The sequence below is a fragment of the Hyperolius riggenbachi genome, chromosome 3 (assembly GCF_040937935.1).
Source record: "Hyperolius riggenbachi isolate aHypRig1 chromosome 3, aHypRig1.pri, whole genome shotgun sequence".
Classification (NCBI taxonomy): Eukaryota; Metazoa; Chordata; class Amphibia; order Anura; family Hyperoliidae; genus Hyperolius; species Hyperolius riggenbachi.
The window spans coordinates 366509995-366570942 of NC_090648.1; the positions used below are offsets into that span (position 1 = coordinate 366509995).

The 60948-nt window shown below is 42.9% G+C and overlaps 1 long non-coding RNA gene across 2 annotated transcripts; it reads left to right on the forward strand.

Annotated features, from left to right (window-relative positions):
- The first annotated feature begins 10901 nt into the window (after positions 1-10901).
- Positions 10902-56903, forward strand: LOC137561573 (uncharacterized). Of its 2 annotated transcripts, XR_011030056.1 has the most exons (5): positions 10902-10978; positions 23093-23238; positions 24680-24734; positions 45642-45827; positions 56829-56903. It is a non-coding gene; the product is annotated as an uncharacterized lncRNA (long non-coding RNA). The 2 variants fall into 2 exon arrangements; XR_011030057.1 differs by lacking the exons at positions 45642-45827; positions 56829-56903 and adding an exon at positions 28262-28410.
- The last annotated feature ends 4045 nt before the right edge of the window (positions 56904-60948 follow it).

Here is a 60948-nt window from a genome sequence, read left to right on the forward strand (position 1 = left end):
CCCTCATGCTGCAACCCTTCCTGCCCCCCAAAACGACCATGAACAGGCTCCAGGGAGGGGGGGCAGGGGCTGCTTCCCCTATTGTTACGCCAGTGCCCCTGGTCCTTAAGGGGGGTTAGGCAGCTGGTCCCAAGAGGGTTAAGGAATATTTTTGCCTTTTTTGTACATTGATCATCTCCATTCCTAGCACACTGTTTTCAGCCAATATAATGATATATTACATAGTAGCGCGCACCCTCTCTATTGTGTTGTGATCCCGGAGCATTCGCATCAGTGACCACAGTAGCCAAATTGCAATTGATCTGGGAAATCCAGGCACTTGCTTATTTTTATTTGCACTACTTCATTGGTTTGTATATGGCAGCTGTGGATTGAGGGGTGAAGCACTTCACACTTTGTCCTTATAAACATGCTCCTAAGATTGATCTGATTTGTTACCGCTAGAAAACCACAAGAGACAACAGGAAATAAAAACATGATTTAATTGCTATTGCACAAGTCATCACGTTGGCTGTAGTCTGGTCTATTGTTCAAAATCTTAGTGTACTTAAACTTAAGTGTGGTTAAAAGGTTTTAAATGAGGCTACTCTCAGTAATTCAGTATACTTTACATTATTGTTTTTGGCTCATTTTATGATATTCATTTCTCACTTACAATAAAAACTATTATTGTTATTTAGTATTTATATAGCGCCGACATCTTACGCAGCACTGTACAGAGTATATTGTCTTGTCACTTAACTTTCCCTCAGAGGGGCTCACAATCTAGTCCCTACCATAGTCATATGCCTATGTACAGTATGTATTGTGTAGTGTATGTATTGTAGTCTAGGGCCAATTTCAGGGGGAAGCCAATTAACTTATCTGTATGTTTTTGGGATGTAAGAGGAAACCGGAGTGCCCGGGGGAAACAGGGGAAACATACAATATCCTTGCAGATGTTGCCCTGGCTGGGATTCAAACCGGGAATCCAGTGGTGCAAGGTGAGAAGCACTAACCACTACGCCACCGTGCTGCCCAATGTTTCCTGATGGATCATAACAAGGTACATAGGAGTGATGAGGAAAGAAGAGAAGATTTACAACTAGCGCACATTTTTGAAACAAGGGTCAGCAAAAGCGATGCTACCCAGTGCCATAGCCATAAAGCGATGGGCCTCAACGCAAATGTTACCCCCCTTCCCCCAACACTGTATACACACTATAAAATGAAATACAGACCACCTAATTGGCTTTCAAAGGACAGCTACTTTGTGAGTATCATCATGCTTACCGGCCCCCTCCTTGGCATCCTCTGGGGCACCCTGCTTGTGCATGTGTGTGTGTGAGATAGGTCGGCATCTTATGTGTTTAGTTAAATGTATCGCACCCTGTGGCGTTCAGTAGCATTCTTGTTTTCCATCGACAAAGAGACAGCACCAGCTGCAGGGAGAAGCTGGCTTTTATAGCCATGCATGCATGTCATTAGAACTATCATTGCCACATGTGAAGTGTCTGAATTTTCGTGCCAAAGCACCAATTGGCTGACTATAAAAGCTGGCTTCTCCCTGCAGCTGGTGCTGTCTGTTCATGCAGCTTGGCTAGCATCAGTACCAGTACTTGCCCGCAAGTTTCTGATCTGATTACCTGTCATCGACATTGGCTTGTTTCCTGTTTATGACTGTCTGCTGCCTGTCCTGACCTTTGGCCTGTTACCCAATGAAGATTACCTCTGATCATTGCTTGTGACCTGACTATGTTTGTCTGCTGCCCACCCCAGACTTTGGCTTGTTACTTAACTACAAACTCCTCAACGCAGGTTCACCTGTTCTCTATCATCACTGGTGGGACAGTCCTAGGGGTTTTGACCTGGCAGCTACTAGGCAGCAAAGTAGTCCATGTCCCACTAGGGGTGGTAGTTCATCATACCTTGTGGGATGCTCTGGTGAAGTCCCGTAGCTGCTTAAACTTCACACCTCAGGAAAGCCCATGCCTATTGCTAGTGGCTGAGTCAACAGAACCTGCTCTCATCATAACAATGAAAGGTAACATACCAGTATCTTAAAGAGTGACTGAGGTCTCTCAAAATTCAGGTTTTTCTTGTAAAATCCTCTTGAATATCATTGCCCTAACTGAAACGCTGCATCCCCGCAGCTGAACACTAACTAAATCACCCCAAACTCCCTGGGACACATTGCGGGGAGCGCTTCCATGAAGAGGCAGAGCTTTGATCTGTAACTCTGCCTCTACATGCGTCCATCTGCACGGATCGCCACCTCCGCCCGCCCCTCTCAGTCTTTCACTGAGAGGGGTGGGGGAGAGGCGGAGATATGCGCTGATTGACTCGCATGGAGGCAGAGCTACAGCCCAAAGCTCTGCCTCCTTAGGGCAGAAAAATCAGTGACCAAGAAAGTCGTGGATTTCTGCCCGGCAATTAGGGTGGATTTAGTTAGTGTGCAGCCACGAGGATGCAGCGTCTCATATTAAAGAGGATTTTACAAGAAAAAATTGAATTTTGAGAGACTTCAGAGTCTCATTAACCAGTTCGGCCTATCTGGACGAGCTTCCTCGTCCAGATAGGCACTGCTGCTGCCGCCGGCTGGTGCACGCAATCGGGCGCCCCCCTGCGTGCGCTCCCGCTGCCCGCCGCTAGCCCCCCGATCAGTGAATGGGAATATAATTCCCATTCACCGATCTAACCTCCCCGCAGAAATACCGACGCTTTCTCTCCAGAGAGCGCGGTATTTCTGCCCCCAGGAAACTTCTCCCCAGCATTTTAGTTCCTGGATGCGAGATCGTTCGCATCCAGGACTTTTTTCACTGTGGCCATCTTGTGGCCAAATAGTAAACTGCACCAACATACATTTTTAATAAAAAAAAAATATTTTACATTTAAAATTAGCAGTTTCCCTCCACACCAAAAATTACCCACATACACTTTTTTTTTTATTAAAAAATAAAATAAAAAATACAATAAAAAAAACCAAAAACAACATAAATCGTTACCCAAGGGTCTAAACTTTTTAAATATGCATGTCAAGAGAATATGTTATTATATTATTTAAAATTATAAGCTTATAAATAGTGATGGACGCAAATTGAAAAAATGCACCTTTATTTCTAAATGAAATATCGGCACCATAAATTGTGATAGGGACATCGTTTAAATGGTGTAATAACCGGGACAGATGGGCAAATAAAATACATAAGTTTTAATTACGGTAGCGTATATTAATTTCAAACTATAATGGCCAAAAACTGATAAAATAATGATTTTTTTTCATTTCTTTCCTAATCTTCCTGTTAAAATAGATTTAGAAAAAAATAATTCTTAGCAAAAATGTACTACCCAAAGAAAGCCTAATTAGTGGCGGAAAAAACAAGATAGAGATCAATTCATTGTGATAAGTAGCAATAAAGCTATAGGCGAATGAATGGGAGGTGAACGTTGCTCGGATGCATGAGATTTTCGGACTGTGGTGCTGAACCGGTTAACATAGAGATAAACTTGGTAATAGAAGTATATTGCATTATTGACCAGGAGTTTTTCCCTGTATTAATTCAGTGAGTAGCAAAGAACATTTAGGGTCAGACACAAGACAGAGGAAGAACTTGTTTGTTGATTTCAGCAAGGAGATTGCAGGTGTTAAAGAAAATAATAACGTGTTTTCACAAGTTATTGGCTATCAGCCGGTCTATATTGAGCTCAGTACTTTCCCTAGCGCTGCTTTTTTATTTACCATATCAAATACTGCAAGGAGGAAGAAAATAATGTGGGTATATTTTTCTGACAACAGTTTACAGATAGCTGATAGCCAAATGTGCACATAGATACCATACATCATTTTTGTGTGCTATTAGCTGCAAAAAGTTTTGGGATACTTCACAATGGATATGAGTGGAGATTACTTTTGTTACCGGTTTAACCTAAATCTAGCCCACCAGATTAAAGTCTCAGCAAAGCCAGAAATTAAAACTTTTGGCCATGTGCAATTTGGTCATCGTATAGCGGAGTTTCACATACAGCCTTTAAAGGTCCTCATCAATGTGACATTCCTATGGTGCTTTCACACTGAGTGCGTCGTGGCGGGTTCTAACAGAGTAATATACTGCATGCTGCCTGTCACTTTACCTGGCAAAGTGCACGTTTACAGTGGCAGAAAAGTATATTTTCATTGTACTAGCAAGAAGTTTTGAATCCGGATGATGCCATTTATTGGCTAACTTAAAAGAATAAGAGTAAGCTTTCGGCTGTGCAGCCTTCAATCCTGTTTGCTTACAAGATGTAGGAACAGACAGCTACATACATGCAACATCAAAAAGGATACATAGATTTTTTGCAAGCTTAATTACATGGCATTGAGATGCCTTAAATAACACAGAACATCTAAATGGGGTGAGAGGATGTTAGTTGATTTAGTAACTATTAGCGTATCTATTAGTCAGAAATCAGCTAACATCCTCTCGCCCCATTTAGATGTTCTGTTTATTTCAGTGATGAGCGAAAATGCAAATATTCTTTTCGCCGAATTTTCGCGAAAATAAGTACTATTTTCGTTTCGAAAGGCGAAAATTCGCCGAATATTTTCGCATTAATTTTCGCCTGAAGTCCGTTTTTTTCGCGTTGAATTTCTAAGCCCCCTTACAAGCTAGAATCACCAAATTTGCAGGGTATATTAAGGAGATATGTGGCTACAAGAGGAAAAAGAAATTTTTCAAAAAGACCTTATAGTTTTTATGAAAATCGACTTTAAAGTGTCAAAGGAAAAAAGTATACATTTAAATGCAGTAAATGACAGTTACTGTAGCAAACCTAGAGGTAGTGTAAATTTACTAATATCAAAAGAAAGGGCCAAGTGTAAGTGCCATGGGCTAAGTGCCAAGTGCAAACTGCCAAGTGCAAAGGGCCGAGTGCCAAGTGCAAAGGGCCAAGTGCCAAGAGCAAGTGCCAAGTGCAAAGGGCCGAGTGCCAAGTGCAAACTGCCAAGTGCAAAGGGCCGAGTGCCAAGTGCAAAGGGCCAAGTGCCAAGAACAAGTGCCAAGTGCAAACGGCCAAGTGCAAGTGCAAAGGGCCAAGGGTCAAATGAAAAGGGCCAAGTGCAAAGGGCCAAGTGCAAAGAGCCCTTGGCTCTTGGCCCTTTGCCTTTGCACTTGGCCCTTTTCATTTGACACTTGGCCCTTTGCACTTGCACTTGGCCCTTTGCACTTGGCCCTTTGCCTTTGCACTTTGCCTTTGCACTTGCACTTGGCCCTTTGCACTTGCACTTGGCCCTTTGCCTTTGCACTTGGCCCTTTGCACTTGGCCCTTTGCACGTGCAATTGGCCCTTTGCACTTGGGCCTTTGCACTTGGCCCTTTGCACTTGGGCCTTTGCCCTTGCACTTGGCCCTTTGCACTTGGCCCTTTGCACTTGGCCCTTTGCACTTGGCCCTTTGCACTTGGCACTTGGCCCTTTCTTTTGATATTAGTAATTTTACACTACCTCTAGATTTGCTTAAAGGGATACTGTAGGGGGGGTCGGGGGAAAATGAGTTGAAGTTACCTGGGGCTTCTAATGGTCCCCCGCAGGCATCCTGTGCCCGCGCAGCCACTCCCCAATGCTCCGGCCCTGCCTCCGGTTCACTTCTGGAATTTCAGACTTTAAAGTCTGAAAACCACTGCGCCTGCGTTGCCGTGTCCTCGCTTCCCCTGATGTCACCAGGAGCGCACGGTGCAAGCACAGACCATACTGGGCCTGCGCAGTATGCTCCTGGTACCATCAGCGGGAGTGAGGACACGGCAACGCAGGCGCAGTGGTTTTCAGACTTTAAAGTCTGAAATTCCAGAAGTAAACCAGAGGCGGGGCCGGAGCATTGGGGAGTGGCTGCGTGGGCACAGGATGTCTGTGGGGGACCATTAGAACCCCCGGGTAACTTCAACTCATTTTACCCCGACCCCCTCCAACAGTATCCCTTTAAGTAACTGTCATTTACTGCATTTAAATGTATACTTTTTTCCTTTAAAACTTTAAAATCGATTTTCTCAAAAACTATAAGGTCTTTTTGAAAAATTTCTTTTTCCTCTTGTACCCACATATCTCTTTAATATACCCTGCAAATTTGGTGATTTTAGCTTTTAAGAGGGCTTAGATATTCAACGCGAAAAAAAACTGACTTTAGGCGAAAATTAATGCGAAAATATTAATGCGAAATTTCGCCTTTTGAAGCGAAAATAGTACTCATTTTCGCGAAAATTCGGCGAAATCGAAAATGGGATTTTCGATGCGAAAATGGCTTTGGCGAAAATTCGCAAGCAACACTGGTTTATTTAAAGTGACTCCGAGCACCTCTCATGGGCAGGCTTTTAAGATTCCGATCAGTACTGCAAAGTACTTAAAGATACATACATTTCTGTAGCTTGTGCTCTCCTCTTTCACTTAATGCCTGAATCGCCATTCTAATCTACACCAAATAGTTTTGATTCGATTTCAATTTAAAAATCATGGCTACCATCTTGGCTATGTTACAATTTCCGGGTCAACCCTGTGTGCTCTGTTAGAAAAGTGCATCACTGAATGAAGCAGGAAGAGGAAGTGACACGCATGGCCATTGCAAGAGGCTCCTCCAGAGGGGTCACAGCACGACTTTGTTGGAAGTCGTCTGGCTTAAAGGCATGCCCATGAGAGGTGCTCAGAGTCCTTTTAAAGCATCTTAATGACATGTATTTTTGCTTGCAAAAAATATGTGTATCCACTTTCAATGTTGCATGTATATAGCTGTCTGTTCCTACATCTTTTAAGCAAATAGGATTGAATTCTGAAGTAGGCTGCACAGCCGAAAGCTTACTCTTTATCTTTTTAAGTTAGCCAATAAATGGTATAATCCTGATTCAAGACTTCTTACTTTTACTTATGGTATAACACTCTTCTGCTACTTTCATTGGATTGTATGCTTCAACATATAATCACAAAGCATACCTAATGCGCTATGTGAGGTTTTGGCAGCATTGCCTTATAATCTTGCCACAATGCAATATGCACACAACATGCCACAACATATTTTCAGGCCTAGAGTCCACTTGAAGATCTGTATGAATGTTTTTACAGTACCAGGAAAAAAATGAGAGCTGCAGGACGTTATCAAGACCATCCAGAGATAATGGAATGCTGGCTTAAAGTTATCATTTTAGTTCCCCCTTCCCCAATCTTCTCCTGGATATTTTACACAGCTGTCTGGCGGTTGCTGTATGGGAATACATAATTGGAAATACATTTAATAAGTAATAACAATAACGTGTGTTACGAGCGGATTATACCGAGGCTCAGCCAGGCAGTGATAGCCAGTGATATCCCCAGCCGTATAGCAGTGATCATTGACAACCATTTACTGGTCTGTGTTAATTGTTATGCATGCAGTGCTTGAGAGGGCCCAGTTTGAAACTTGCACTGGGGTTCGGGGCTACTTGGATAAGCCACTGCCCACCACCACCACTCCCCCCCCCCCCTAACAAGGTGTGCATGAAAAAAGGGCACTGCAGTAAAAAGCATGCCGATAGTAGAACATCTGTAAAATTACCTACATTCTAGTAGTTAAATATGATAGTAAAATATCAGTAATCTTTAACAATATTTTACTATGACCTAACCTTATTCTACCACAAGCCCCCCTCCTCATCCCTTACATTAAATGACCACCCCAGTGATGCCTAACCTTAAGGACACCCCCTGGCACTACCTAACCAAAAGACAACCCTCCTCAGTGATGCCTAACCTTAAACCCCGCGCATGCCTAACCTAAAGACCTGCCTGGCTTTACCTAACCCTAAAATCCCCCTGACAGTGCCTAATCTTAAAGCCTGTTATTTTATCGGGGACCTCTGGCATCCAATTTACTGCCAGTAGCTGCTAATCCTAGCTATTAACATTGCCGCCTATGGCAGTACCCTTTTTACCTGTTTGACCCACAAAGTGACTCCAGTGGCACTGGCCCTGTAGTGCATTGTTGGAATTGAAGCCCTGCCTCTTCAGTCCTTTGAAAAAAGTATGAAAAGCATTTCCTGCAACCGCCATATCAGCTGACCTCACCATTAGTTAACACAACTTTAAAAGCATGGTGGAGGGGGGAATTCTCCAATACTTGCCTAGCAGACAAAATAACTCCAACTTGGAGCACTCTAGATTTAGAAACACTTTTTGAAGTACTTGAAATATTTCCCTAAGCTTTTAACACAAACATTATACTTGGCAAACTATTGCATCTTTGAGAAACTACAGTCTGCTAGTAATAAATTAATATTCTTTTATTGCATTCCAAACTGGTATGTCCCAGTTATTGTTAACAACAGACAAAGAACAGTGAAAATAAAATATGGCAATAGTCATCTTGAAACACATGCTGTATTCTATATAGGGCTTATAGGCTGATGCAGGGCTGGATTTGTACATTTACCGCCCAAGGCCCACTATTACCAGTTGCCTTCGGACTGACAGGATACGTATCTGCCCCTACAACACGTCAGGGATTCGATTGTAACCTCCTCTGAGATCAGTAAGTGGCATGATGGCAGGGATTAAATTGTGAACTCCTTGGTGAGCAGCACATTTAGTGACTGACAGGCAGCTCAGAGATCACTGGAGATACTTGTTCGAGTGCCAGATCTAGCTGTTGGTGCCACCCAGCTCTATGTGAAAATTCTGTGAAGCAGGATGATCTTGGGCCAATGTGTGCAGAGTGCAGCACAGCCAGCATTAGGATCGGTCACTCACCCAAACAGCTTCAAATGTTCAGCAGGTTAACTGCTGCTACCCACAGCCCGCCCCTTGATTTACTGGTGCCCTAGGCCATGGCCTTAATGCCTTGCCTGAAAAAACGGCCATGGGCTGATATTATAGAAGAAAGACCACACAGTCACCTAGTGCTATGGATTCCAGGAAGTACAGCTGTCAACCTGTAGTTTTAGCTAATAGCTTCAGTTAGTCAGCAAACTGCAGAACAACACATAATTTGTTTTTCCACCCCAGCCGTAATCCTCACATGACATAAAATTACTATTTGCCCTCCATTTCCCAACCTCTTCCCCAGTGTAAAACTGTTCTCTCCCCTTGTACTAGCAAGCTGCTATTGGATTGTATAAAAGCAAACCAGATAAGCACTTTTGGCAGCAAGTACACAAGGTCAAGCACCCAGATAACAGAGAAATAATGTTTACTGATAACCGAGCAATATACATACAAGTGGGAACATGGCAAACACAAGGCAGGGAGCACACTTGTCTTTGCAAAATTGCGGGTAGTTTTTATTTTCGCACTTTCTTTCCCATCTTCTGTACATGGTTACACGTTTTCATTTGTGATTTTTTATTTTGTGGGTAAAAACAATAGAATTACAAATGCACTTTATATGTGGATAAAGACAGAAGGTTGTGCAATTCTTGAGTGGACAAAAAACCCTGCAAAAACGCAATGCGAATGAATGCTAAAATCTAAGCTCCTGAGCAGCCTATTGACGTGTATTACAGTGAGCGCCGCTATAGCCGTAACTCCTATTACGGTGTATGGTGGCATTAGCTGCACCCTAATCTCCTGCGCTGTTTTTACAGTGTTCCCTGCCCGGTGGTTTATCTACTGCTAATAGAGCCCACAGAACTCCAGACACCACCAAAGGAACAGCCAGAGAACAATGATAACTGTCCAAAGACTGGAGAAGCCACCTTCTGATGGGCAGCGGAAGTCGATATAGTAATTCAAGAGATTGAACAAATGATCCTCCCTAGCAGTCCCTCCTAATTCAATTTTGTAGAAAAGTATTCTCTCTCCATGTCTCAGCATACTCCATCTAATGCATCCCCCTCTTATATATACCCCTACCCCTTTTTAAAGACTATTCTCCATCCATGTCTTAACAAAACTCCTTTCTAATGTAAACTTCTCCTCAAACACAAACTCCCAAACTTTATATTTAAAAATATTCTCATTTTAACTTTTTGAGAAGGGAAGGGAGACACACCCCACCACAACTCTAATCATGCATTCAAAGCATTCAAAGCATTCATAAGCAAAAGACATACCGTATTTTTCGGACTATAAGATGCTCCTGACTAGGTTTAGAGGACAAAAGCCAGGGGAAAAATATATACCAAACCTGGAGGATCCATGGTGAAGGGGCATCTTGTGGATTATGCCCCCTTTGTACCTCATGCCCCCTTGTACCTCCTGTGTCCTCCTCTGCCCCCCTTGTGTCCCCTTATGTCCTCCTCTGCATGGACACTGTACAGGGAGTCCCCGTGGTGGGTTGGAGGTTGGTATTGGCAGGCGTTCACAAGTCAAGAACTCCCTGCATGGACTATATGACGCAGTGACTTTTTCACACCAGTTTTGAGGGGAAAGATGTGAGTCTTATAGTCCCAAAAATACAGTAGTTTTTTGTTTAGACCACACAGGTTCTATCATCATTAGTTTTCCTTTATATTAACATTTTAAAATAGGAAATATGCAATTTTAGAGGATGAGAATAAAGTTTGCAATCAAACACATTTTTCAATAGAAAAATACATATATTTACATAGATGTCAACATCAGTCCTGAAATGAAAGAAGAACAAATAAAGAAGAAAGAAGAGTAGTGGGATTTGGTTTTCAAATAGTGACATTACTTTGGGAAAAGGGTCAATTGGAAGTTATATTTATAGCAGTCCCCTCCAGCACTTATCTGTAAACTTTGCACCATGTCAAAGATATGAGAAGTTCCACTTGATGAGGAAGTTCATCATAGAAAACCCAGTGCAGAGACTACCTGAAGCCAGCCACGAAACAAGTTGGCATCAATAGGAATAAGATTTCAATGAGACTGTTGTGTAACCTCATCACCAGTTGATTTACTGAGGGGTGAAGACTGGTCTTAGCATTTTAGTCTTTCAGGTAGTTTCAGTTTAACTGTCCTCAATGCCCCAATGAACAGAGCATAAGCAGCCATTTAAAGATCTACAACCAAAATGTTGTATTTTCCACTGTATAAGATGCACCTAGGTATAGAGGGCAAGAACCAGGGGAAAACAAATATACACTAAACCTGCATTCATGTTCCAGGAGCATCTTGTACATGTTCTCCCCAAATGGTGTCATCCTGTGTATCCATATCTACCACATATGTCCTCCATGTCTACACCATGTGTCCTCCATGTGTCCCCATTCCTCCCCCATGTGTCGTCCTGTATCCCCCATGTGTTCTCCTGTATACCCCATGTGTCCCCGCAAGTGTGTGTTTAGAGTGCCATCTCCCCCTGCGTGCCTCCACTCCCTCCCCGGTGTGCATTGGCAGCTGGCTTACCTAATCTGCCATACCCACGGGGATTGTAGACCACCTCCTCCTCCACACATCTTCCCCAAGTGATTTGCTTTTATTGATGGTGAGATGGGCGAGTCCAGAACACCAGTGACACGAGCGCTTCAGTCACTTCCGGCGGAAGTGTACGAACACTCGTGGCTGGAGATACCCACGCCTCTCTAACACGGACTATAAGGAGCGAGGTTTGGCGGCAACAGGCTACAGAGGTGCCAAACCCGCTCCCTGACAATTTGAGGTAAGCTAAATCCCATAAACGGACAGATGATTTGTAGACCACTAGGAGGATGCTGGCAGGAGTTGCTGTTTGTTCATTATTTTTAGGGGTGTTCATATGTAGCTTCACGAGCTGTTTTAGAGTTTTACTAAGGGCAGACATTGGAGAATGTGTTGTATGAGAAGGAGGTTGACAATTGTGGATCTTTATGTAGCATGATATGGGTGTAAAATTAGACACGATTAGACATTAAAATATGACAATTGACAATTGTGGATCTTTATGTAGCATGATATGGGTCTAAAATTAGACACTATGCGCTTTTTTGTCAAGGGAGGCTGGTCTAGTTGTGATCTGTTAATGAACAAAATAATATGGGGATAAACACCCCACTAAGATCATTGTAACTGCACTTTTATCTATGGAAATGAATTATCCTGTTTAGAATGTGGATGTATGTATGACATGTGTATTTTTACTATTATTATTATTCGTTTATATATTCTTATTATTATTTTTCATTTTGCATGTTCATTTTGGTTTTGCTTTTGTTTTTATTTCAGTTACTCCTTTTTATGTGCCTGAGGAAGCGGGCGTTAGACCCGTGAAATGCGTTGCAAGTATTTGATGTGGAGTAAGAATAAAGCCGTTTCCTTATGTGAATCAGTGCGATTTGTCTTTTTGGGGGAGGTGTATCATCCAGCACCCCCCTCTTTTATACATACATTTTAAACATAGTGTTTTAATCTTGGGGCGCCTCTGTGACCTTTTTGAAAACGATTGTATCCACTGGTTGGATGGGTGTGAACACCTTTTCTATCTACGGAGAGCGACCTTTTAGCCTGAGCGGGGACAGGTCTAAATTCCCCGTCTGCGAAAACAGTGGTTGCCTAGGTCGGCAACCTACACTTGTGAGTATTCTTCCTTTTCAGTTTCTCCCATAAGGCAATAACAATAATACACTATTGGGGCTCTCGTTTCTCTATTTGGCTTTTATTGATGGGGTCATCAGCAGAAGCCCTTGCTAGAGCAAACCTCAGGGAGGAGAAGGAGCTCTGCAATCCCCATGGGCTTGGCAGATTAGGTAAGTCACAGGGGCGTAGCAATAGGGGTTGCAGAGGTAGCGACCGCATCGGGGCCCTTGGGCCAGAGGGGCCCTCCCTCAACTACAGTATTAGCTCTCTATTGGTCCTGTGCTCATAATAATCACTTCAATAGATACTTTGAATAGTGGTGATCCTTAACAAACTGTTTCCCATCCTTTTCTTGCACCTCTGACACTGTAGTTGCCCTTGGCAGGTTTTGGTGCGTCGTATCAATTGTTACATATAGAGTGCTTTGGGGGGCCCCATTGTAAAACTTGCATCGGGGCCCACAGCTCCTTAGCTACGCCACTGGTAAGCCAGCTGCCCCTACACACACCAGGGAGCAGGAGACACGGGGGAGTGAGCGGAGGCATGCAGTGGGAGTTGGCACACTACACACACAAATGCAGGGAATCCCCAGCGTGGCAGCGTGGCAGGGAATCCCCAACTCTGGCCATGGTGCACACCAGTCCAGCATAGCCGTCACTATACAAACAGCTGTTTGCGGTGCGTTACACAGTGAGTTTGGTCTGTCAGTGTGAAGCAGTACACTAATTACACTCCCTAATTGATGTATACACATGCAAGATGTTTTAAAGCACTTTAGGCCTCCAATTTAGCATGCAATGTGATTTCTGCCCTTAAAACTCTGCTGTGTGTCAAATCCAGATTTTTCCCGGGGACGTTTTGGCATGTATCCCACTCCGTCATGCAAAAACTCAGGTGTTTTTACAATCAGGGATATTTCCTGCTTTACTGAAGGAAGCAATCATCAGGCCTCTCCTCAAAAAACCCTCCCTGGACCCAGACGCAATGACCAGCTACAGACCTGTCTCTAACCTCCCCTTTCTGGGCAAGCTAATTGAAAAAGCTGTCTACCTCCAGCTAGAAGCCAAAATCCTACAAAACAACAGTTATGACCCATTCCAGTCTGGCTTCAGGAAACACCACAGCACTGAAACTGCTCTCATCCAAATATGCAACCACCTGCTCATGGCAAGAGACAGAGGAGAGTGCTCGATCCTCATACTGCTAAACCTTTCTGCAGCCTTTGATACAGTTGACCACGACATCTTGATAAACAGGCTACAGGAATACTGCGGCATTGATGGCATAGTTCTTCAGTGGTTCCAATCCTTCTTGAGTGGCAGAACCCAAAAAGTGTCTATGGGGCCCTTCCTGTCCACCCCTGTACCACTTAAGTATGGGGTGCCCCAAAGCTCAATCCTCTCTCCCCTGCTTTTCACGATTTACATGTTACCACTTGGAAAACTAATCCAAAAACATGGCCTGACATACCACTGCTATGCGGACGACACCCAACTATATCTTTCCTTCAAGCCTGGTGTGACAGACACAACTCTAACTATAAACGCCTTCTTACGTGAACTACAGCAATGGATGAATGACAACTGGCTGAAACTAAATGCAGACAAAACTGAAGTCCTTCTGATTGGAGGGCAGCGCATGACAACAAAACAACTTAACTTGCAGTCTTCACCACTGGGAATAGGAGGCACGGATCTCTGATCATGTGCGTAGCCTGAGAGTTCTAATTGATGGGGATTTAAACTTCAGAACTCACATCTCTGCTGTGGTGAAATCATCCTATTTTCACCTTAAGAACATCGCAAAAATCAAGCACCTCATCCCCCAGAAGATCTACCAACTTTAGTTCATGCCTTCATTACCTCCCGACTGGACTACTGCAATGCTCTCTGCACTGGCCTTCCAAAAAGGTCTTGTACCGCCTACAGCTGATACAGAATAGTGCTGCCAGACTGCTAACCAACCAACCCCGTCACTGCCACATAACGCCAGTCCTGGACTCCCTTCACTGGCTACCTATAGAATGGAGGGTCCTATTCAAGATCGGCCTACTGACATTTAAATCCCTGAATAATCTGGGCTCTGGATACATGAAAGATATGTTGCAGCTGCGTAGCAATCTCCACATTCTCAGATTCACAGGTTCTAATAATCTAGTCTTACCCAGAGTCCACTTGGAAACTTTTGGTCCCAGAGCCTTCTGTCATGTTGCCCCTACTTTTTGGAACTCTTTACCTCAACAGATCAGGACAGCTCCATCCCTGGACGTGTTTAAATCCAGACTGAAAACCCACCTGTTCAGATTGGCATTTGCAGAAATATAACTTTTGTTGTGTGAATACTTCATCCTACTACCCAATTACTGAATCTGAGAGAGCCTAAGCGCTTTGAGTCCTATGGGAGAAAAGCGCTATAGAAATGTTATTGTATTGTATATTGTATTGTATGTTAGACCCCTTAAAACATCTTTTCCATCACTTTTGTGGCCAGCATAAATGTTTCTAGTTTTCAAGGATCGCATCCCCATTGAAGTCTATTTCGGTTCGAAAGTTTGCGCGAACCCGAACTTTTTTCGCATGTTTGTGTTCGAGGTTCGCGAACCAAAAATCGGAGGTTCGAGCCATCTCTAACTACTATGAGTACTGATGGTGATTTGTGCTGGTTAGTTGAGTTCCGGATAACCGGGACTCGTGTATTTTCTTGCTTGCTGGGTGCTTGTATTTTAGGCATTTTATTAATAGGGTGCGAAAATACCACTTGGGAAAATACTTAGGAGAAAAGTGAATCGAATAAGGTTCTAAGCTTTATTCTCATCTTGCAAACTGATGTTTAATTTCAAATGTTATTATACAGGTATAATAGGATAGAAAACCAGTAGGTTTGAATTATGAAACTAAGCCTTTTGCTTATGCCAGGCATGGGCAAACTTGGCCTTCCAGCTGTTAAGGAACTACAAGTCCCACAATGCATTGCAGGAGTCTGACAGCCACAGTCATGACTCATAAAGGCAAATGCATTGTGGGACTTGTAGTTCCGTAACAGCTGGAGGGCCGAGTTTGCCCATGCCTGGCTTATGCATACATAAGGTCTGCATAACTCAGCACGGTGGCGTAGTGGTTAGTGCTCTTGCCTTGCAACGCTGGGTCCCCAATTCGAGTCAACATCTGCAAGGAGTTTGTATGTTCTCCCAGTGTCTGCGTGGGGTTTCCTCCGGGAACCCCGGTTTCCTCCCACATCCCAAAAACATACAGATAAGGTAATTGGCTTCCCCTAAATTGGCCCTAGACTACTATACATACACTACATGCTACATATATAGACATATGACTATGGTAGGGATTAGATTGTGAGCCCCTCTGAGGGGACAGTTAGGTGACAAGACAATATATATACTCTGTACAGCGCTGCGTAAAATGTTGGCACTATATAAATAATAAAAAATAATAATAACACATGCTAGATTAGAGCCAGCTGAGGCGGCTAATAATGAGGACCTCTGCCAATAATCCAGCATGTGTACAGTAGCCCCCAACCGCCACCTGGCCAGCAATCTGCCATGGGCCCCCTCCCACCACGTGATGTCACTCCTGTGCTGCTGCATCTGTACAGCCTTGGCCCAACAATGTTGCCCGAGGGATCGGGCCCTGTTCCCCATCACACAACATTAATCCAGCATTTGTATGAGCCTTTAAACCTTTAAAGGTCTTATTTATCGCAAAACATTACGTCACTCAACTCACGCATATTTTTGCTCATGTTTGTCAAATTGCTGAAAATGTAAACATACAGTTATCACTGAAGTTAACCTCTGATCGTGTGGTATACTGTCATATAATCTGTTTACATTGTACAAATTTATTTCAGGGCCCCTTAAAGTTGAAAATGTGTTCTCCCCTTGTGTGTTTGAATTATGTTTCAGTTATGACTGCTGAGAATGGAATAAACTTTCTGCATACCTCACAACTTTTTGATATGAGAAAGAGGGACACTTTATGACACACCCCTGTCACACCCCTAATCATGCCCCCACCACACCCCTAGCCACGCATTCCACTAAAAAACTGTAGTCAGATTTCAGCTTTGATGCACCAAAAAGTTAACTAAGTATAGCCTCATACTGGTATTGACATGCAGAGGACCATAAGAATGTTCCTGGAATGCAATAGTTTCTAATGTGATCTGGTTTATTAGAGAATGCTCAATACTTCCCAGGGATTTTCTTCTCACATTTGGAGCCATCGAGGGTGGAAACATGTCAAATGCCTTCAGCTGACCAGTAAATCAAGTTCAATAGAAGAGGTCCTACTTGTTCAGTATAAGATGTGATGTCAGTTCTTGCACCACTATAGTTGTTTACAAGAGTTTATAAATCAGAAGTAAATGCCTGAGTGAAAGCCTAACAAAGCAGCAGCCACTGCTCTGAACAGATCATCTTACTGCTGCCAGTCTCCCCAAGCCTTCCACATGGCACAAGGAGAACAGCTCAGAGTTTGGCTTCTGTGTCCATCCCCTCCTCTGGTAATTGTGCAGTGTGTAGATGAGAGGATAGGGCAAGGGAAGGTCAGAGGGCACAGCTGCTGGAGCTAGCCGAGGGAGAGGACAATGGAGTAAGCCACGTGTAACAGAAGCGTGGGGAAGCAGACACCGCACAGGAGAGGAGAATGTCTGGAGAGACAAGAGCAGAGCAGCCACCGTGGGGTTTTGTAACTTAAGTCATTTATTGCTCTGTATTATATTCATGTCCCGTGGTGACTGTACTCTGCTCTCGTGTGTAAACCCTCTGCTGCTCTCCATCCTGACTTCTGCACGTGGGACACAGGTAGGCTACAGTGGGAGGCGGGATCATACCTCCCAACTTGTGACCGTTACGCTGCATTTGGGACTGTTGCCAAGGCTTGCTTTGTGTAAGGCCTGGTTCACACTGGACAGATCAAAAACTGACCTGTGTAAATACTGATCCGTGAAACAGATCAGTGTTTATTTGGCATCAGTTTTTGAACCATTCCTTTAGCAAGCGGTCAATGAGACGCATCCATCGCTCTTGAATTTTCGCAACCTCCCCAAACTTGCGTCCGTTTGGCAGAATGTGCCGAGCGAATCCGTTCTAAAAAGAGCAATGTTAATGAATACATAGGTTAGCAATGGGTCCGTTCACATCCATTCCACTGTGGCCTGCTAAACGGACCATTTCAGCTGCGAATGTGAACCGGGCCAAAGAGGTTTTTTTGCTGAAAAGCATATAAAATCCCTCCTCACAATGTTCTATAATGGAGGCCTGACTAGCTAGAGAGAAATGTGTTATTAAATGCTTAGTTTCACCTTTAAATAATAAAAATGGGTATTAGAAACTGTAGGCTCTCATGATCCAATCTTCCAACAGACGTCCAATGAACTGGTTCACCCCTTCTAACTTCCAAGAAAACGTTCAGTTATTCTGGCCCTACTTATTGTTTTACACTTGTTTTTATAAGTGTGGCTCCCATTCATATCTAAAGAGCAGTCCGTGCTGCTATCACCAGGAGACATGGAGCCTCCCTGTATATAATGTGTCTCATTTCCTGTTAAAGGACTACAGTACTGTGCTCAGATGGGCAGTTCTTTTAACTACTGGAAAAACCTTTGCTTTTGATAATTAATTCATTCATTATGAAATTGTCGGTGTCTGGTGCTGAATGACCAACACGACATACAGACGTAAATAGAAAGAACTAGTCTGTTTACAATGAGGTGCCACTGAGAAGCTTGTTAGACGTTCGGGAACTGAACATGAATATGATATTCTGAGCAGAGAACGTAATCACGCTAATGCTTCAGAATAAGAAATTAAAGAGACACTGAAGCGAAAAAAAATATATGATATAATGAATTGGTTGTGTACTATGAATAATTTCTAGAAGATTAGCAGCAAAGAAAATATTCTCATACTTTTATTTTCAGGTATATAGTGTTTTTTCTAACATTGCATTATTCTATAATATGTGCAGATTACACAACACTCAGCATTCAAAATGAGTCTTTCAGAGCAGTCTGTGAAGTAATGACCTCTCCTCTAGCAGAGAAAAAGTAAACAGTTCACTTACAGTTGAGATAATAAAAGTCAGATAACAGTTAATGATGTTTTATTTCTTAGCTGTACTACACATACAAATCATAATATCATATTTTTTTTTCACTTCAGTGTCTCTTTAAGTTCAGTTAAGCCCTGAATGCTTATAATGCAGTTATTATTAGACAAACCTGCGTCTAAATCTCAGTGGGCTAAAGGATCATAGGATGTAGCATATAAACGGTTACACATATTATTCTAAACTGTACTATACCACACTATACTATACAGATAATCCCTGGTTAAAGGACAACAGAAGCAAGAGGGATATGGAGGCTGACATTTATTTCCTTTCAAGCAATACCCATACCTCCCATCTTTTTGAGACACGAAAGAAGGACACTTTATGACATGCCCTAACCACACCCATACCACACCCCTCATCATGTATATTACAAAGAATTCTGAATCAAAAGATGTAGTTTTATCATTCAACCCACCCTGGTCCTTTCTATCATCATCAGTTTTCCTACATTATAACAATTGAACTTAAATACTGTATATCGATTTCATTGATGGTAATGAGGTTTAGAGTCAGTTAAACATATTTTTCAGTAAAAAAAATTACATATATTTTCACAGTTCTGTTCATCAGTCCTGAAAGAGAGACAAATGAGGAATAAAGAGGGATGGGGGATTTGATTCCCAAAGAGGGCCTGTCCCTTCAAAAGAGGGACAGTTGGGAGCTATGGCAATACCAGTTGCTAGGGTATCCTGCTGATCCTTTGCCTCTAATACTTTTAGTTATAGACCCTAGACAAGCATATGCAGATCGGGGATTTCTGAGAATATTGTCAGATCTGACAAGATTAGTTGCACGCTTGTTTCTGGTGTGATTCAGACACTACTGCAGCCAAATAGATCAGCAAGGCAGCCAAGCGTTTGGTATTGTTTAAAAGGAAATAAAGTTGGCAGCTTATGACAGCTGAAGAGTTCCCCCCCCATTTAGGTAGCCAGAGAGCCCCCCCCCCTAATTTAGGTAGCCAGGGAGAAATCCCCCCCACACACTTTTGGGAGCCAGAGAGAATCCCCTTTTTGGTAGCCAGGGAGACCTCCCCACTTCCATTTGGTAGCCAGGGATTTCCCCGTTTAGAAAGCTTGACAGCGCCGCTGTTGAGTAGGCAGAGGGTCAGGTGGGGAAGTGCTAGGGAGGGGGGCAAAGTGGTGGGGGTTGAGGGAGGGGGAGCAGCGGTGAGTTCGCAGAAGAAGTTGATAATCACTTCCTGGTATCCATGCACCACATATCCATCCTTCTTCCTCCTCCTAGGCATTCTTTATCATGGTAACAGCGCCCCATGATGTCATCATAGGGGGCCACTGTTACCATGATACAGGAGGCAGGAAGGACATGCGGCGCGTGGATCCTGGGAGGTGAGTGTCAACTTCTTCTGCACATTCCCCTGCCATTGAGCCTCTCCTCCCTCAACCGCCCTTAGAAACGGGCATTTCTGTATCCTTCTTCAAACCTTGTCTAAAATCTGACATTTGTGTGTGTTTAAGTACAAAACTGCATCTAATTTCCACAGTGTGTGAGAATGGGTTGATGTCAACTTAGTTAGATCACTGACCCCAGCTAGGTCCCGGCCTGTGTGCATGTGTGAGTTCAGCATGTGCCTTTTGTAATTGCACTACCATGACCAGGAGTGTTCTGCACTCGTGAACCTAAGGGAGTATGATTGCAGAAGCCTGTGACCTAGCTGGGGTTGGCCATCTTACGGAGGTAACCACTGTACCCTGCTCTGTGTCCTTGCACTGCAGCACCATCATCAGCATATCATGAACTAAGACCATCTCCCCTTCATCTAATAGGACAAAGCAGAGCAACAGCTAAATTATGCATCATTGGGTAATTCGTCATCTACAGCGTATTTACACTGAGTGTAATACACTGTATGTAATGTATTGCATTGTGTTCTACTCAGCCTGTGGTAAACTTTTGCACACATTTAGCTCACCTTTGTTTCCTCTAGTGATTGTTCTCGAGCTCTGGCTCTGCACATGTTCCCTGCAATAACATTGCTGACTCCTTCTATTGAATCGACCTCTCCGTGTCTTGGATATCATCTCCATGGCCTGGTGCACACCAAAAACCGCTAGCAGATCCGCAAAATGCTAGCAGATTTTGAAACGCTTTTTCTTCTGTTTCTGCAGCGTTTCAGCTAGCGTTTTGCGGTTTTGTGTAGCGGTTTTGGTGTAGTAGATTTCATGTATTGTTACAGTAAAGCTGTTACTGAACAGCTACTGTAACAAAAAACGCCTAGCAAACCGCTCTGAAGTGCCGTTTGCGGTTTTCCTATACTTAACATTGAGGCAGAAACGCATCCGCAATCCCAAATCTGCAGCAGCACGGGAGTATGCGTTTCTGCAAAACGCCTCCCGCTCTGGTGTGCACCAGCCCATTGAAATACATTACCCTAGCGGATCCGCACCCGCAAGCGGATTGCAAACCGCAGCGGAAACGCTCCGGTGTGCACTAGGCCCATGTGTAATAGCTATTGCAGCAAAACTAGAAAGTGTGAGGGTAATAAGGAATGCATGACATTCTCCTTCCTGCTTTGTGCAGATGCCTAAACCAATGGCAAAACAGATGAGAATGCTGGGTATTTTTTTTCTGTCCCAAGCCATACATCGGGGTTGATTCCCTATAACAAATAGCATGCCTTATCAGAGTAACACATGCCTTATCAGAGTAACACATGCCTTATCAGAGTAGCATAGCGAGCACTAAGAACTTATGCCTGCTAACTGGCAATGGTGAAAGCTTCACTCGTCCTGCCCTGAGCCCCTGCGGGTCCAATCACTTTAAAGGACATTATCCCCGCACTTTGATTGGCACAATAGGCTGCCTGTCACTTGACAGGAAACGTGACAGGCAGCCTATTGGGCCAATCAAAGTGTGGGGATAATTTCCTTTAAAGTGATTGGATCCGCAGCGGCTCAGGGCAGGATGAGTGGAGCTCTCGTCATTGCCAATTAGCAGGCATAAGTTTCTAGCACTCGTTATGCTACTCTGATAAGGCATGTGTTACTCTGATAAAGCATGTGTTACTCTGATAAGGCATGCTATTTGCTATTGTGACTCAACCCCAACGTAGCCTTAATTTCCATGACGTTTACCAGAAAATTGTCAAAGCTGCAGAAGTTGAAACATGAATCAGTTATAAAATGGTTTGCGTAGTGATGTCATTGTACGAAAGAGGAGAAAAGGCCCAAGCACACTTGCAACTTAGGTAGCCCCAAATGATAACAACATAGTATGGATACAGAGGCGCCAAAAGGATATAAGTATCTAAAAAGTTTAAAGCATGAGGAGGCAGTGGTGGACTTGCCTCCTCCAAGCAGACACAAAAATTGCCAATGTGTTTGTCAAATAGAACAAGTTTATTTACATACTACCGGGGACAATGCAACACGTTTCACAGGTTTGATCCCACTTCATCACGCAATAACAATGTAGTAATAGCAGATGTGGTCAGTAGAAGAGCCAGGCACACAGAGGTGCTTGCAGAGGCGGGACAAGGTCCTCCAGCACCCAAGGCTGAGACACCAAAGTGCACCCCTCCATCCCTCCCACCTCAGCCGTCACACACTGATTGCTATTAGAGTAAGAGGTGCCCCAGGGCCCCCAGCACCTTAATCTCTAGTTATCTGGCTTGCAGTCACTGCCATGTATCCCCTTTTCTTATTTCACTCTGCTTCAAACACATAGCTGATAGCTGAGTGAGTTGTGCGCCCCCTCCTACACGGCGCCCTGAGGCTGGAGCCTCTCTCGCCTCTGCCTCGGCACGGCCCTGGGTGCTTGGAGGAGGTAAGTCCACCACTCCTGATGATTTAAACTTCTTAGGTACGTTTATCCTTTTGGCGCCTCTGTATCCATACTACGATATATCATGTCCACCCCTGGTGGAGGGGCATTACCCCCTTTTTTCCTCATCTACGGAAAGAGTCTTCTTATTCCTGAGTGGGGTCAGGTCTAATCTCCCCACCTGCCTATACAGTGGTTGCCTTTGAGGTAACCCTGCTTTGTGAGTATAGCTTATTGCTCTATCATACTTCATTTCAACTACCAGTACATACTACACTACATCTTGCTCTTGGCATCCCTACTCTGTGTTCCAAATGATAAGTTAAACATATACAAAGAATTAGCAAAAATGTAAACAAAGGTGAAAAAGTGCAGTAAATGATTGCATATTTAAGCATGTATATTATTACGTTCTGTCAGTTTTAGAAGATTTTAAAAAGAGTTTATGTTTTCTAAAGCACAAAAGGTGGAAAAAGACCACACTAACCACAGTCTAAAACAGCAAACTAATTTAACTGTGAAAAAATTGAAAATAATAGTTGCTGGCATTTGAACAAAAAATGCCAAGCAATAATCACAAGAAAATGTGCAGAATGATGCCTGAAATAACAGTTTTTGAAAGTATTCTGTTACACTTCTTCATTTTGTCTTAGTAATATGTACAGTCAGGCAACACTTCATAGTGAGCTATAATAATTCTATTGGTATGACAATAACCTCCTATTATTTTTCTGGCAATTTTACTTCTCTTTGTAGGATTGTTGGCTTTGATGTTGGCATAACATTGAGTAATAGCCCCTACTCTGTTCAACAATTACATTACCCCAGATGGATTAAAGAAGACAAATATGATGTGATCGCTAAGCCTGGGAAGACAGCAGTCTCTTGCTAATCCTAGACAGGTATTTCTGTTATTACAGTTATTTATTAGTCATGGATTAATATACATGTTTCTGTCACTTACAAATCCTCTAAATTGGACATGTTTTGTTGTCTCAATACTGCTGCAATTCAGGCTGAACAATGTATTTATTTAATAAAATTACTGCATGTCAGTCACAGACCACAAACCAGATGGTTTCTGACACAACGGCCAAATGAACTAACATAATAATACTTCTATTTCTTACATGCCAAATGTTGGCATTGGCAATTGCAATGAGCTATAACCATAACAGGCTGCCTCACACAGCGCAAAGCAGATACACCTGGCAAGGTATTTGTTTATAAAGAGTATCCTCATTTCCCAAGACATTAAAGTGTACCTGAAGGGAAAAAGGTGCTCCTAGTAGAGATGGCCCGAACGGTTCGTTGGCGAACGGTTCCCGGCGAACTTCCGGTGGTTTGCGTTCGCCATGAAAGGTGAACTTTTCCGGAAGTTCGGTTCGCCCCCATAGTGCACCATTAGGGTCAACTTTGACCCTCTACAACATAGTCAGCAGGCACATTGTAGCCAATCAGGCTACACTCTATCCTGGAGCCATTCCCCCCCCCCCCCTTATGTAAGGCAGGCTCCGTCGGCCATTACACTCACTCGTGTGCCTGCAATAGTGAGAGAAGGGACAGCTGCTGGCAGACTCTCATAGGGAAAGATTGCTGTTGTAGGCTTATTAGCTTGCTCCTTGCTGATTTCTTATTGCTAAAATAGCACCCCACAACAGCTCTTTTGAGAGTTAATCTTGTTTTTGTGATCTATTTTTCTTTTCTGTGTGTCCCATTGACACTTGTGTTGCATAGACAGCCTTGCTAATTCATACTGTGTGCGCCACTGCCAGCCAGGCCCAGCACATTCAGTGACTACCTGTGTGTGTGACAGGTACACATTGTAATACCCAGTACTGCATATACCTACCTGTTGTGTTCAGTGCACCCACCTCATCACTGCATATACCTACCTGTTGTGTTCAGTGCACCTACCTTATCACTGCATATACCCACCTGTTGTGTTCAGTGAACCCACCTCATCACTGCATATACCTACCTGTTGTGTTCAATGCACCCACCTCATCACTGCATATACCTATCTGTTGTGTTCAGTGAACCCACCTCATCACTGCATATACCTACCTGTTGTGTTCAGTGGCACGCTTTGCAGACATTCAGTGGAGAAACAACTTGCCGGTGAGACGCTTGATAAAGCTGCAGTGGCCCAATTTGTGAAAAAATGCCCTGGTTTGTAGGGGGTTTAAGCCCGTGGTCCTTAAGAGGTTAATGACTTGTTCTGGTTTTAACAATGAGACTTACAGAATTGTTTGTTTTTTACTGTAAACAACTGATTTTGGTTTGTTACCAATTGCCATTTGCATAATTTTACTGAATAAAATATTTTCCTGGCTACAATAGGCAATCACCATATGTCCAATTTACTACTAAGGCATCTCTAGGCTGAAAATCACAGGTAAGTACTGGTAGATGGTAGAAATCCAGTAAGCCTCGACTGTGCTCAATATTTTATTGCTCTTAGGTAACTTCTATGGTTATAAAGCTCTGTTGGCTAGAATGTGAAACTAGGCTGAATCCTAAATGTGTCAATGTCAAAGATTAGGGCATTATTAAAATAAATTGACAAGACACCTTACCAAGGGCCACCGCAAGTTCATAAACATAATAAAGTACAGGTGAAGAACAAATTTGAGATCAGAGGAAAGTCTGTAAACAATCTGAGATCCTGACAGGCTGCAGCAATAAACTGGCAGAGGGGTTACTGGGGGAACGGACAGTTCATAAACTAGATTCAATCCAGGAAAGATACAAATCAGAAATCAAAGAAAAGTCCAAAAATAATCCAAGAGTCAAGCAAGCTGCAAACCATCAAAGCCCTGTAACACTTCAAGGTGAATGAGGTAACAGACAACAGCCAGCCAATTCACATTTTCACTATGATAATTTTTCATCTTCTGTTTAAAAGGGAGCAGGAAAAAAGGGTGCCGGCTGAGGATGGACAAAAAGGGCGCCGCCATAGACTTTAATGCAATTATCATTAATACGGCAAAAAAAGCATGAGAAAAGGGTGCCATGAAAAATGTTAATAAGATTATAACATTATAGTTTTTGAGGTAGTTATCATATTAGAAGTTTATAACGGTATCGTTTTTGTCATATTTCGTTAAGTACAGATTTTACGTTTTAAAAGGTATTATCATTAATATATCTAAAAGGGTGTTTCTGCAGAGGGAATGGTTAGTGTTAGGCAACACAAAGGGGAGTGGTTAGGGTTAGGCACCACCAAGGCGGCAGTTAGTTTTAGGCAACACCAGAGGGTGGTGGTTAGGGTTAGGCACTACCAGGGGGAAGATTAGGGATAGGCACCACCGGGGGGGTTAGGGTTAGGCACCACCGAGGCGGGGGGGGGGGGTTAGTGTTAGGCGCCACTAGGTAAGTGGTTAGTTTAAGGCACCACCAGGGGAGGGTTCTGTGTGAGGGTAGGGTTGGGTTAAGCAGTATTGACGAAAAACCTTACAACATTTAACGTTGATATTTATTCGTTATTATTTCTCGTTTATTTTTGTAACAGAAATTATCGTTAATAAAGCATGACAACAATGATTCTCGTTAGCAAATTTCGTTAATACCTGCCACCATATTCGTTAATAACCCAGGCCCTTTTTTCACGGCGCCCTTTTTTCATGCACGCGTTTAAAATATTTCAGCACTCTGCAACTGAAAATGTTCCAAAACTAGGTGAATAATCACTGCCAAAAGTATTTTCTTGCTTGCTGGGATTTTATTCATAAGGTGTGAAAATATCACCTAGGAGAAAACATAAGAGAGAAAGTGAAATTAAAAAGGGCCAACAAGCCCGATCCAATTTTTTCACTTAAAAGAACACTATCAAAGCAAGTGTTCTAAAATTACGATATACAAATGATGTCTAAGTAGCAGTCTAAACATTTTCCTACTTTTCATGTGAAATATCAGAGGCAAAAGCTCTGATTCATTGTGTGTAGGATTTAGCTCTATTGGGACAAATCAATTGCAGAAGGGGTGTTTGCTGCATTGCCAGTGTTGGATATAAAACTAGAGTATTTTTCTCTGAAAGCAAAACAAGTATAAAAAGCTGTGGTGTCATAGACAATTACAAATGTTTATAACAAGTTACATTTCCTCTGCTCTCTTCACACACTTCAGTCAGAGACACAGGACACAGCAGCTGCAGAGCTTTCTCTCACACACAGTTACACAGGAATAACAGGTGAAGTGTGAGGGGAATTCCCCCTCGCCTCCTGGTTCATTCTGCCCTTAGTTTTGGCATCAGTAAAGTGTGAAAGTATTTTGATAACAGTAAACAAAGAGGTTGCCAGTGAAATGTATACACCAGTACTTAGCAGCACTTCCCAAACAATTCCTATCTCAATTGAAAAAAACATGTTAATCAACAATGTTCCTTTAAGTGATATTTTAAATTGCAGAATGCAGAAGTTACTTTAAACAAAACATGAAAAATTATCTCCAAGAGAAAACTTTGGAGAAAAGTGAATTGGATCAGGCCCAGCGAGTTTAAAGCAAATAAATTCCAAGGTGGGGTTAAAGGGACAAATGATCAGAGATTGCTTTGGAGGCTGCCATGTTTATTTTCAATGCACAATGCCTGGCTGTCCTGCTGATCGTCTGCCTCTTTTAGTCTAATGCTAGGTACACACTGGCAGATTTACTGTCAGATCGATTATTTCCAACATGTCCAATCTGTTTTCTGAACGATTTCAGATATTTTTTTCCGTTCGATCTCTGATAGAAGCGAATGGAAATTAGTCATGAATGGATCAGAAAATGATTGGAGATCAATCTGAAATCAGATTGGACATGTTGGAAATAATCGATCTGACAGTAAATCTGTCAGAAAATCTCATAGCGTGTACCTATAATTAGACGCTGAACAAGCATGAAGATCAGATGTTTGACGTAACTCTGACTGCATTTGCTGCATGCTTGATTCAGCTGTGTTATTCAGACACTACTTATGCATGAAGGATCAGCAGGATGACAGGCAACTAGTACTGTTTAAAAGGAAATAAATATGTCAGCCTCCATATCCTTCTGTCAGTCTCACCTGGTCGCATGCTGTTGCGGGCTCTCTGGGCCATGTCTCATGTTGTCGGGACCACAGCTTTCTCCAGCTCCCTGGGATCTGTGTCGGTGGTGAGGCCGGGCGATGCAGTACGCGCGCGCGTCACAGTGCATGTTTTGCAGGCAACCTCACCTATGCACAGGTGGGTTAATTAGTGTCTCAGCTACATGGAATCCGCCTAGCTCAGACACTAACTACCCCACCTGTGCGTAGATGAGCACCGTTGGGGAGTCACAAGGACAGGTTTGAGAAACACCGGCATACCAAATCATCTGTAAAACATGGTGGAAGTAGTGTGATAGCTTTGGCGTGCATGACTGCCAGTGGCACTGGGACACTAGTGGTTTTTTTTGTTGTTGTTGTTTTTTTAAACAATTAGTCAGATTATATATACAAAAGGACATCATATATCAGGTACAAGCAAAATATCTATAGCATGACATCAGATGAACACATGCACATAAGCTGCACCTCTGTGCCAGAGATATTTCTTATACATACCAATTAGCTATATATCTGGCCATGTAACATATAACCAGATCCACACTTTAGATTTATCTGATTCAGTGTTAACTTCCGTATCCATCAGTGACGTATCCATCAGTGTGTGTGGACTCCTGAGTGATATTTTCACAGCTTGTCATAGAATGCTTTTTAAGCCTCCTGCAAGGCAACTTTTGTGTACTTTTTCAATCGTAAAATGCTGAAAAGTTAGTTTAAAGACAAGATGAAAGTTATCTCCTAGGAAATAGCGCAGGTGAAAAAGTTAATTGCATATGGACCACAGTGTCCATCAAAAACAAACAGTAAACAGCAAACAAATTAACAAATTATTCCTTCTGTTTCTTATTTGTAAACAGTCCCTTTCCCTATGGTGCTTGGCTCAATTACTCTCCATATTCCAAGGAGGTTTGATAACCAATCCAGACCGCCCAGATAGAATAAAATGTTAAAATTTGTCATATTTATCTGCTCGTCAGAACCGACTCCACTACTTGTTGTATCTCAATCTTACGGAACCACTGACCCACCGTGGGCACCTGCTTTGATCTCCATTGCATAGGTATGAGACTCTTTGCTGCATTTAACATATGAGGAACTAGATTGCGTTTATATCCTCATATAGTCTTCTATCTTCGAGCAGTAACCGGCCTGCATATTCTTGTAACATCTGACTAAAATCCCCTCATCTTAGGGCATGACCACAAGAAGTGCCGAGAGTGTTTTTCCACTACAACTCCGCAAACACCTATCATCTTCAGTGTTGTATATTGAGACTAGCCTGTCTGGGGTCCTTTATCAATGGGTAAGTATCTTAAAATTGGTATCTTGCATCCTCGATTTTATTGAAGAGGTATATTTAATGATTGTATCGCTTTGGTCTGTGTATTGTCACTCCCAATTCTGCTTCCCAAGAACTAAGATAGTGTAAAGTATTCTTATGTTCCTGTCCTAATAATAATTGTTAAAGAGATGATATTGCAAGTTCCACCTTAGTGTATTTAAGGAACAGAACCATCCAATCTGATACCATCTCTCTATCGTTTAATTTAACAACCTTAGGACCATAGACATACACCCCCCAGTGACCAGGCTATTTTTTACAATTCAAGCCACTGCAGCTTTACGGGCTTGCTGCAGGGCCGTACAACTCCACATACAACTGATCCCCCCTTCTGCCCACCAACAGAGATTTCTGTTGGTGGGCTCTGATCGCTCGTGCAGTGTTTTATCAGAATCAGAATCAATTTATTTTCGCCAAGTAAGTTTGCACCTACAAGGAATTTGTCTTGGCAGTTGCTTAACAAACACAAACAAAAGCAATACAAAGACAGACAGTGTGTATATTACAAGTCAAAGACATTATAAGTATAGTGGCAGTAAGCAATGTGAGAATTGTTCATTTTCAGTTCTGTGCTGATTACTTTCAAGTCCTAGCAGCTCTAACGTGGTTCAGCATTAAGTATGGCTACCACTTGAGGAAAAAAGCTGCTCCTGTGTCTAGAGGTTTTGGTAGCGATTGACCGGAATCTTACTCCTGAAGGCATGTGCTGGAAGATGGAGTGAGCTGGGTGAGAGGGGTCAGTGGCAATTTTGGTCGCTCTCTTTCTGCACCTGCTAGCGTAAAGATCCTGCAGGGGAGTTAAGCTACAGCCAATTATCCTTTTCGCTGATCGGACGATGCGCTGCAGCCTCCCCTTTTCTAATGCTGAGCAGGAGCCGAACCATACAGTCATAGATGATGTTATGGTGGATTCGATGATTGCAGTGTAGAACTGCACCATTAGATTTTGAGGTGGGCCAAACTTTTTCAGCTGCCGTAGCTGGTACATCCTCTGTTGCGCTTTCTTGACAATGGTGGCAGTGTTGTTGTCCCATTTTAGGTCGTTTGAGATTGTAGACCCAATAAACTTGAATGACTCTACCTGGGTTAGTGTGGATCCATTTATAGTTAAGGAGAGGTGCTTGGAGGGAGATCTCCTAAAGTCTATTATCATCTCCATAGTTTTGAGAGTGTTTAGTTCCAAGTTGTTGCTGCTGCACCAGGAGGAAAGCTGTCCCACCAAATTCCTGTATGCAGACTCGTCTCCATTTTGTATGAGACCAACTACTGTTGTGTCGTCTGCAAACTTCAGAACCTTAACAGATGGATCTGTGGAGATGCAGTCATTGGTGTAAAGTGAGTAGAGCGGTGGGGAAAGCACACTGCCCTGGGGTGCACCAGTACTGACTGTCAGAGAGCTTGATGTGAGTTTACCAAGTCTAACATACTGTCTTCTGTCGGTTAAGAAATCGGTTATCCATTTTCAGATGGATTCAGGTATGTGTAGCTGGGAGAGCTTGCTGTGTAGCAGTGATGGAATTATGGTATTAAATGCAGAGCTGTAATCTATGAATAAAATCCTGGTGTAGGTACCTGGGGTGTCTAGATGTTATAGTACATAATGCATACACATGTTCACAGCATCATCTGCGGATCTATTAGGCCTGTAGGCAAAATGCAAAGAGTCCAGCAGGGGATCTGTGATGGATTTCAGATAAGTCATTACCAGTTTTTCAAATGCTTTCATGATCAAATATATACAGTGGTGTGAAAAACTATTTGCCCCCTTCCTGATTTCTTATTCTTTTGCATGTTTGTCACACTTAAATGTTTCTGCTCATCAAAAACCGTTAACTATTAGTCAAAGATAACATAACTGAACACAAAATGCAGTTTTAAATGATGGTTTTTATTATTTAGTGAGAAAAAAAACTCCAAATCTACATGGCCCTGTGTGAAAAAGTTATTGCCCACCTTGTTAAAAAGTAACTTAACTGTGGTTTATCACACCCGAGTTCAATTTCTGTAGTCACCCCCAGGCCTGATTACTGCCACACCTGTTTCAATCAAGAAATCACTTAAATAGGAGCTATCTGACACGGAGAAGTAGACCAAAAGCACCTCAAAAGCTAGACATCATGCCAAGATCCAAAGAAATTCAGGAACAAATGAGAACAAAAGTACTGTAATTGAGATCTATCAGTCTGGAAAAGGTTATAAAGCCATTTCTAAAGCTTTGGGACTCCAGCGAACCACAGTGAGAGCCATTATCCACAAATAGCAAAAACATGGAACAGTGATGAACCTTCCCAGGAGTGGCCGGCCGACCAATATTACCCCAAGAGCGCAGAGAAAACTCATCCGAGAGGCCACAAAAGACCCCAGGACAACATCTAAAGAACTGCAGGCCTCACTTGCCTATCAGTCTGGAAAAGGTTATAAAGCCATTTCTAAAGCTTTGGGACTCCAGCGAACCACAGTGAGAGCCATTATCCACAAATGGCAAAAACATGGAACAGTGATGAACCTTCCCAGGAGTGGCCGGCCGACCAATATTACCCCAAGAGCGCAGAGAAAACTCATCCGAGAGGCCACAAAAGACCCCAGGACAACATCTAAAGAACTGCAGGCCTCACTTGCCTCAATTAAGCTCAGTGTTCATGACTCCACCATAAGTAAGAGACTGGGCAAAATCGGCATGCATGGCAGATATCCAAGGCGCAAACCACTTTTAAGCAAAAAGAACATTAAGGCTCGTCTAAATTTTGCTAAAAAACAGCTCAATAATTGCCAAGACTTTTGGGAAAATACCTTATGGACCGACGGAGACAAAAGTTGAACTTTTTGGAAGGTGCGTGTCCCGTTACATCTGGCGTAGAAGTAACACAGCATTTCAGCAAAAGAACATCATACCAACAGTAAAATATGGTGGCGGTAGTGTGATGGTCTGGGGTTGTTTTGCTGCTTCAGGACCTGGAAGGCTTGCTGTGATAGATGGAACCATGAATTCTACTGTCTACCAAAAAATCCTGAAGGAGTATGTCCGGCCATCTGTTCGTCAATTCAAGCTGAAGCGATCTTGGGTGCTGCAGCAGGACAATGACCCAAAACACACCAGCAAATCCACCTCTGAATGGCTGAAGAAAAACAAAATGAAGACTTTGGAGTGGCTTAGTCAAAGTCCTGACCTGAATCCTATTGAGATGTTGTGGCATGACCTTAAAAAGGTGGTTCATGCTAGAAAACCCTCAAATAAAGCTGAATTACAACAATTCTGCAAACATGAGTGGGCCAAAATTCCTCCAGAGAGCTGTAAAAGACTCGTTGCAAGTTATCGCAAACGCTTGATTGCAGTTATTGCTGCTAAGGGTGGCCCAACCAGTTATTAGGTTCAGAGGGCAATTTCTTTTTCACACAGCTCCATGTAGGTTTTGAGTTTTTTTTCTTACTAAATAATAAAAACCATCATTTAAAACTGCATTTTGTGTTCAGTTATGTCTGTTATATCTTTGACTAATAGTTAACGGTTTTTGATGAGCAGAAACATTTAAGTGTGACAAACATGCAAAAGAATAAGAAATCAGGAAGGGGCAAATAGTTTTTCACACCACTGTATATATATCTATCCACTTCAGCCTATCTGGACAAACATTCTCGTCCAGATAGGGTGTGCGTGCCGTTAGCCCAGCGATCAATGAATAGGATTATAGATCCCATTCATTGATCAAAGTCCCCCGCAGAAAAACTGACAGCCTTTTATCCGAGGCTGTGGTTTTTCTAAGTAAAAAGAGTTTCCCGTCTTCATTCTTGTTCCTGGGAGAGAGATTGATCGCTCCCAGGACTTTTTGACTGTGGCCATCTTGTGGTCAAATAGTAAAGCTACACCCACATCCATTTTTTATTAAATAAATACATTATTTTACATTTAAAATTAGCTGTTTACCTCCCACACCAAAAATTACCCAAATAAAATTAATAAAAAATTAAAAAAAATTACAATAAAAAAACAACAACATAGCTACCTAAGGATCTGAACATTTTAAATTTCAAATGTCAAAGGAATATATTACTATCATTTTTTAAATTATAGGCTTGTAAATAGTGATGGACGCAAATTGAAAAAATGCACCTTTATTTCCAAATAAAATATTGGCGCCATACATTGTGATAGGGACATAATTTAAATGGTGTAATAAGCGGGACAAATGAGTAAATAAAATACATGGGTTTTAGCTACGGCAGCATGTATTAATTTCAAACTATAATGGCCAAAAACTGAGAAATAATGATTTTTTTCCATTTTTTTCTTAATATTCCTGTTAAAATTGATTTAGAATAAAATAATTCTTAACAAAATGTACCACCCAAAGAAAGCCTAATTGGTGGTGGAAAAAACAAGATATAGATCAATTCATTGTGATGAGTAGTGATAAAGTTATTGGCAAATGAATAAGAGGTGAAAGTTGCTCAGATGCAAAAAATAAACAACCTTTTGAGCTGCAGTGGTTATATAAATTTGCTTATTTTTTAATTCATTTTCCCACCCTCCCTTTCTCCCGCCGCCAGCCAATGACAGCAATCGGCTATCATATGCATCACCCTATGAGAGCCAATCGCTCTTGAGCCCCTATAAGGGACTATATCGCAGCGCTGTACAATGTAAATAGACGGCAGTTTCACTGTCTAACAGTCTCCTAGCGGCGATCGCCGCTGAGAGACTGATGACGGAGAGGAACCCATTCAAGCGGAGATGCGCACACATCAGTGCACACGATCTCCTGCAAAACCCCACCCCAGGACTTCATGCTTTTTGGCGTTAGGCGGTTCTGGGGCTGTCACCCTCCCGACGCCAATCGGTGTTAGATGGTCGGGAGGGGGTTAAATTTACATGTCCTAACCCAGTTCTCGATTTGTCTCAACCTCCAGAAGTCGTAGGGAAATTGTGAGCGATTCTCTCTCACTTCCCTAAGGCCTTGTTCACATCTAAAATCACAATCGCTGACACCAGCGTTTTGCGATTTTGTGCGCAATTATTTTTAGCGCCTCCCGGCGCTTACCTGCGCATTGCAATTTTTTTGTAAAATGCTTTTCTAAGCGCTTTTGCAGAATGATTTGTTTTTTCCGCTTCCTGACGCAAGTCAGGAAGTGAACTCTTTGTATTTATTCTTAAAAGCGCTGGGAAAAGCGCTTTTCAAGCGTTTTGCAATTTCCAGTGGTCTATTCGCGTGCTAGGCCCTCTGTACAGACATGCTAGATCCGCAGACACATAGGGGTAAGGTAAATTTAACAAATCAGCCAGCTCATTAATATAACAACTCAGCCAGCTTACATTCCTCATGCCCCAGCTTAGTTCAGAAAATCCCCGCATTTCTAACGCACCAGTGAAATTGTGTATAAATTAGCACACAGAAGTCTAAAATATAGAATGCTGTATTTTCCCTCCCATTTTTTTACCGCAAAGCCTTTTATGAATCGAGGCCATTCTGTCTGCTCAGATCCAGTTAAATGTAGTCAAATTGATTAGGTGGCATTTTATGATACAGATAGACAGTGACCCTAAACATACAGCCAAAGCAATCCAAAAGTTTATTAAAGCAAATAAGTGGAACATTTCTTGAAGGCCAAGTCAGTCACCCTATCCTAACCTAATTGAGCATGCATTTCACTTGTTGAAGACTAAACTTTGGACAGAAAAGCCCACAAACAGCAACTGAAAACCACTGAAGTAGAGGCCTGGCAGAGCAATAAAAGGAGGAAACCCAGCATCTGGTGATGTCCAGATGTACATGGGAGGGAGAATCAGAATTTAGCTTTGGTCCCCAAGCTGATCCTGGATTTAGCCATGTGCATAGAATTCTCTATTATTTAAAAGTGATTTTTTTATGTTTTGCTAAAAAATACACCTGTATCCAATGATACACTTTAACCCCAACATCTGAAAATGCTAGTGCACTTAATAGGTGTGTCATGTACATGTGATAATGTCTTGCGATTCAGTTAAATTTTTTAAATGATGTATTTGGTCAAAAACATTACAGAAATAGCTTGCTATTTTACAGCTACATCAGATACCGTGGTAAATAAAATTTAGAAAATTGGACATACACTTAGAGATAATGAAAGCTACCATTACTAACCTCCATTTTTATTTATTTTTTTGCTTGACTATTATGCTTTGGCTTCAGTACTTTCTGAATATATTCAGCTGGTTAGGCAGAGATTGGCAGAGAGCAGTATGTACACAACCCCTGATCTGCATACTTGGTTTTATTCAGTGACTCAAAGTATTTACAAACCAGAGCAGCTACAGTATCTTTCTGTATAAGGAGCATCTAAATAACTGAGAACAACCTTGATGATGACCGCTGGATAACAACATGTAACTGAATAGCACATACCATTACCATTCTTATAAATGATCCCTTTATATGAAGTTTTAACTTTAAGAAAACCTGAACTGAAAATGAAAAGTCAAAATAAGCATGCACAAGTCATACTTACCTCTCGTGTAGTCTACTCCTCAATCGCTTCCTCCTCTCCTGCGTCCTGTTTGTCCACTGTGATCAAGGGAATTCTCCGTCCTTCATTTTGTCACTGAATGAGAACAGTCACTTAGGGGAAGTGTTCTTTCATGTCTCATGTTTCACATCTATAACCCCGCCAAATTCCCTAAGCCACTGATGTCCCATGCTGCAATGAGCATGCGTATAAAGTCAACACAGGTCAGAGCTGAGTTGAGAAGCGCTATACAGTCCCTGTTGTGGCTGGTGCTGGTCTAATATGACCCCTCCTCTCCCATCTGTTCATGCTGCTGGTATCCACATGGGTTGCACAGCCCTGTGTTTTTTCTATTACCAGCCATGGAGATTTTTTTCCTTTCGCTCAAAGTCAAAAGCGAAACATCAATAACATTTGTGGATTAGTGTCAAGTGTTGAAGCTGATCACAACCAACATGGAATTTTATGAATTCCTCCATGATAAGTCCTCTTGTCTTCATTCTCTTTTCTCCTCGCTCTTCTTCCTGATTCTTAATCTTTACATGTAGAGCCTCACAAAGGTTTGTGTTTTCAATAAATAGCTTTCAATGATCAACACATTTTAAAATTTAAAAATTGCTATTGCATCTCTTAAAGGAGGGAATGTAGATAGTTATGTTACTAATGTATTAGGTACAGTGACAAAAAAACTTTTAACCAACTCAGCCCTCGGGAATACTTCACCTTATGCAACAGAGCAATTTTCAGCTCCCATTCCATTTTGCTAAGAATAATTTTTTTCTAAATGCATTTTAACAGGAACATTAAGAAAAAAATGGAAAAAATGTATTATTTCTCAGTTTTCGGCCATTATAGCTTTAAAATAATACATGCTACCATAATTAAAACCTGTGTATTTTATTTGCCCATTTGTCTCAGTTATTACACCATTTACATTTTTTCCCTATCACAATGTATGGCGCCAATATTTTATTAGGAAATAAAGGTGCATTTTTTTCAGTTTTGCGTCCATCACTATTTACAAGCTTATAATTTAACCACTTCCCCACTGAGCGGTTTTACCCCTTGAGCACCAGAGCAATTTTCACCTTTCAGCGCTCCTTCCATTCGTCTATAACTTTATCATTACTTATTGCAATGAAATGAACTATATCTTGTTTTTTTCCGCCACCAATTATGCTTTCTTCAGGTGGGACATTAAAAAAAAAATAAACAAAAAAATCATTATTTCCTGGCTACTCCATGGCAGCTATACATATGGGCAGTTCTCCGCCTCCAACTGCCAGATTGGACCACCCTGAATGTAAAAAGAACTCCGCCCCACCAGCAGCATTCCTTTTTTCGTCCTCGCCAGCAGATGGATGTACATGATTTTTTCCTGGATTCTGTGAGCTTTTGTTCTCATACATTTTTATATCATTTTAGTATTATTCCCTTACCTCTGCACTTTGCGGCTCCTGACAGTTTCAGCCTCTCTCTGTCAGATGCTCTGTGCCCCAGGCTCCTAAATGGTCCGATGGGGACAGAAAGTATTGCTGGGTGGTCTCCAGCCTTTAGCCATTAAGTTCACCTAAATGGTGTTACTGGCAGTGGCACCTACATATAATATATATGTCAGCTGTATTAGCAGTTTCTTTCTCTCAGGACGTTTTCCGTGACTGCTCTGGCTGTCTGCCCTGAAAGCTGCATCACTTCCTGTTTGGTCGGCCATCTAGCGTTTGGCAAGCCATTGCTATTGTCAGGAAGTAGGGCGGCAGCCATCTTAGAGGAGGCAAATACTGCTTTAAATAGCAGGGAAAGTCAGCTCTGTGTCCAGACGCTGCACTGCTGTGAATTAGGCTATTGGCTGCTCCTGGTGTGAATCTAGCATCCTATATTACCTGTTAAGGTAAGTTTAAGGTTTGGCATAGCACGGACTATAACTATTGATTGTTAAATGAGCAAAGTGCTGTCTATGCTGTGCTGTTTTAAGAAAACTTATGCATCTTCACTTCTGTTTGCAGCTACTCTATTAGATCACTGCCGTAGAAGGTTCTGGTGTGACACAAACATCCTATATTGCCCATTAAAGGTGGGTTAAGATTTCTTGTATAGTGTCTACCTGCACTAAATAATTGCTATGGTAAACTATATGCTTTGTGCTGCACTACTTAAAGAAAACCTGAACTGAAAATTAAAAGTCAAAATAAGCATACACAAGTCATACTTACCTTCCATGTAGTCTACTCCTCAGTGTCTTTCTCCTGTCCCGCGTCCTGTTTGTTCACTGTGATCAAGGGAATTTTCCGTCCTCCATTTTGAAAATGGCCATTACCCATAACAGCTTTCTGGTCAGCACACAGTTAAACTGTAACATCGCCCACTTGAGCCATAGGGAAACATGGACATTACCTGGTACATCAGTTTTCCTCTCAGCTATAACTGACAGCAACTGATATTTTACTGACAGCAACTGATATATTTCAGATCTGACAAAATATTGTCAGAACTGGAAGGGATTATTGTCAGAAGAAAATGGTGAGCTTCTGAGAGGAACTGATGGCAAGGTAACTATGTAATGTTCATTTGAAGTTACCTTATGTGTTTATTTTAAATATTTTTACTCAGTACAGGTTCTCTTTAAAATAAGCTTATACAGCTTTATTTGGCTTTGTTTACAGCTGCTCTGTAAAATTAATGTGGAAATCCTCTAGAAAAGACCGTCACAAGGACAAAATGTAAGAGGGGTAAGTGGTTTAAAGAGGCTTTACTCTCTGGTGAGAGAGTATTTTCTTAAAAGCTTTTTTTCTGTCTTTTTAGTCCCAGACGCTCAAGGGATACTTCCAGACGTACCTACGATGGTCCTTCTACCTCATCAAAAACTCATACATCTCACTCGAAGAGACAATCCCCTCCTGCTCATGATAAACAAGCATCTGAAATTTCTATAAAGAGGAGACGCATTGCAAGAATTTCTTCCAGCTCTCCGGAAATTTTGGAAAAGCAGGCGTCACCGCCACGCAAGAATACAAAGAAGTCGGACAAACTAACAGAAGATCAGTGTTGGTTGTGTGGCAAAGATCGTTTACCGGAAAAATTGGTCTGTGGCTCCTGTTTCGGGGAAATAGCAGGGGAGAGTCAAGATTTGACCGCAGTTATAAAACAAACAGTTTGAGATGCATTAGGAGAAATGCAGAAAGATTTGCAAGCAAATCCAAAGGCCCCGGCTAGATCTAGGCATGAAGATTCCAGTGATAATTCGGATCAAAATTCCGTCTCATCTGAGGATTGGGACTCTGTGATAGATTTTCCTCAATTCCTACCTTTGTCACTCAGGTAAAGCATTCAATAGGATGGGAGGAACCTGCCACTCAGAAAAAAGACAAGAAAAGAAGATACTTTAAACACTTAGACAAAACTCAAGAGTCTTTTCCGGTAATGGAAGAAGTTAAAGAAATCTTTCTTGATGAATGGAACAAGACCGTCAAGAAAACAGCAACTCGCAATAGACTGAGAAAGATGTATCCGCTTTCTGAGGAAGACAGTGTACTAGTGGAAAGTTTTCCAGTAGTTGATGCTTCGGTCGCAAGACTGGCTAAAAATACGACCCTTCCGCTAGATTCTACATCGTTTAAAGATCCTTTGGACAGACAATTGGATCAAGATCTGAAGAGGTCTTATATGTCGGCTGGAGATGCAGCTAGGCCTGCAGTGGCCTTAACATCAGTATCTAAAGCAATGAAGGCATGGACGAATGCTCTGAGTGATGCCATTAATAATGATGTGGACAAGGAGTCTTTGTTAGCAATGGTTAATGATATAAAATTTACTTCTGATTTCGTTGGAGAGGCTGCTCTGGATGTCGTTAGAGGTGCAAGCAGGTCCATGCTCTTTTCTATCATGTCAAAACGAGCCCTTTGGTTAAGATCATGGATAGCAGATCCCTCTTCAAAAACGTCTTGGACTAGAATACCTTATGATGGCAAGAACCTGTTTGGTCCGAGAATGGATACAGCAATTTCTCGTGTGACAGGAGGAAAAACTGGTCTTCTGCCACAAGACAGAAAGTTTAGGACCAAAAGATGGGGTCAACAAAAACAGCAGTTTTCTCAAAGGTTTAGAGACTCTAGATCCTATAAGCCGAACTGGAAATTTGAGACCAATTGGAAGTCCTCTCGACCAACTTTCTTCAGATCATCGAAGAATAAGTCTACTACCCCCTCTACAAGTAATACAAAGTCTTTTTGATATGAGGCCCGCTCAGGTAGACACGGTAGGGGCAAGACTAGCAACCTACTCTTCTATTTGGGCGAAAAATGTTTCGGATCCTTGGGTAAAAGAGGTGGTGTCAGTCGGACACAAATGGCACTTCATCAAGATTCCAAGGTTACCCTGAGTTATAGAAACGTCAATACCGAAAAATCCTCAAAAGAAGAAAATTCTTCTAGATTACGTCAAGACTTTATTAGCACAAGAAGCAGTTGTCCCGGTACCGGTAAAGGAAAGATATTCAGGCTATTAGTCTCCAGTCTTTCTCGTAATGAAAAAGACAGGCGACTGGAGGCCGGTTCTGGATCTCAAATCCTTGAACAAATTCATCAGAGTACCAAGGTTCAAGATAGAGTCGTTACAGACAGTCATGAGGGTAGTAGTACCTGGAGATTGAATGGTCTCCCTCGATCTAAAGGACGTGTATTCTCATGTTCCAATAGCTCCTTCTTTTCAAAAGTTTTTGCGCTTTCTCGTGGGAGGCGTCCATCTCCAGTTTTGCTGTCTGCCCTTCGGACTGTCTACCTCTCCAAGAACGTTTACAAAGGTTCTACTATCAATAGTCGCTATGCTGAGACAAGACGGAATAAGACTTCTTCATTATTTAGACGACGTTCTTATACTGGCAAGATCAAGAGAGGAGCTAATACTACATCGGGACATTGTGATAAACACCTTTCAGAAGTTCTGGTGGTTACTTAATCTAAAAAAAAGCCAGTTAAATCCTACTCAAGAGTTGGTTTTTCTGGGGGCTCTCTTCTTAACTACTCGAGACACAATATTGCTTCCTCTAGACAAGATGAGAGCCATTATACAGAAGATATCCCTAATCAAGGCGAACTCAGTACTATCGGCAAGACAATGCATGAAGATATTGGGACTGATGTCATCCACAATTCTATTAGTGAGATGGGCTCATTGGAACCTCAGAACATTTCAGAGAAACTTCCTGACTCAGTGGAGGAATCAGGACTTAAATTGTCCAATATTCATCTCTCTCGAAGTATGGAAGAGTCTTCGTTGGTGGAAATCCCAATCGAATCTCAGAAACTGCTTTTCCATTACACCTCCCACTTGGGAAGTTGTAACATCGGATGCGAGTGCCCAAGGTTGGGGTGCAACTTACCAAGTACAGGGCAAATGGTCAAGTCCACAAGATCAGTTGGTGTCCAATGTGATAGAGCTAAGAGCCGCTCACCAAGCATTAACATCTTTCCTTCCTCCACTGAAAGGGAAGTCAGCATTGATGAGACTAGACAACAAGGCAGCAGTCTCATATATCAAGAGACAAGGGGGGACACACAGCAGGTCATTGCTCCAGGAGGTAGCCCCAATAATGGATCTGGCTCAGAAGTTTCTTATCAATCTGTCGGCCATATATCTCCTGGGTTCAGAAAATGTCCAAGCGGACAAATTATCGAGGGAAATATTATGCAACAACGAATGGTCCCTAAATCCTCAAATTTTTCAGATGATAATAGAGAAGTTTGGACAACCGCAAATAGATCTGTTCGCGAGCCAAGTCAACAAGAAACTTCAGACATTCTACTCTCGCTATCCAGGGGAAGGAGCTCTGGCAGTGGATGCTCATTCACAGAGATGGACTTTCAAAATGGCCTATGCATATCCTCCGACGCCATTGATATTCAAATTCCTTCAGAAAGTAGTATTTTCCAGACTGGAAGTATTGGCAGTGATACCGGACTGGACGAAAAGGCCTTGGTACACCTTACTCATGAACCTAGTGATATGTCGGCCATTTCGCCTTCCTCTGGTTCCGGATTTGTTATCTCAAAAAGGGTTCCTACACCCCAATCTAGCCCGATTAAAGTTGACGGTGTGGAAGTTCAGGGAGGCTGGGAAACTTGTTTCTTCACAATGATCACGCTGCTTCTCATAGAAGCAGCCGATCATTGCTGGGGGGCTGAGATCAATGAACAGGAATGTTTTTTCCCGTTCAATGATCTCCGGGCGAGCAGGAAGCATGCAGTAGCGTGGAAGCGTTGCACGAGCGAGCGGGATCACGGACAGCGGCGGTAGCGGCGGGGGGTGCGTGTAGCTACGTCCCTTGTGGTCAAAGGGTGTTTAAAGGGGCGTAGATACACGCACCCATGGTGGTAAAGTGTTTAAAAATGTTTGTAATATACCCTCTTCACATGCATATTTAAAAAGTGCAGACCCTTAGGTAACTATTTATATATATATTTTTTTTTAATTGTAATTTCCTTTTCCATTAAAATTTTGATTTAGCTAGTTTTTGGTGTGGGAAATACATAGTTGATTTTAAGTGTAATAATGTGTGTTTATTATATTGAAAAATGTATGTAGATGTAGTTTCACTATTTGGCCACAAGATTGAGATTTTTTTTTGGTGCTTCTCGCTTCCTGAAAACGAGGCCGGAAAACTTTTTTTTTCAGAAAGACCGTGTCAATTTTTCTGCTGGGGACTTAGATCAATGAACGGGAGCCATGTTCCCGTTCATTGATCTCCGGGCTACCGGGGGTGGCACGGGATCTGACGCACGATCACGTATCAGCAGCAGAGCAGCCGTCTGGATGTAAGGATCACGCCCAGGCAGCATAAATGGTTAAATTGTCATGAAAATCTTAAAATTTAAAACACAAATAAGAAGTACATTTCTTACTGAGTAAAATGAGCCATACATAACTTTTTTCCTATAAAGCTGTCACTTACAGTAGGTAGTAGAAATCTGACATTACCGACAGCTTTTGAGTTAGTTCATCTCTTCATGGGGGATTCTCAGCATGGCCTTTATTCTTTATAAAGACACACCCTGAAAAAAATGTATACAATGATGCTGGCCAGCCTCCCTGCCCACCATACACTTCTTTGGCAGTTGGATGGAGCAACTGCCATTCACTAAGTGCTTTTAAAAATAAACAAAACCCTGAAAACCCCCCATGGTAAGATTGGCTAGTCCAAAATCTGTCGGTAATGTCAGATTTCTACAACTTACTGTAAGTGACAGCAACATAGGAGAAAAGTAATTTATGGCTCATTTTACTCTGAAAGAAATGTACTTCTTATTTGTGTATGTTTACACGTATTTTAAATTTTAAGATTTTCGCAACACAGGTCCTTTAAGGAGGAAAGTGTAAAATATCACAAATTATTATTATTATTTAGTATGTATATTGCGCTGACATCTTCAGTAGCGCTGTACAGAGTATATTTTCTTGTCACTTAACTGTCACAAGTAAACATTTTATATTTGTTCTCAGCTTCACTTTTTGGTCTAATTAGTAGGCTATTTAAGTACAAGAAAGGCCTTAATAAGAAGTTAGTAATAAGGTAGTAAGCTCCAAAGACCATGATTTGGCCTAGTAATTCATAACTAAAGGTGTGGCTCTTGCTCTTATAGTGTTACAGACAAGTTGAATACAACAGTAAAGCAACACAGTAATACTGTTCTGGCCACAAAATGTCACCACGTGAGGCTGCAGGCAGAACACTGAAAAATTAATCACTTCACTCCCAAGGGTTTTTACCCTAATGGACCAGAGCAAGTTTCACCTGTCAGCGCTCCTACCTTTCATTTGCCAATAACTTTATAAATACTTGTCACAACAAAATGATCTATATCTTGTTTTTTTCACCACCAATTAGGCTTAAGTGGTTAAAGTGAGTTAAAATGAGACCCTGGTCAATAAGGCAATTGAATTGGATTGATTATTTCACACTCATTCATATACAGGCTGATTAACCTCATTATATATAGTATAAGCTGCCACCGTTGGACCTCCTTCATACTTCTAGACTGAGGACCATCAGGGCCATCAGGATTTTGCATGACCCCTCCCACTCTGGCAGTCATTACTTCAACCTTCTCCTATCCGGCCACCTCTATAGAACCATCCCCTTTAAAACCACCAGACGCAGGAGCCCCTTCTTCTACCAAGCAGTCATTCTGTTGAACTCTAGTCCCTTCCCCAGCAAAATCCCCTAGCCAAACTTCCTGACACCCCTGTGCACTAATGTACCTAATGTACCTATGTATCCTTTGTATATGTACGGTATGTACCCTCAATATGTGAGCTATATGTCTGTCTCATGCCTATAAATCACTGTCTGTTATTTGTACTGCTGCCAATGCCATGTGTACCACAAATAATTACGGGTACGACACCCATCGTACTTGGTGAATAAAGCTGATTCTGATTCTGAAATGCTGCTTATACCAGTGGTAGAACAAAGAGGCGTTGGAGGCTGGAACATCCAAAAATAGAAAAAGCTCTTTTATTGAAACATAAAATCCGTGGCTATACAGCAACAGCCCGCTTTTTCAGGTTTTAGCCTTTCACCAAGCCGTTTTAACCACAAATAAACCAATACATACATACCATATATATATAGTATCAGCCCTCTAAAACAAACAATCAGTTCAAATTCTCAACAGCCAATCAGTTTACCTGAATTCCCCGGCGGACCTGAGTGGAAACCTCGTGTCCAATATGCAAATCGCCACATATAGACAGCATATCAGGGTATTGTGGCGCATCTCGCCAGCATGAACACTCCCCTGAATCCCTATTTGTCAAAGCCGAGTCAGGTGACTCACTCAAGGTCCACGTCATCACGGACACACAGCCCAAGATCCTCAGCACGGCTCCACGCATGCACAGTGCGTAGGAAGCTCCCCATGTGACCGGACATGAAGCCCCACCCAATGGGCGGACACACCCGACGTCATAGGTAAACAAAACCGCCGCCACTGAGGGATATGTGTATTCGTGGCAAAAAATGGTGCCTGTAAATACCCTAAGGAGGTTTATTAAACCTAATAAACGTAAAGGAAGATTACCACGTCCATGAGGAGGGAATCGGGGGTCTTCAACCTTGATTTTTTGTCCTCACGGGAGAACTCACCTATGCCAAAAGGAGCAGTAGGAGGGGTGGGAGCAGGGCCAGAAACAAATGCACGAAAAGAGCCAGTATGAAGTCAGATGGAATTACGCAAGAGGCCCTGATTGAATCACCCCAATTGGTAGTTAACATTTCCAGTCATGTTCTAACACCAACCAAGGAGAGAGTGCTTAAATATGGACTTAACTTCAGCCCTACGAACTTACCTAACTTTTTTGAATTAGATCAAGATTGTTCTGTTTTTTTCAGGACAATTAAACTTACATTTTTTGGGGGACAATGAAACATTTCAGTGGCTCTCATGGAGAGGTGGATGAGTCTACGTTTTCACTTAAGGATCTGGGACTTAGAAACAAGAGTTCTTTTACATGGCAGGCATTTCCAAATATTCCTGAATTTAGATACCCCCCTCTCCTATCCTTCAGAAAAGCTCCTACAGTTAGAGACAAGGTATTTTATCATTTACCCACAGGGTCCCACACCAATTGAATCTAACAAGAGAGTAGGGACATATCCCTGTTTACGTTGTCACCTATGTGGACATATCACTAAAGGTTCAGAGTTTACCCATCCCTCAAAGGGCACTAAATATAAGAGTAAAGATCTATATACATGTGAGTCAAGCTATGTGGTGTATTATTTGAAATGCCCATTTGGTTTAGGGTATATAGGTATGACCACTCAGAAAATAAGGGATAGGATTTGTTCACATAAAAGTGTGATCAGAAATGGTGACATGAAGCAGGCCGTGTCTGCTCACTTTACAGTGATGCATCACAATGTTACTCAATTAAAAGTACAAATCATTGATGGGGTACCAGCAACATGGAGAGGGAAACATAGTAGGACTAAAGAACTGTAATGCTGGGGATACACGTTACGTTTCTGTACCGTGTATCGACCAGCTGATCCGGCCAGCTGATAATATTCAGCTGGCCCGATCAAGCCGCTCGACCCCCGTCCGCTCGATCCCCGCCGGCGGACAATGGCAGGGAATCGAGCACTGATAAGTAAGCGACGGCGGGGACGAGCGGTAATCAATCCGCGTGCATGCACGGACGAGCGGGGACACGGCGGGTACGCGGCTGGGGTCGATCCGGCAGCTAATCGGCCGCCGGATCGACCCGTGTATTCTTAGCATTAAAGAGGGAGGCGGGGTGGATTAAGAGGTTAGGTGTGTTGGGGGAGGGGGGTTTGAATAAGGAATACACTCTTGGGTTTTGTATTTAATGTCCAGGATCGGCTGTATGTTCTAACATTATCATGTTGCTCTTTTTTTTTACAGAACTTTCAGTTTGCCTGTGCTGGAGGACACTGAGTGGTTATGTCTCTGATACTACGTTCGCTGGGGCCGAGGTGGTGAGATGTTGTTGACTGGTCAGGGAATGCTATGGGGGGACTGCCAGACAACCTGGCATCAGGCCAGCCCGCCGGCCTAGCAGCAAGCCAGACCAGCCAGCACAAAAGCCAGGTCACTCTGCCTAGTTATGTTTAAATGACACTGACTATTTATATGATATACTGCATTTTTGTTTTTATTATTAATGGCGAGGGGTGCTTCATTCAACATTGTGTTGGGAAGGTCTACTTAGACTGCTGTTATGTTGTATACAATACAACATCCATATAAATAGTGTAACTGAGAACTATACTATTACTTAACATTACAAAGGCTGTGAGCCATCCGTTCTTTGTGTTCTTGCCTCCTGGACTGAAAATGTTCAGTGTTCTGGCCATACAATTATAGTTTTGTCTTTCTTTCTCCTGTAGCATCAACAATGTTTTATGAGCTTGTAAAGAGTATAATCTTCCTGAGCAACTCACAGTTCAGTTGTTTTTTGCCTGCAGCTGTCTGGCCCCTTTTGATCACTGTGTTCTGTCTGTACTACTGTCACCATGTGCTGATTGCAGATTACTCTCTGACACCACTGTTCTCTGATAAATGCGGTCTTTCTCTCTTTCAGTCACAGCATCCCACTGCAGGCTATATGAATTCAGGTACTATGGGGCAAGAGGAGACACTGAAAATATGGAAAGAAAGTACATTTCAGATGGCTTACTCCCCATGGAAATGGTGCCAGGAAAATAACTCTACTCAGCTCTGCTCCTACACTATTGCATCCTCCTTGAGTACAATGTGGCACACACACACACACAAAAAGCCTACCCATCAGGTGGTGTGCAGGATGTGTGGCCCCATTTAGTTGTGGTGCGATGCACGAGGCTGTGTCTTAATTAGAGATGGCCCGAACGGTTCACCGGCGAACAGTTCCTGGTGAACTTCCGGGGTTCGCAATCGCGGAGAACCGCAAACTTTTCCGGAAGTTCGGTTCGCCCCCATAGTGCACCATAAGGGTCAACTTTGACCTCTACATCTCAGTCAGCAGACACATTGTAGCCAATCAGGCTACACTCCCTCCTGGAGCCACTCCCCTCCTTATAAAAGGCAGGCAGTGTCAGGCTTTGGACCGACTCGTGTGCCTGCAGTAAATAGAGAAGGGACAGCTGCTGTAGACTCTCTCATAGGGATAGATTAGTTAGGCTCTTTTAGGCTTGTTAGCTTGCTCCTTGCTGATTCTTATTGCTAAAATAGCACCCACAACAGCTCTTTTGAGAGCTAATCTTGTTCTTGCGATCTATTTTTTTTTTGTGTCCCACTGACACTTGTGTTGCATAGGCAGCCTTGATAATCCATACTGTGTGTGTGCCACTGCTAGGCCCAGCACATTCAATGACTACCTATGTGTGTGACTACCTGTGTGTGTGACAGGTGCACATTGTAATACCCATTACTGCATATACCAACCTACCTGTTGTTTACAGTGCACCCACCTACCTACGTGAGTGCACGCAAAGTCACTCTGCCTGTCCGGTATCTGTCTGTGTGTGACAGGTGCACATTGTAATACTCATCACTGCATATACCTACCTATTGTGTTGAGTGCACCCACCTCATCACTGCATATGCATACCTGTTGTGTTGAGTGCACCCACCTCATCACTGCATATACCTACCTGTTGTGTTCAGTGCACCCACCTACCTACGTGAGTGCACGCAGTGCGATATACCACTCCGTGCATACCTGTTAACTGCACCTGTGTGACTGCACATTGTATTAGTCAAGTCAGTGCATACCTTTCACTTCATCCCCCCCGATATGGACAAAATGGACAAACCAGGTAGAGGAAGAGGTAGAGGCAGACCCAGAGGAAGGCCACTTGGCAGGTCTGTGCGAGATCGTGTTGATGTGATTTTTTGCGGCCCTGGAACAAAGTACAGTGCTTAGAAGAAGGCACGTGCCATCAACTCCCAACATTGTCAGGACATGGTTGACTATTTAACACAGAACACCTCATCTTCCACAGCCACCAGTGCTACTACAAGCACCACATCTGCTGCATTTGACACTTCGCAGGAGTTATTTGGTGGGGAAATCACTGATTCACAACCACTACTGCTACAACAAGATGAAGGCGCTAAGCAAGTTACACCACCTCATATGTGCGAGTTAGGCGACACTATGGACATAATGTGTGAGGAGGAGGATGATGAAGTACCTGCTGTTGGTGCAGTTTATGAGGTGTCTGAGGCAAGCGAAGCTGGGCAGGATGATTATGATGATTATGATGATACGGATGCCACGTGGGTTCCCGATAGAGGAGATGAACAGGGGGACAGTTCAGAGGGGGAGTCAGAGAGGAGTAGCAGGAGACAAGTTCCTGAAAGAAGCAGGGGGAGCTCGTCATCAGAAACAGCTGGTGGCAGTGTCCAGTGCCATGTATCACCACCTATGTACAGCCAGCCAACATGCCCTTCAATGTCAGCTGCTGATGCCACCATAGTGCCATCACCCCAGGGGGAGCTCAGTGGTTTGGAAAGTCGTTAATGTGTGCCTCAGATCTGAGCAATGCCATCAGTACTCTCTGCCTCCAAAAATTGAGCCATGGAAAGGCCAACACCCACGTAGGGACAAGTGCCTTACGAAGGCACATGGAGAAAAGGCACAAACTGCAATGGGAAGAGCACCTGATCAAAAGCAGCACACAAAAGAAAAGCCACCCTCCTTCTCCTCTTCCTCCTTCAGGTGCAGCATCTTCAGACGCTTTCTCCCTTGCACCATCACAGCCACCCTCCTCCACTCCGCCTCTGCCCTTGAGCGGTTCCTGCTCCTCTGCCCACAGCAGCCAGGTGTCCATGAAGGAAATCTTTGAGCGGAAGAAGCCAATTTCTGCCAGTCACCCCCTTGCCCGGCGTCTGACAGCTGGCGTGGCGGAACTGTTAGCTCACCAGCTGTTGCCATACCAGCTGGTGGACTCTGAGGCCTTCCGTAAATTTGTGGCCATTGGGACACCACAGTGGAAGATGCCAGGCCGCAATTATTCCTTTAAAAAGGTGATACCCAAACTGTACCATGAAGTTGAGAGGCAAGTGGTGTCATCTCTAGCACACAGCGTTGGGTCAAGAGTCCATCTGACCATGGATGCTTGGTCTGCCAAGCACGGTCAGGGCAGGTACATTATGTACACAGCCCATTGGGTCAACCTGGTGACCGATGGCAAGCAGGGACTACATGGCTGTGCAGCGGACCAACTTGTGACACCTCCACGACTTGCAGGCAGGCCTTCTGCCACCTCCTTTCCGCCTGCTACATCCTTTTCGCTGTCATCATCCTCCTCCTCCTCCTTGGCTGGTGCTGTGATTTCCTCTCCAGCTACACAACCCCATCTCCCCAGGGCCTATGCTGCATGTCATGTACGATGGTGTCACGCCATCTTAGACATGTCTTGCCTCAAAGCGGAGAGTCACACTGGAGCAGCTCTCCTGGCTGCTTTCAACAAACAGGTGGATCAGTGGCTGACCCCAACGAGGTGTGTGACAACGGCAGCAATCTCCTTTCTGCTTTGAATTTGGGAAAGCTGACACATGTACCCTGCATGGCACATGTGCTGAATCTAGTCAAAGATTTGTGTCAAAGTACCCAGGCTTAGAGGATGTCCTGAAGCAGGCCAGGAAGTTGTGTGGGCATTTCAGGCGGTCTTACACGGCCATGGCATGCTTTGCGGACATTCAGCGGAGAAACAACTTGCAGGTGAGACGCTTGATATGTGATAGCCCGACTCGCTGGAATTCGACCCTGCTCATGTTCTCTCGCCTGCTAGAACAGGAGAAAGCTGTCACCCAGTACCTGTACAATTACAGTAAAAGGACACAATCTGGGGAGATTGGGATGTTCTGGTCCAACAACTGGAATCTGATGCAAAATGCATGCAGGCTCATGCGGCCGTTTGAGGAGGTGACCAACCTGGTGAGTTGCAGTGAAAGCACCATCAGCGACTTGATCCTGTACGCTTACTTCCTGGAGCGTGCCGTGCGTAGAGTGGTGGATCAAGCTGTGGAGGAGCATGAAGAGGAACAGTTACGGGCGGAAGCATTGTGAGATCAATTCACATCAGACCCAGGTGTTTCCTTAACACCTGCACCAGCACAGAGAGGGGGGGAGGAGGAGGAAGAGTCATGTGGGGAAGAGGAGTCAGACTCGGATGATGAGGAAAGTGTTTCTTTGGAGGAGGAGGCGGCGACAGAAGAACAACCGCAGCAGGCGTCGCAGTTGACTTGTGCTGCTCCACGTTCCCGTGGTATTATTCGTGGCTGGAGGGAGGAGGAGGACTTACCTGATGTCACTGAGGAAGAGCAAGAGGAGATGGATAGTACGTCTTTATCCAACTTCGTGCAGATGGCGTTTTTCCATGCTGTCCAGCCTGTTAAATAACCCCCGTATAAAAAAACTCAAGGGAAATGACCTGTACTGGGTGGCCACGCTACTAAACCCTCGGTATAGGCACAAAGTGGCGGACATGTTACCAACTCACCTGAAGGCAGAAAGGATGCAGAACATACAGAACAAGCTGGCAAGTGTGCTTTACAGTGCGTTTAAGGGTGATGTCACAGCACAACGGACTAAAGGTACCACTGCCAGTAATTCTTCTCCAATGTCCAAGCAGGCAAGGACAGGACGCTCCAGCGATCTCATGGTGATGTCGAACATGCGGACATTCTTTAGTCCAACGCCTCGCCTTAGCCCTTCCGGATCCACCCTTCACCAATGCCTGGACCGGCAGGTAGCCGACTACCTGGCTTTAAGTGTGGATGTAGACACTGTGAACAGCGATTAACCCTTGGACTACTGGGTGTGCAGACTTGACCTGTGGCCAGAGCTGTCCCAATTTGCCATCCAACTTCTGTCTTGCCCTGCCTCAAGCATCCTGTGACTGTCAGAAAGGACCTTCAGCGCAGCTGGAGGCATCGTCCCTGAGAAGAGTCCCCTAAGTCACAAAAGTGTTCAGTACCTCACCTTTATCAAAATGAATGAGGCATGGATCCCGGAGGGCTACTGCCCGCCCGAAGACTAATGCTGCATACACACTTGAGATAAAAGTCTTTGGAAAAGGCAAGATCACAGACCAAGTTTACCCCATTCCATGTAGTATGAGAGCAATACTCTACACAGTCTATTCTATGGAGCTGCACTCCCCATCAGATAAAATCTTTGCAAGATGCTGCACACACAGATGCCCGTACACACTTAAAAGATCATTATCTGCAAAAGATCTGTTCCTGCAAAAGATCCATTCCTGCAAAATGCATTCATAGTCTATGAGATCTGCAGATCATCATACACACCTTGTTTAACAGACTTTATTTGCATATCTGGCAATTATCTGCAGATCTGAAAATCCATCCTGGTGGATCTGATCTGCAGATGATCTGCAGATAATTGTCTGTTAAACTAGGTGTGTATGAGGATCTGCAGATATCATAGACTATGAATGCATTTTGCAGGAACGGATCTTTTGCAGGAACAGATCTTTTGCAGATAATGATCTTTTGAGTGTGTACGGGCATCTTTGTGTGCAGCATCCTGCAAAGATTTTATCTGACGGGTGAGTGCAGCTCCATAGAATAGACTGTGTAGAGTATGGCTCTCATACTACATGGAAGGGGGTAAAATTGGTCTGTAATCTTGCCTTTTCCAAAGACTTTTATCTCAAGTGTGTATGAAGCCTAAGTCAGTCCCCACACACAGCATCTCTGCCTGCACGCCGTGTGACTGGCTGCCTGCCTCAAGACTACGTCTCTCCCCACACAGCATCTCTTCGCTTGACTGCCACCACCAACAGGGTCCAGGACACCAGTTGGATTCCTGAATTTTTAAGGTCGCTGCTAGCAGCAGCCGGTATAATCATTTTTCTGGAGCGTGTACATGCCTGCCTAATTTTTCTGGCTGCAGTGAAGCTGCAACAACAAAACAAAAGGCATGTACATGTGCCCATTCCCCTTCATGATCATTACCTTGCCGTGGTGAAGGGGCTTGTGTATCACAATGAAGCAATGACCGCCGGCTATATGAGTGTCTCGGGGGGTGGCACACCAAAGATAATAAGGTTGTTGCTTCATTGTGGACAGACCAAATTTGATCAGCTGGACAGTCACTGTTGTTCTATCATTGAGCTACCACAGCCCGGCGACCATATGGGCTTGAAAACCGCCAGGGCCTGCACTCTGGCCATGGTGCACATCAGTCCAGCATGGCCGTCACTACGCAAACAGCTGTTTGCTGTGCGTTACACAGTGAGTTTGTTGCGTCAGTGTGAAGCAGTACTCTAATTACACTACCTGATTGATGTGTACACACGCAAGATGTTTTAAAGCACTTTAAGCCTGCAATTTAGCATTCAGTGTGATTTCTGCCCTTAAAACGCTGCTTTGCGTCCAATATGAATTTTTCCCGGGGACTTTTGGTGTGTATCCCACTCTGCCATGCCCCCCTCCAGGTGTTAGACCCCTTGAAACATCTTTTCCATCACTTTTGTGGCCAGCATAAATTTTTCTAGTTTTCAAAGTTCGCTTCCCCATTGAAGTCTATTGCGGTTCGCGAAAGTTCGCACAAACCGAACTTTCGCGGTAGGTTTGTGAACCCTGTTCGCAAACCTAAAATCGGAGGTTCAGGCCATCTCTAGTCTTAATGCAGAGTTCCCCAACCCTGTCCTCAAGACCCACCAATAGTACATGTTTTGCAGGAAACCACAAATATGCGCAGGTGGGATAATTAGTGTCTCAGAAGAGCTGATTAACTACCTGTGTGTATTTCCACAAAACATGCACTGTTGGTGGGCCTTGAGGACAGGGTTGAGGAACACTGCCTTAATGCATTGCAATATGGACAGCATGGTGGCATAGTGGATATTACTCTCGCCTTGCAGTGCTGGGTCCCCAGCCTGGGCACTATCTGCAGCGAGTTTGTATGTTCTTCCCATGTCTGCATGGGTTTCCTTTGTGAATTCAGGTTTATTCCCACACCCTGAAAACATACGGATAGGTTAATTGGCTTCCACCCAAATTGGCCTTAGACTATAATGGACATATAAATAAGGTATGGATCAGATTGTGCACCAGTGACCAGACTATATATAGTCTGTACAGCACTGCTGAATATATCAGTGCTTTATAAATACAAATGGCTAGTTGAGTCTGAGAGGCATGCTGCATCATGTGCAATTTTTTTTTTAGATTACGTTCATGGTGAACAAAGCCTTATGAAAATGTCTAGTGTAATTGTGGAGAGTGCACCACCAGTTTGTTACTAAATGAGGCAAATGTGGTATCATTTTAATTTGACAAGTCGTAGAATACATTTTGGAGTGTCTTAAAGCTTGGACCCACGCCACTTAAAAAAATAGGTAGGGACAAACGCAAACCAACATAAAAAGTTAATTTCGAATTATGATCAAAATTGGGAAAGTTTTAGCAAAACTACAAGAGACATATGTGGTAACATTTTAACCGTAATAAGTAGTAGAATAAAGTTTAGAGAGTTTTAGGGTTGAGGCCCATGTCTTGTGTATTCTTTTTAGTCACAAACTGAATCAAAAGCAATTAACTGTTTGTATATTCTGTACCAAAATAAAAGACTTGTAAAATGAAAACAAGGTGACAGGATATAAAAGAAAAAACATGTTACCTTAGGAAGTTGGCTTTTTAAATATATATACCATGAGGGTATATTACTATTATGTTTGCAAATAAGATCTTGTAATACATAAATAAATAAATAGTATACAATGAAAAAGCAAAAAACTGAAAGAGACACCTTTATTTACAAATACAATATCATCACCATACATTGTACTAGCAAAAATCTATTAACCCTTCGCACACTCACATGCAAATGTTCACACAATTGCATTCACAGATTCACTCATCCAGGCACAACTGTTATCCCTACAGCTAAATTAAAAGCCAGGGTTTTAGTTCACAGAAGAATGCATTCTTATGCTTAATCACCTATACTGCGCAGAAGTACCCAGGTAAACATAGGTGTCCTAACTCTGGCCCTGTAACATGCATAGTGCAGACATGCAAACACATTCATTGCATCAAACCTATCAATGGATTAGGAGCACACATCCTAACTTCCTCTCCTGGGAAAGACAGTGCATCTTACCAATCGCACAAGGGAGCTAATGTTATGTGTCCATGTGCACAATGCGCATACACCAGCATAAGCTGTCTGCATGCTGACAAACATACAGGGGAAGGGGGAGTGCACCGAATTGGACCCTAGCCACAGGGGTCAATGATAAGAATAAACATACATATATCCAGGCACATCGCCTCTAGTTAGGACATTAAATAAATTATTAGGGAAAGGGAGGTGTCTGCACTATGCATGTTACAGGGCCAGAGTTAGGACACCTATGTTTACCTGGGTACTTCTGCTGTAGGGATAACAGTTGTGCCTGGATGAGTGAATCTGTGAATGCAATTGTGTGAACATTTGCATGTGAGTGTGCGAAGGGTTAATAGATTTTTGCTGTTTTCTAGCCACACCCCCTTCAGCACCTCCCTTTCCCTAATAATTTATTTAATGTCCTAACTAGAGGCGATGTGCCTGGATATATGTATGTTTATTCTTATCATTGACCCCTGTGGCTAGGGTCCAATTCGGTGCACTCCCCCTTCCCCTGTATGTTTGTCAGCATGCAGACAGCTTATGCTGGTGTATGCGCATTGTGCACATGGACACATAACATTAGCTCCCTTGTGCGATTGGTAAGATGCACTGTCTTTCCCAGGAGAGGAAGTTAGGATGTGTGCTCCTAATCCATTGATAGGTTTGATGCAATGAATGTGTTTGCATGTCTGCACTATGCATGTTACAGGGCCAGAGTTAGGACACCTATGTTTACCTGGGTACTTCTGCGCAGTATAGGTGATTAAGCATAAGAATGCATTCTTCTGTGAACTAAAACCCTGGCTTTTAATTTAGCTGTAGGGATAACAGTTGTGCCTGGATGAGTGAATCTGTGAATGCAATTGTGTGAACATTTGCATGTGAGTGTGCGAAGGGTTAATAGATTTTTGCTGTTTTCTAGCCACACCCCCTTCAGCACCTCCCTTTCCCTAATAATTTATTTAATGTCCTAACTAGAGGCGATGTGCCTGGATATATGTATGTTTATTCATACATTGTACTAAGTACATAATCTAAATGTTGCAATAATTAGGATGGATAGGTAAATAAAAATTGTGGGCTTAACTTATAGTTAGCACTGTTTGTACCATTATAGCTTTACTATTGTAAAGCTATAATGGCTGTAAATGGAGAGAGAGAGTGTTTTATTTCTATTTTTTCCCTTATTTTCCCTTTAAAATGCATAAAAAAGGTAATTTCCGTATTTTGCGGAATATAAGACGCTCCAGGATTGCTCTCGCCCTGATGTATTTTAAAGATCCGTGATTGAGGTGATTTGTTCAATGAAGAGGTCTGAGTACATCATATATCATTATTGAAACGGAAGCGCTTTTTGTTCAGTGTGGTAGAAGTCAGTGAAAATATCCAAGTGAAAAGTTATTTGAGTAGAGGCCAGTATTTCAAATGTAAAGCTGATATATAAATATAAAGTGGTGCCCTGGTATGTTTTTGTTGAGCAGTAAAAAATGTTGTATCATTAAAGTCTTATATTATTTCCAACAACTGCTGTCTTAGACATACATTTGTTTAAGGTAAATTACCCTCCCTTTCTAAGTGTTATTCTTTTAATAGTTGTATTCAGCAAGGTGCATTTTGATTTTTGTATATTTGTATTAGCCTACCCTTAGTTTTAGGGGCTCATCGGGTCATTCCTCACTAGTTTTAGGAACACCTCTGTTTTACCAAAAATAATAAATTATATTGTGACCACAGATAGTAGCAGTAGTTACTTACTTGTCATCAGCAACCTAAAAACTACGGGCTGATTTGGGAGCCTCTGAAGCAAATGTGCAAATATTGAAACCCTGTATTAAGATATTTGCCTGTAATCTCTGACTTCTAAAAGCCCATACACACGTTAGACCAACATCGCTGTAAACGAACGATCCCTGACAGTTAGCAAGGAGAGAAGAATGTAGGAGGACATTTAAGTTAATCAAAAGCACAATGGTCTGCCTTACCTATTGGATTGCTAGTGGAAGTGTGAAAATGAGGACCCGGAATTGTTAATTTCACCACACGTAAATGTGGAGCGATAGTTTGTCCTCATTTGGTGTGAAAGACTAACACAAATTATCAGCCATACTTTTCCATGATGATGGAGCAGTCTCTATGAATGATAATTGCTGTCTTTTACCATCATTTGGACCCTTTTTAAACATTTCACGGCCAAACTGTCATTTGCTTTGTGCGACGGTGGTTGAGCAAGTGTGTGGAGCTTAACTACTTGCAGACTGACATAGTTCTGGCCCCTTAAGGACCTATTTTTTCACTACCTGATCACTTAGATTAGCTCACAGTGATCAGGGGGGTCAAGGAGCCAATGAAAACGGCTACACGGAGGTACGTCGCTTGTTGCATATTCTGCATCGCTTAGTGATCAGATTGTTTAGCATATTACCCATCTATGCATCATGTCAGTCACACCGCATCACGTCAGTCACACCACATCACTTAGATCTTGTCAAAGTTAAATCATGGATCGTTTTGTTGGCTCATTCACAAGTTCAGTCTTTCAGTGGGTACACAGCTTTACACTGTGGAGGATTATCTGCATACAACCAGAAGATATACTGATTATTTGGATAATGGAGGAAACTTAAACATCTACCGCCTTTGAAGGGAGTACACAACAGCCACAGCTGCTACATTATTCTGCTTGTTAAAGTAACAAGAGTCGATTTGCTTCCTTTTAGCAAAGCTGCATTTTGTGAACTGTAAAGAATATTGGTGGGACCTATCTGCCAGTTCTCATTATAAAATTCATATTGTGCATGTGAACTAGAGATGGTCAATGAAATGCTTATAAATGCCTGCATGCCAGTTTAATGCAAACTGTATGCAATTTGGGATTACGGATCAAAACCAGCAGGAAGTGTATTTGATTGGCCTAATTTTAAGATGCATACAACTTAACCATTTGTTATTTCAATCAACAGGGTTAATCAAAGGATATCTGCTTGAAAGGACAAAATGCCAGCAGAGGAAGCTTCACACCAGAGAGAATACTGGAGCTTTTTTTTTTCTTCTTAACCACTTAAGTACCCCTTAAAGAGACTCCGTAACAAAAATTGCATCCTGTTTTTTATCATCCTACATGTTCCAAAAGCTATTCTAATGTGTTCTGGCTAACTGCAGCACTTTCTACTATGACAGTCTCTGTAATAAATCAATGTATCTTTCCCCTGTCAGACTTGTCGGCCTGTGTCTGGAAGGCTGCCAAGTTCTTCAGTGTTGTGGTTCTGCTATGAACTCACCCTTTCTGGCCCCTCTATGCACACTGCCTGTGTGTTATTTAGATAAGAGAGAAGAGAGAAGCTGCTCTAATCAGCTGGATAAATCGTCCTCTGAGCTGGCTGGGCTTTCACATACTGAGGAATTACAGACAAGGGCAAAGCTGTTTGCAGGAAGAAAAGAGCAGCCTGAAACTTCAGTGTATGGGGGAAAGAAACACACAAATGATCTCTTGAGATTCAAAAGGAATGCTGTATACAGCCTGCTTATGTATGGATGTATTTTCTATGTGTGGACATACTGTACATCAACCTACTTCCTGTTTTGGTGGCCATTTTGTTTGTTTACAAACAAACTTTTTAAAACTGTTTTTAACCACTTTTAATGCGGTGAGGAGCGGCGAAATTGTGACAGAGGGTAATAGGAGATGTCCCCTAACGCACTGGTATGTTTACTTTTGAGCGATTTTAACAATACAGATTCTCTTTAAGGACCAGAGACCGCTAGTACCAGAACGACGGAATCCCGATGAATCGGCGTGCATACCCGCCGCAACCGCTGTTACCGCCGTTTACCGGGACCCCCAGGATATAGACTCTGCCGTCTCTATGACAGCAGAGTCATGTGAGCCGGTCAGGAGCCACTTTCATTGGCTCCAGACCCTGTCTTTCAATGTAAGCCAATGGGAGCGGCTTACATTGAAAGACAGGGCCAGGAGCCAATGAAATCGGCTCCTGACCGGCTCACATGGCTCTGCCGTCATAGAGACAGGCAGAGCCTGTGAGATACAGCGAGACTCGTCGGGTTTGCGGGGAGCGACGGAAACGGCGAATGCGCGCAGCGGCGGCTAATTGAAATCTACGCCCTGCCAGCCAGGAGCCCACCAAAACAGGGCGTAGATTTCAATTAGCTTGGTCCTTAAATAGTTAAGTGGAATAAAATTTGGATGTAACGTTTAATAAAAATGTGTTTTCCTACTTTGTATTAACCATTCAGTAACCATGTTTGCCTTTGGGCACAAGTAACATTGCCTGTTAACAAATTAGAAGGTCCCAAACTACAATGTATCTTCTCTGAAAGCTGCCATTGTATTTTATTCATAGATTTTAATATATAAAATACAGCAGCTATGTAGTAAAAATTTCTCATCTGTCTCTGCTTGTCAGCTCAGTACAGTTATGTTTCATCCTGTGGCTGGCTGTAACTAGTTGTAGCAACAGAGGAATGTAAACAAAAGATAATGTTCTCAACATTTTGGATGTGGAACATAAGCTGAAGGGGCTTTCCACTGCAGGACCAAGTACTGTGTTTGAATTGCTGCTTAAAGAGAATCTGTACTCTAATATTCTTACACTAAAAAGCATACCATTCTATTCCTTATTTTCTCTCTGCTGCAATCCTGGCTTGTAATTAACAGTTTTAGGCAGTGTTTACAAACAAACTAACCAGCTTGTGATAGGCTCACATAAACAGAGTGTGTGAGTCATACAGATTGTGCAGGGGGCCTGCAGAGGGTGTGTATCGCTTCTATCCAATCACAAGCAGCCCTGCACATTCCACACATTCAAGCCTTAGCCCGACAGACACGACATAGGAAAGGAGATAAGATTTATTACAGAGACAGTGCAATTAGGAAAGGCTGCAGTAAGCCAGAGCATATTAGAACAGGCATAGGAACTTATAGGATAGAAGAACTAAGGCTGAAAAATTTGTTAGAGAGTCTCTTTAAATTCTGTTCTGCTAAAACAAATTTGTTACATTGTTGTGACAGTAGGTTTAAGGTTGCAAATCTTTTAGAGCAAAGAAAAAATGTTGAGTTTCAGACCTTTAAACTACCATTTTTTTTAACTACTACATCTCTATAGAACGTGTAAAGAATTAAAAAAATGTCCCCATTAAAACCACAGTAATTGACAGTTTGGAAAGTGAAAACGAACTCATTGCCAGCACTAGCATTAGCAGCCATTATAAAATGTACTCTAAAATGCATAATAATAATAATAATAATGCTGTGAATTAAGAAGCCGCAAAAAAAATCTACTTTATTGCCATTTTATAAACAAAATGTAATGTTTATTTGTAGTTCTCTGTTTGCTATTGATACATATGTTGTACTAGTTAGCAGAATACATTATCCACTTTATTTTTTCCTAATAATGTCTTCCAAAAATTGGAAATAATTAAATGACAGAAAGCTTTTCCCAGCCTGGGGGGCAAAGACAACAATTCCCACGGGCAGTGCGCAAACCCTAATCTTGGCTGTCTTCCTCAACCACTCCTTTTGAAGACTTTTCAGACACCAATTCATTGTTTCTCTCCTCTAAGAGAACTTATAAAATTCTGGCGTAAACAACATATTAACCCATTCTGCATTCTGGAACAATGTCCTCTTTTCAAATACAGTCACTTTATGGGGCATGCAGCTTTAGGTCTATGGGAAGGTCAAACATTTATTTTTCATTTGTACAGTGCCCTGTATCGTTCTGAGTCATTTATCTATAATCCCATAAGTTTACTAGAATGAAATCCTTATGGTTTTAAAGTGGAAGCATTATTATTCTTATTATTAATTATAAATGTTTTATAAGCATTATTAACGGATACCTTAGGTGACATGACACATGAGGAGACAGACATGTGTATGTGCAATTCTAAGCATACAATTAACTTGGTTGTGTTCCTTTTTTTTCTGTTTCTGCCTGAAAGTGTTAACATTTAGGTATGCAAGTAACAGTTACTCTCAAGTCGGGACTTAGGGGCTCTGCTTAACCTTCCTGGCGGTAAGCCCGAGCTGAGCTCGGGCTATGCCGCCGGAAGGCACCGCTCAGGCCCCGCTGGGCCGATTTGCATAATTTTTTTTTGCTGCACGCAGCTAGCACTTTGCTAGCTGCGTGCAGTGCCCGATCGCCGCCGCTACCCGCCGATCCGCCGCTATCCGTCGCGCCGCAGCCGCCCCCCCCAGACCCCGTGCGCTGCCTGGCCAATCAGTGCCAGGCAGCTCTATGGGGTGGATAGGAATCCCCTTTGACGTCACGACATCGATGACGTCATCCCGCCCTGTCGCCATGGCGACGGGGGAAGCCCTCCAGGAGATCCCGTTCAGGGGCTGGGGGGATGCCGCTGAGCAGCGGCAAAGTCTCGCTACATGAAAAAAAAAAAAAATAAATAAAAAGATTTGCTGCCCCCTGGCGATTTTTTAGCAAACCGCCAGGAGGGTTAAAGGAATACTGTAGGGGGGTCGGGGGAAAATGAATTGAACTTACCCGGGGCTTCTAATGGTCCCACACAGATGTCCTGTGCCCGTGCAGCCACTTACCGATGCTCCGGCCCCGCCTCCGGTTCACTTCTGAAATTTCAGACTTTAAAGTCTGAAAACCACTGCGCCTGCGTTGCCGTGTCCTTGCTCCCTCTGATGTCACCAGGAGCATACTGCGCAGTCCCAGTACGATCTGTGCCTGCGTAGTACGCTCCTGGTGATGTCAGTGAGAGCAAGGACATGACAACGCAGGGGCAGTAGTTTTCAGACTTTAAAGTCTGAAATTCCAGAAGTGAACCGGAGGTGGGGCCCGAGCATCGGTGAGTGGCTGCGCAGGCGCAGGATGTCTGCGGGGGACCATTAGAAGCCCCGGGTAAGTTCAAGTCATTTTCCACCGACCCCCCCCCCCCTACAGTATCCCTTTAAAGCGGAACTGAAGATAGTTGTAATACAACAGTTTCACTTACCTGGGGCTTCTGCAAGCCCCCAGCAGCCGTTCTGTCCCGCACCAGTCCTCCACGATCCTCTGTTCTCCCTCTGCCAGTTACTTTCGGTTTAATTGCCAGGCC